This window comes from Haliotis asinina, chromosome 7 (genome assembly GCF_037392515.1).
Source record: "Haliotis asinina isolate JCU_RB_2024 chromosome 7, JCU_Hal_asi_v2, whole genome shotgun sequence".
NCBI classification, from domain to species: Eukaryota; Metazoa; Mollusca; class Gastropoda; order Lepetellida; family Haliotidae; genus Haliotis; species Haliotis asinina.
This window is the reverse complement of record NC_090286.1, coordinates 7,391,590-7,444,574: the sequence shown is the minus strand read 5'-3', so window position 1 is coordinate 7,444,574 and position 52,985 is coordinate 7,391,590. Positions and strand designations below refer to the sequence as shown.

The window sequence follows — 52,985 nt, the reverse complement described above, 5'->3', positions numbered from 1 at the left end:
GTATTATTGACCCAACTGTTATCTATAAGTAGCATTGCAGTTATAAGAAATGGTTGAATTGCCAGCTTTAACGGAATGATCTTCACAAACCGTATGCCACAGAAATTACACTGTACATCATGTTACTGTGAATTTGACCCTGCCGTTTCTCATTCGCTAAACTGACATGTGACTAGAAGCAAGCAGGGTTTCCAACTTTCCACTACCTTGCAGATCATGTGTTGTGACCAGTAAAGTGTTATTATTTACTTCAGGGTGTACCAGGTGTACCAGAAATCCATGAGCACTGGTTTGAACCGCAGATTGGTCCTGAACTGTTTCCGGGTTAGTCAGCACGAGCAGTTTTGATAACGTCTGTGTTATTTATAGGGACGTTAGTCCGTATCTCCACGGTTGTGGACGTATGGTACGGACTTGCGAGGTGTGTCCAGTTGTATTAATCAGAAACGTGGATCTGATATCATCACGACAAACCACTCCAACGACCTGATCTGATAAATATGCAAATTAGGCTGCAAAGCGGGAACGGCTTTCACTCTCCATACAGGCATGCAATGCCATTTTCTCATTGAACTAGTGAGTGAGTATAATTTTACGGCTTTTTTAAGCAATATTGCAGGAATGTAACGACAGGGAACACACCAAATGGGCTTCACACAATATACCATGCTAGGAATAGAACTCGCAGTGGTTAAGAGTTCACTATTCACGTCGAAGGTTCGATTCCCCACATGGGAGCAATGTGTGGAGCCTAACCCTAGTGTCCCCTGCCGTGATATTGTAGGAATATTGCTAAAAGCGGTGAAAAAATAACATAGTCACTCACTCACTTATTCATGTATGTGATACTGTCCATTGGGAACAGGGTTGGATTTCTGCATCAAGTGATTTTTCATACATAAATTGTGCTCGTCACGATATGGTTGAATTAATGTCGCTTAATATTAACACTCAGTGCCTCGATGAGGTAACGGAGTGAGCGACAGCCGAGTTAAACGCCGCTTTAAACAGTATTCTGGTTACATCAGAGCGTGTCAGCTTGATGGTGGAAAGCCCAAAGTGCAGGTCTCAAACACGTATCTTTGGCGAAACGCCCAAGCACGATAATTGGTGACAAATAATCGGAGTGACCCAGCACTCAAACCGATAAATGCTGGCGTCTGGCTTAACAAAGGTCCGTAACTCTGTATGACGAATTACGGCACCAGAGACGACGGGTGAGATCCTGACTGTGGTGTCCCAACATCTCACGTCATTTGCAACTCTGTGATACACTGGGCGGTTAACTAAACAAATATTTTCATGCTGTTTCATTAAGTGTTCCTAGCCTTAAACTCCCATTACCCGTGAAGAGCCTTTCGAAGCTCGCTTAGCGCTAAGATAGCCGCAAGTTAATGTTAATATATTGGACTTAGGACTATCTTAGCGCTAAGGGAGCTTCGGAAATCTAGGTCCAGATTAGAATCAGTCTTTAGCACACCATGCTTGTCGTAAAGGGGTGACTAACGGAATCATGTGGTCAAGCTCGTTGTTGTTGACACATATCATCGGATCCGTAGTTTAATGTTTATGGTGTTGATCACTGGATTGTCTGGTCCAGATTGGATTATTTCCAGATCGTCGTAGGAATTCTGCTGAGTGCGCCAAGCGAAAACCGTAAACAAGAATTTCACAATAACATCATCTGATAAAGACCTAATTACCGCCAAGGCTTCGCAAAATTCGCGTTAGAATTTGTCTTCAGCAACCATTTTTTTCGTAAGAGGCGACTAACGGGATCGTGTGGTCAGGCTCGTTGATATGTGATCATATTCCCATTATGTAGATCGATGCTCCTGCTGTTGATCACTGATTCTCCTGATCCAGACTCGATTATTTACTACCTTATAGCTGGAATACTGGTGATTGCGACGTTAAACAACAGAAAATATATAAAATCTGATTAACGGGGGTGTTTTATAGATTGCGTGTCATGATATCCGCAATGTCGTGTCGTTGCTCATTATTTCAACCCTTTGTTCAGAGCAGAATCGATTTTGCACAAGTCACTGTCATATTTCTGTAATTGTCCCGACAACAAACACACATGGAGTATGCTTTTAACGGCATCGTCATTCATAAAGTCCTGGTGTCGGCAGAAATTCAGCCAGCCTCACTGAAGTAAAAACGTGTACCAACTGTCTGGGCGAATTTCTTTTGAGATGTCTGAGCGTTTTCTGTGAGCCACTAAACAGCTCGATTTCTATTTGTCGTGAAATTGTTGGTGGCAACCCCACAAATCCCATCTCCGTATACTGAACGTTAGAAATACTCTAACTTTTAGAGTAGAGTTAGAAATTACTTTCGCATAACTACGCTTGTTCTAATGACACCGATTCACTTATATATAATACTGTCCCAAACAGGAGGTCTACATTTGTATTCAAGCGGCACTTTTTATTTGTGAAAAGTTCTATTTTTTTCTTAAAACCGATCGATCAGCTTCATCTTTCTAAAACTGCACAAAAAACCTCCCCGATTCATAAAAACACAGTAACCGAGTTTCTTTCTGCTAAATTCAGCGTCTGTGACGTCAAGTGCCGTATTTAAAATTCTGGAATTGAAAAGTTGACACCTGTAAGGAAGAAAAAAGTAAGGTTTCGTCTTGTTGGATTTTATTTATTTTCCGACCGATTAAACTTTGAGTAAGGTTTAATTTAGCAGAAAAGCGCTGGTCCTCTATTCCGTGCGCGCCGTTCCTTGAGACGAAAGGTGTGCAGCCGACAACCTGGCATGCGAAATGCACCTTGGCATTTGGGAAACAAACCAAGGTGTAGTTACATACACACAGGTACACTATCACCGGGCACCTGTCGCATTTGTAACGGCGATGTTCATTGGTTAGTTTCTGAAATATGCTAACGCGGAAGAAAATATACGTATTTATTCTACGTCACAGACAGATACATCGTGATTCATGCCCAAGTGTGAGTGGATATAATTTAACACGCAGCTGTTCTTTTTTCTAAAGCCCCGGTAATATTTTCAATTGATTTCACCACGTTGAAATGTCTTGCACATACCGCATATAATGTAGAAGACTAGCCAATCAAATACACTGACTTGAGTGACATTGGAAAGTGATTCGACTTCAGTGGCACATACTGAAAGTTGATCATTGTCGTACCTGGCAGGTGAATTTGCCTTAATTAACCAAGGACTGTCATACCCCAGCGGGTGGGTAGGTGATTTTGAAAAGAGCGTGAGTTTGTTGGCGCACCTGAGTTTATTATAGCTCTGGCCCCGCCCTACGGTGATCGACATACGTAACTTCCGTCTTACCTCAGGTCGGCCATATTCTTGGAGCGAGGATAGGTGACGGCTATTTCTACGACAACAGAACGGAATCGAGGAGACACAGACAAATATCAGAGTTTTGGTTCACCAAAGACTGTCAGAAATGCCTATATTTGGTAAGAAAAACAAAAGTAAGGAGAACTTGACACAAAATCAACAATCTCCGACCGATGAACCGTCACGCCCAGCGGGTAGTCCCGAAACAAATGGAGGAGGTAAAGTGGCAAAGGACAACTCCCCTGCACAACCTCCGCCTAGGCCAAAACTCGTGTTTCACTGTCAACTAGCACAGGGATCGCCTACCGGAATCATACAGGGATTTACCAATGTGAAAGAACTGTACGGGAAGATAGCAGAATGTTATGAGATGCCGGTGTCTGAAGTAAGTAAAATACCTGGAGTATATATCTTTATGTATACACCGACGGTGATTATTGCCAACACAGGTAGGTACAGGTGAAATTATTTTAACGTAACTTGATTGTATATATTTTCCTTAATGGTGAGTATGAATACATACCATATGTGAACTTGAAAGATGGATATGATTTGAGGTGACAGGTATGAAGGTGTGTCATTGACTTGGGTGGATTTGGTGACACAGCATATATAAATATATGCGTAGAAGATATTCGTTAAATTGTTAACCACACTGTAAGCAAGGGTACCAATTTATTTTATGTATAACTCAGCAGGTGAGTATTTATCAGACAATCTAGGCAACCAGGTAACACATAACCTAGGTACATGTCGTTATATCAGTACCTTAAATGATTGATGCAGATGTTGGTCTCAAAGTACTGTCTTGTAACAGTATATAACGTCCAGAAAAGAAATCTGCAAGCACGGGTGAGCTGAATTCATCCAGGTACGTCTCCCCCTCACTAATTCACATCTCTGTATTGATTGTATTATCACAAATGGCCGAATACAACCTCTAATCAGAGGTGATTACAGTTTTTTAGTTACCAGTTGATAGGTGATATCGCACAGGGATAGTAAGCATTGAACAGGTGCATACTGGATCCGAATGGAGGAAAATTATTTTCTCTACCAGTCCTACAGAGTTTAGTAACATTTGTCAATAAACATTAATGTGTGACAGTAGAAATGGTATGAAATAGGCTGTACAGAGTAATGTGTACAGAGTAAATACTTCAGGTCCTTGTATGTAACTTATGTGGGTTATGGGGTAGCCCAGTGGGTGCTGTGTTTGCTAGTAATGCCTACAGTGTGGGTTTGATTCCCCACATGGATAAATAGCTGAAGTCTGTGTATTGTCTCCCAGTACGTGATACTGAATAAAGCTAATGCTGTGTAAAACTCACTCTCTCTTGTTGCTCAAAATGTTAATGAATGTCCATCATTTATTGATCTGTGGATTCCACACCTTAAAACTACTGCAGAAAATCAGTTCTACTAGTACTACTGACCTGTCCCATCACCTGAAGTGTGTTTTAGCCCAATTTGGTCAGTATGAACTGTAACAAGCAACCAGCTGCCTAAGTACTTACTTCAGGTGTGTTACGAACTGTTGTACAGAGTTGTGTCCCTTGAACATGCCATGCATCCATCCATATTACTGAGTTTGAATATCATTTGCATGTCACTTTGTTGTTTAGCACGGCATCCAATAATAATCCAGCTGTTTGCTGGCAGGCTGAAAATAATCGAGTCTGGCTCTGATAATCCTGTGATCAACATCATGAGCATTGATCTACGATGAATCCCAATTTTCCATGATTGTTTGTAGGTTTGTCTGAAAGCCAGGCCCATGTTGGTGGGATTCACTCAAGTAGTGAACATCTTTTTTGGCTTCCTCCCATATGAGGCTGACAAGCTCCAATATTGCAGAAATACTATTGAAAGTGGAATTTGCCAAACTCCCCCATGCAGAAGAGGCGTCAGTCTGGGATGAGTTGATAAACCTAGCTTTCTGGATGAAAGTATCTGGGAGTACTGGATGGAAAAATTGGCACATAATGGTGTTCTGTGTATCAGTAAGGTTGAGATAGTGATCGGGGAAGGTCACCTCATAATTTTGTGTGGCTGGGGAGTCATTGTAACTGATAATACACTAGTATTGCTGATTACAGTGTAAAAGTCCATTCACTCAGCAATACTAAGTGTGGACATTTTTCTTAACAATAACATGATTGCCACCTCGTTCAGTTAAACACAACTCTCCCCCGAAAAGTCAAGCAGCTAAAGGCTAGTTGAGGCCAGGCAAAACTGAGTGAGTGAGTTTAGTTTTAGTTTAGTTTTACTGCTTGAGCTATCTACCAGCAATATCACAGCAAGGTAATCCAGGCAAACAAGTGGTTGATACTATGAGCAGCATACTATTGGTGGAGTTAAGTCACACACATTTAACAGAATCATGTCCGGAACTCATTTGCCCATTGATAGTATGCATGGGCAACCTAGTTTTTGAAGTTAAAACCTGGCTACAATTCTTCATATGGGTACATAGTGTAAAGGCCATTTGTGGGCCAGTCTCTCTCACTCACTCACTCACTTACTCACTCACTCTCTCACACTGCAGCTTGTGATTGTTAGATTGTCTTATCAGCTGAATCAGACTGTTGTAGTAAACAGCAACATGTAGTCATGTCATGATCTCAGCCGGTATGCTGAATACAAAATACATTCGCCATGATGGACCTGATATGAATATGCCCAGCTTCACTTCAGGACTTATGAATAAGGCGTGTAGAGTGGTTATTAGAAAATTAAGTTGGTGAATTGATTTCCGTTTAATGTGAAACATTTCGTACCATGAACAGATACTAAGTATGTGTATGTGTGTAAGGAGGTATTGATGGAAAAAGTTGGTGAGTGGTTTTAGCGCAGACAGCTAGGTGAGGCAGGAGATTCAAACAGCAAAGTATGTTCTGTGTTAATTCTGAGTTCGCATCCTAAGTTAGTGAAGACAAAGGGTGGTTGAGTAGCCTAATGGTTAAAGCATAGTATACCATTATGACAATGACCCGGGTACAGCATATGAAGTCCATTTCTAGTGTTCCCAACTGTGATATCGCTGGAATACTGATTGAAATAGTGTTAATCATATTTACTTACTCAAAGGTGACACCTCTCATTACAATACCTGGTTGAAGAAATACTAAGTACATATCTTTTTCAAATTACATATCAGGTGTATGTTTTTCTGTAAACTAGCATTTAATTCATCAACTATCATAGGAACGCCAATAAAGCATCACCTAGTCAGCCTGCCAAGCAAAAAATATCCGTCTTTCCCCAAATTATTACTAGAGTCACCTGGACTACAGATATGTACTATAGGTCTATGTATGACCTTTATGTCGGTGTGAGGGGCATAGTATCTGCATATTTTTAAATCAGCAGGTAAATCTAGATTGAACTTACATGTGGGCATCAGCATAGCTACTTGCTGTGCAGGTTCATGAGATTACACCAGTGTTGGAGTAGTGAACATCCTCGGCTTGTTGGCATGTATCCAATTTGTGCATTGTTAACAACAAGCCATTGACAAAAGCAGGTGAAACAGCATACTTTGTTTTTGTTATTTGCAACAATTTCCTGGCTAGAACTGGTCTTCAGCAACCCATGCTTGTTGTAAGAGATGACAAACTGAATCATATGTTCAGGCTCACAGACTTGCCCAATACATTGTCTGTTACCCTAGTTGTAGAGTAAATGCTCATGATGTTGATCACTGGATTGTCTTGTCCAGACTTACTAATTTACAGACTGTTGTCATAGAGCTGCAGTAACCATTCCTAAGAAGCAAATCGTAGTTTCATTGAAGAATAGTTTTGAGAGTTCCTGGTGTATTTTTTTTTTTTGTGTTTAAATGACATCAGCTTAATTCAGTTCAATACACAATAATGGTTAATGTCATCTGGTATGATGTGTGATGATGATGATGATGATGATGATGATGATAATGATGATGATGATGATGAATATAGAGAAACTGCTACAGAAGACACTGCACTATTAAACTGAAGATTGCAAGCCAGGGGAAACAACTCTTGTCATCCCTGGCTGAAATCAAGTGGCGGTCTTCTAAAGTAAATTATTTTTTAACTATAGTTCCCTTCAAAAGTTTACACTCACTAGTGTAAATGTAGCCACTTAATTCAGGCAACTGTTCAAAACTAAATTTTGTAAAACGTTCCTTACTGTTTAAATGTACTGTTTACACATAAACTGATGTATTACTTGTAAAATATATTCCTAACACTGAAAACATTATTATCATGAGTTAAGAAATGATAAAAATCAGTCAAAATTGTCAAATTATCAACAAAACTTACCCTGAAACGCAGCAGTTCAAATGCATGAGTTAGTTACAATCTTCAATGTAACTATATATGGCTACATAACATACAGTGAGTGTTTTAAGTGAGTTTAAACTTTTGAGTATATTTTTTGTCTATATTTCTTGTCATTTATACAGAATGTTTGTACCAGACACTTTCAATGTAAAACAGCCCTTAAGGTACATGCAGTCAGGATGTTATTTCCTAAAAAATATCTTCAAGCAGGTAATGATTGATGAATGTTTAATCTAATGTTTTCCAAAGTCCTTTGGCTTAATGAGAAAATGTTGGCTCTAGTCGTTTTATAGATTCTTCATATTTCCTCTTGTTTTTTGTTGCTTAAATTAGCATTTTATCTAAATTCCAAACCCGTGATGAAAATATGACAATCTTGTAACCTGTAGACCTGTACATTCCTCTTTATCTGAGTGACGTGAGTTGAACTATGCCAGATGGAGAAGAAGCAATGTCAACCATGGTTACGTGGGCAGTTACATTGATTGTTGTGATGTTATTTTTGTTTAGTTTTGCCTGGGTAGAATGGTTTATGTAAATATGTCTGACCTGGTGAAGAAACCTGTATATGAATTTGTCTCCAGTGTATTTATGGGTTGGTATATCTTGTCACATATCACAGGTAGATACCTCTGTATTGAATTATCCCACCCTATCTCACAGGGAGATGCATTTGTAATGAAAGTATCCCATCCTATCTCATAGGCAGCTACATTTGCATTGAATTATCCCATCTTATCTCACAGGAAGATACGTGTGTATTGAATTATCTCTCCCCATTCTCACAGGGTCACATGTATGTTTAATTATCATCCCCATTTTCAAAATATTAGAATGTATATGCATCTGTCGCCAAAATTGATGCATGTATTTCAAAATATCTCACTGAATATCTTCTAGGGAGACCAATACAAATGAACTCAGTCACCCCAAAGTATATATTTGTTTATTGATTATCAGGCCTCAACCAAAAGTCCGAGAGATAAAAATTGAATTATTTCACCCCATTGCCAACTAATATGGATAAGCTCAAATTCCTCCTCCATATCTTCCTCCCACCGAGCAAACATAAAAACCATTTATTTAAATCGTGTATGAAAGGCTTAGTGTAAATTTAGCCAGCTAGATCATGTACACATTTACGAGGGTAAAGGACTGTCATTGTGATACCTTGAGTGAACACAATGGATCTGTAGGCATTAAGCCAGCTGTTGTCCCAGTTCGGGGCAAAGACTGTGTCGACTTCCTTGCCATGCTAACTGACACATGAGGCCACAATGTGAAAGGTCTGGTTAGTTTCTGATGAACATCAATGCTGTTCAGTGAGAACCAGGAGGAAGGGAATGGTATTTTATGAGATTCTTCTGAATAAGAGATTGTTCATTCGAGTTGAGCATCAGCACATTACAAGCCTGAAGGCCCAAACAGTTTAGCTAAATTCAGACCAGATTTATGCCTTATTATCTGTATCCACCAATAATCTTTTTTCTAGAATAACAGCAAAAAAATGGAAAAAATATATATTTTCCCTGCTTGAAAAAAAAAATCCTCATTTTTTTTAAAGGCCAAAAATTAAACTTACAAAAAAAAAATACTGTTTTTTGCCCAACATGCACTTAATAAATTGTCAAAAATAAAATACTTTTAGTATTTGATAGGATTGCTACTTATTTCTATAGACAAAAAAACATAAAACAAGAATTAAAATTGGTCTGGCCTAAATAGGCATACTTTTTCACTATCAGTTCTGTTTTGCAAGAAATGACACATTTTCAATCATGAAATGGGCCTTATGATTGGTTCAGCAATACTCAAGCTATGGGGGCGGTCTGCAAATAATAGACTCCGGGCCAGACAATTCAGTGATGAGCATCTTGAGCACCGATCTATGTAATTAAAACACTGAGAACAAACTCATGAGGTACATTGTCTACCAAATATAATATTTACATGCTTTACAGCAGTGCAGTTCCTGTGTCAAAATGAAGTGGAGTGCATTTTCCTCTGTATGTCTTTGTGTCCTGGTCAGTATGACTGGTATATGATCCTTGAAGCTGGGCCATGTTTTTCAAAGCAATCTCTCTGTTATGATCTATTTACCAGTTTACAGCTTAAAATAAGCTAGAGGCCATAATGGCCAGCTGATGTAAAATCTGTCAACCCATGACAAATCTGTCAGCCTCAGGCCTACAGGCCGACATCAAACGTTGTTAGTAATGTGAACTCCATTAGTGTTGCAGACTCCATTTACCAAGTGATGTTCATGCCGCAGCATTACAATCCTCGTCGTTTGAAAGAGTGCACTAATATTTCATTCTCTGCTCCCTACGGGAAGTACAAACTATCCTGTCACGTGAAGTGCTGGGTTTCCAGTCATATTATCATGTTATCCAGCTAGATATATTCACTGGTGGGTGAAATTTCAAACTGACATGTCCATGAGGTTCATCTCACATTGTGTGCTTTGGTGTGGCATTTGTGCTTCAAGCTGGTCAGACATCCACCTACTCTCATGAGCAAAGCTTCTCAATTTGTGATCTGTGTGAAGGGTTCAGCTTTTCCCATTTTCCTCTTGAGCTTTAGAGGCTCAATTGATCAGTCATGTATGCCTTTTCCCCAGCAGGCTATGCTATATCTGCCTTGGGTGCTGTAGGACTGACATCATCTTACTGCATTGGGCATTTAGAGCAGCCAACTTCAGTTCAGATTCCTGGAATCATGTGTGTGAGATTTGACACGATGTCCTCATCTGATACACCACTGGTTTTACTTACCATTAGGCATGTTCATGTAGAGGATCATGCAGAATTTCAGCAGCATGTCAAATATCCCCAACCCTGTATTTCTTTTTATCCTTTTCATTAGAAATGAAGTATGAACAAGTTATCCTCCATGTATTGATTTGATATAAATGAAATCCAAATTGTTATTTTGGCTAAATACATCAACATCAGATAACAACCAAGAATCCCTCTTTAATGGGGGAAATGGTTTCTTAACATTGAGTTAAGAAACACTTGAAAGGACTCCAATGCAGACAGAGGGAAATCTGTCACTGCAAGGAGCATGGAGTAGACTTATTCACAATCAGTTGCACTTGTTCCCAAATAATGGTCATGGATAGAGTCAAATGAAGGCCAACTTGCCCACCCAAAGACAGGATGCAGTTCAGGACATGTGTTGTTGAACTGCCTGCATGTGTACAAATAGTCTTAACCTCATCCTGCAGTAAGCACATTATAGGGTTGGGTGGGCCGCTGGTGTCCCAGACACAAATATGGCACAGGATTGTGGTGAATGGGCTTGTCATGTGTTCTTGTCCAATCCTATTACCCATAAGCAGTGCATATTTGTATGTGCAAGACTTGCATTTATCGCTATCTTGAACTGAGTCGGTGTGGAATTTCCACGGTATCCTTGCAGTGTCAGGATGCAGCCTTTCAGAGTACATTTGTGGAGTTTACAAAATCCAGGGAAGTGTTTACTCATTGAATCTACCATGGTTATATAGAAACAATGTCATGTTATATTTCATAATATGAACAGACTCCAGAAAAACTTTGAACATCAGGTCTTGTTGGGAGCTGGAATAACCATGGTATGTCTGTATTGAAGTCTACGTGTCATTGCAGTGGGGTAGTCTAGTAGTTAAAGTGTTCACTCCTCGAGCCGAATACCTGGTTCAGTTCCCCACATGGGCACAGTGTGTGTGGCCAATTTGTGGTGTCCTCTCCTCTGATATTGCTGGATTATTGCTAAGAGCAAAATAAAACTAAACTCACCCACTATGAGAGCTGGTGATTTTAATTACAAGGATCCTAAGCGTGAGCATAGGACACTAGACTAGACATGTGTCATGCTTCATTATTCAAGCATTTAGCTGATGTATTATTGTGTGTGTGCTCTGTAGACCCATTAAAATCAGATTGTAGCTGTTGTTGCTGCTTGAAAAAGATCTTCGGACATTCCATTACTTTTCACAGCCTTCGATTTGACTAGTCAGACTCTTTCTTATGAGTGAGTGAGTGATTTTACTTATTCTGCACTCAGTAATATTCCAGCTACATGGCAGCAGTCTGTAATAATAATCTTGTCAGGGCCAGACAATCCAGTGATCAACAGCATGAGCTTCGGTCTACTTAAATAAGATACGATGACATGTCAACCAAGTCAGCATGTGTGACCAACCGATCTAGTTACTCACCTCTAACAACAAGCATAGGTTAATGAAGATCACTTCTTACCTAGGTCTTTAGCAGATAGACAGGTTTCATAATACTGAACGTGACAAATTTATTCTTACACCTGGTCTGTATCAAAAATAAAGGTCTGTTAAACGTCCACCCGTGAAGGTCCCGGGGTAGAATAGGCCTTCAGCAACCCATGCTTGCCATAAAAGGTGACTATGCTTGTCGTAAGAGGCGACTAACGGGATCGGGTGGTCAGACTAGCTGACTTGGTTGACACATGTCATCGGTTCCCCATTGCGCAGATCGTTGTTCATGTTGTTGATCACTGGATTGTCTGGTCCAGACTCGATTATTTACAGACCGTCGCCATATAGCTGGAATATTGCTAAGTGCGACGTAAAACTAAACTCACTCACTCACTGTTAAACGTCATGTCCATGTCACAGACACTGACAAAGCTTCTTGTTATACAGAAATCTGAGAAACATTCCACCAGATTAAGAAATCGTGGATACATATATGGTTTCATTTTTCGCTGGGTGCATACCTTTGTTTTGTCTTTTCATGTGACAGTCTTTAAGGGATTTTGGAGTAGAATTGCTCACCAATAACCTATTTGGGTGGAAAGAGGTGACTCGGTGGGTAAGGTCATGAGAGTCAGTGACTAGTAACTTGCTTGTCTTTGTTGCTCATGATATTGATCAATTGGTTATGTAATCCAGATTCAGTTATTGAGAAACTGCTGTCATATGGCTGTATTATAAATTGCTGAGTGTGGAATTAACATGCTACAATGTCCATGGGGCTTGCTTTTAATGGAAAACCAAGTCTACTTTTTTTTAATGAGAAACTTACTACATGTGTTTTTAACTATTGAAAATAATACTGCTTTCCTACACAGCGTATGCAGTTAATTAAGAACATGTTACCATAACAAGGCTAATTTTCATAGGCCTAAACACAAGACACAGTACGCAGATTTCACAGCTGATAGTTAAAGCCCAGAGAAGTGGATGCTTATACTTACTAACATAGTGCTTAGTAACAGTTTTGAAAGTACAATTCCGTCAGGGTAATAATGTAGTGCCAGAGAGCCTAGGCGCATAAATTTGCATTATTATTATCATAATTATGGCTACAGAAACCCAGGTACAACATAGATACTGTGTGTATTGCCAGTATAGATGAAAGATGCCACTTTATCTGTTCAATAAAACTGTCCCTTAACAAAGTTGAAACTGGGAGGTTGAAACAGGTTGTATGCACTGCAATGTTACATGATTCAATTGCAACATTGGTACAGTATGTAAACTAATGTTTCAAATCAACTTAACCATGTTTCAAAATATCACAAGCCCTGTGGATGTCAATGTTGATATGTTATTGATTTGTATCAGTGGTATAGTCAGCCATCCTGCTCCGGAAGATACAGCCATTGTTGTGTTCTTGAGGAAATTGTAAACTGTAAATTGTAACTCTCAATTCAAAAACAAAATAAATAAATAAGTAAATAATTCTAAAAAAATTAAATTGGGAAATTATGTTTTGTATATATGTAAAAAACTTAAACCTACCTAAAGCAAAACAAGAGAACCTATCTACCAAGTACGTGGTTGCTTTAGATGTATCCTCAACCAGGTAAATATGTGTGAAAGAGTTCAAGGCTTTTTAAAAATCCCATTAAATGCCTTATGTTCATACTTAACCTTAAACAGATCTAAAGCATTTAATTTCTGAAGTTTTCATTCATGTGAAATGGAGCTATGTGTCCAATGGATGGAAATGGACCTAATGAGGTGGATCTGTCCACTTAGTTTAACTTAGTTCCATACTCCTTGTCAAAATCCTGGTACAAATAAGGGATGCAACTCTGCACAACAAGAGTCATATATTGTGTGAGAAAGCTGTACCTATCTGAGATGGACAGTTTATTGAAGGCAGGAATTATTCAGCAGTTTTATTTCTGTGTACTTGAAACTAACAAAAGGTTTATGAGTTAGTGTAACATGACCATTCCTGATATATTCAGGCTTATTGTTAGTCAGGTTCAGGAAGTATACGTTTCGGATAGTTTTCGTTTTCCATAATTGGTTGTTGTAATATATTCATGCTTAAACATCATCGAGCTGCTTGAACAAATCCTTTGGCGCTTCTGGGAAAGGGTAGGGAGTGGTAGTGCTTTTTGAAGCATGCTAAATGTCATTTGGGTGAATAATTGCATATTTGAAAATCGCTGAGTGAGTGATGTTTACTTTATACCAGATCAGCAGTCCAGCAGGTTATTAAGCCTGCCACCCCACACATCCCACCCCACCACAACGAAGGCATCATATCTCTGATATGTGGTGATATTGTAAGGTTCATTTAACTTGGTGACTTGGCAGATATTTACTTTCATTTGTCTGACAGTTGTATCCAGCACATTGTATTTGATACTTCTATCTGGCATTTTGTAATATTGAACCTGCTATTTTCCTGACAGCTGCCTCCAGACTTCGTCAAATTTCTGATGAGATTATTCCAGTTAGAGCTATGTGAGGCCTGTTGCTGGTTACGCCACTGTAATATTGCTTAAATGGTACTAAACAAAGCATGAAACTAATAATACTGGACTTCGTATCTGTGTTTGGTTGTTATTCTTGTTATATGAAGGAGGTAATTTTGTGGTCAGAATAAACTTGTAGGCGTTCCCTGTCACAATGGGTAAGGGTTAATGTGGTGGCCATAACAGCCATTACAGTAGCACTGAGCACCGGCAATGCAATCACAAAGTCTGAGCTGTTAATGGCGATGCTCTGTGAGTCGTCACCAGCCAGGGATGTTTTGTGAGAGCTAGTAATTAGTAGTTACCTGTGAGAAAGGTGGCAGGAGGTGATTCGTCAGGTGGATGGACTACGGTGGTCAGTTTGTGATCAGAGTTAATATTGATTATTATTATATTGTAACACACTGGAGTGTGGATTAGATAGAAGCAGGCAGGTGTCTCTGGATGTGTCATTACAAATAACATGGTACAGGTGACAAAATTGTATTGTGGTCAGCCTCTTGACTGGTCAGCTGCCATTGTAAATCAGGGTTTTAAGGAAATGAAATATGCTTGCACCCTGTGTAGTCTTAGTGATGACATTGTTGCACCAGACAAACGCATGTTGCAACAGAAAAAAACAGGTTGCACCAGACAAACGCATGTTGCAACAGAAAAAAGCAGGTTGCACCTGATGGTATAGATACAATATATAGGATGCTTTAACTTTGCTATTCATAATTTAGAATAAATGTCATGACTTTAACAGAAACAGTCATTCAGTCACTGTCCATGTAGTCACCAGTCACAGTTCCAAGCCAGTTTCTCATCATTCTGTAATCCACCTGATGTCTCTGCTCACTGAAGAGCAAAATATTAACATATTCTAGGTGTAAGTCATTATAGATAAGAGGCTGAATTTTGAAGTTTCAAGTTGCTTTAATCAAGCCCTGAAAAACGTACAGAATGTGAGGTTATATTGACCCAGGCATGTAGGATAGGCTAGTGGTTAAAGTGTTTGCTGATTATGCTGTCAGTCTGGGTTCAATTCCCACATAGCACAGAATGGGAAACATATTTCTGATGTTCTTCATGGTAAAACAGCCCGAAAGTCACTCATAATTTCAATGTCTGGCGTGTCGGCCAATTCTTGCTTTTACATTATTGTGATTCATCTGGAATGCATCTTGTCAGCCGTGTGAAGGCCTGGGCAACTTCCCTGTGTTCTGTGACAACTGTTGTTCCGAAATAAGTGCAAGCATGTCATGTACAGAGTAATTATTCAGTCACTGTCAATCAAACAGGATGTCAGTGGACTTACTTTTTCATTTGGAAAGGTAGGATAGCCAAGTTGTTCAAGCATCTGCCTGTCATGCTGAAGACCTGGATCAATTCCCCACAGGAACACAGTGTCTGAAGCTCATTTTTGGTGTCCCTGCCATTTGGCTGCAATATTGCTAAAACCAACATAAACCCATACTCACTGAAATCTTGTAGAGGTTATTGTGTCTGTCACTTAGGCTATGGGGTATAAGACAGGCACTTGACATGGGATCAGTATACATGTAACTAAGGGCCAAGGGCAGTTGTAAACCAAGAATGTTGAGCTGTAGTGTCAGCAGATGATGGACATGGCATTAACATTGTCCATTCACTACTGTCAGTGTCATCTTGCATGTCAATCAATCGTGCATGAGCAATGTCCCCATAAGACAAATAATCGTCCTTGTATTTCTGGTCATGTGACAATCCAAGTGTGGGATTTGCACGTGACTTGGATGTTTTCATCGCATCAGGAAACAGTTGTCAAGGAATTTATTTGTCTTTTGGGAAGAACTACTTTTTCCACAGTCAGTTAGACTTGCAAATTTGAGAAACATAGGAACTGTCATCTATTCTGAACAGGTCATCCTTGAAACAAGATATAGTGTCCATTTTGTTTCATAAAGCATTATACTTAAGTGCGAAACTGCCCAATAACCATGGTAACCAATATATCATGGAGACTGTGTTCCCTTAGCAACAGGTAGTATTTTATCTGAGTTCATTCTATGAAATCTTGAAGGAAATTTCATTGTAGTTGACTCAAGATGTTCCTCTTGAGAGTAGCCTTGTGAGAGGTCTCTTAGCCTTTCATGCCTGTGTTTTGTCAAAGACACAACAGTCAGGTATAAGTGCTGATAACAATTCATTTTATTTACACCAACAGAGATGTCCCTTGTCATTATTGCATACTTTTGTGGTTTAACAACCTTTACTCTACTCTACCCTTCAAAGTAGGTCAGTATCCTAGTCATGGAGAAGCACGAGCACATGCTGAGAAAGTTATTTATTCATTAGTCTGTGTTGTGCTATCTTCATGCTTTCTCGCACACCTGACTGTCCCTTTCTCTGCACTCCCACCTCGTAACAAATAGGGAACTGTGTCAATATTTTAATGAAAGTTTGTTGAACAACTTTTTTATTTTAAGGAAAAATATTCTGCAAATACCTCATAGAGTTGGTATGATATTCTGATTATGATCAGCGTTTCATTGAGTATGTTACATTTATTAGTTTTCAGCTAGACATCAGTTCATTGGTCCTCTTTTTAGCCAAAGGACCATAATGGTCAGGATAAATGATAATTCTTGTTGGATCTGGTGTGTTATCAATATTTATTAGGTTATTTACTTTTATTTGCAGTGTTATGTGCAGCTTATGTTTGCTATAGCTTAGTCCCTGGGCTAATGTCACCTTCATGTGTTAGTGGACAGTGTTTATGCATTGGTAAACAATTTGAAACGAATGAAAGTTGTGGGATGTTTTCTTTCATACTCAAGTGTTATCGAAAGTGGATTTAATTCAGCAAGAACAATTGGTGTACTGTCAACCCCATATGCGGGGATGGGGGGGGAATTTGTACTTTGTTCCGAAGTGATTTGTTTTCCTGTGTCAAAGAGCTAGTTAGGTTCAAGGCATGGTTTACAGTTGGTTTCAAATTAAGGCAGAGTCATACTTGAGATAAATGTGATATTCAGATGGATGAAAATCCTTTTAATGGTAACTGTCATTGAAATATATGAAGCATTCTTGTGAGGACTTTTTGTGACTGATTACTTGGAGATGTTGTCAATCTAGTAGTATTCGATATTGCTCAGGACCTAACACATTAGCAGTTTTTTTTCCAAGTACAAACTAAGCAAACAATTTTGCTAGCGATCATTTGCAGAAGACATTGTAATGATTTCGTGATCGTTTGATAGGATATTCTTTTCACACTGTTGTCTTATTTGAATGTAATCATCAGAACATTTTGCTTGCACTCAGTCTGTATCCAGCGAAATACACTTAGCTGAAGCCTTTGTCCGATTTGTGAAGTGTGCCAGTCTGAAAACAGCATTCGAAATACCTGCCTACCCAACTGCCCAGGACAGGTTATTTTCAACACAGACTACAAGATTCTCAGATTCACCAATTAACCCACAATTGAGTTAAAACTTGTACATGTAAATGGAGATATTCATCATATTTCACAATAATAAATCACTATGAATTCACTTGTAAAAATGAATGATAAATCCAATTGGATGATAAACTGTCACTTGTTAAACCTTAATTATTTGCAGGCAGGTAAGGTTTGGCCTGGACTGGCAGGTTTTGCAATTAATCTGCTCTGTGGTCTGGCTGAAAGTTATGGGAGATTCATATCCTGATTTCAATCAATGATAGGTAGTATTGTGCTGCATGTTGAGCTGACAGATTGGAAACTGCAGTTTGACCTGTGGGTGCCTGTGGACTTTGTTGGTGACTGTCAACATGGTCGTGAGGGAAGACAAGGTGTTTGTGTGTTCGTTGTGTCAGAGTCAACTGTAGAGGGTCGTGTCCAATGAGGTTCAACCACTTCCTTCAATTTGGCCCGATCAGCAAGGCATGTGACTTCAGGTGTGGGCAAGCAGCCAGGTGCTGATGAGAGATGCTCCCGGCTCCAGTTCTCAGATGGGTGTAGGATGAGGAACTGATCTGGTGACCTTCACAAATACCTAGGTGACCTTCACAGATACTAGACTGTCCCATGTCTCTGGACTGTCTCATTACTCTTAAAGGGTGAATGGATCAGTCCATTTCTTGACAGAAACCAACACTGATTGATGATGAATGATACATTTACTAATAGTAAGAATAAATTGATTGTGTTGATTGAGTTGGGTATTTTGTCATATGGGCATTATTTTAGCCATATACCTACAAGACGAAATCTGTATTAAAACACAGTTATTCACTTCATTATTATTTGCAAGCAGAAAATGTCATAGCACCAAATTAAGAAACAAGCAATCGTGGTTAGAATTTATGACAGAGATCAGTCTATCTCAAGTACTTTACAAAAAAGATCTCCACTGACGTGGATGAGAAACAGTTTTCATGACACTAACAAAAGAATATGTTCAGGACTTCCTCTGTACCCAACAGTAGACAATCCGTATTGACTAAAGGAAATTGTCATTAAATGTCCCAAATACAATACGAAGGAGATTTTAGGCAGTGTAAATACTGATGGTCAAATTTCACTGTCTGTGATTAAATATCTATGAATCCTTTCTACACGACATAGGAATTAACATATTCATCAGTATTGTTGTCTTTGATTTCATCAGGATTTTATTTGAACAGGGATGTCATACCAACTTTTTTTTTCAAAAAAAACCTAGAAGTATCAGACCATCCCACCTCTCATTTGTCTCAACCTTTTTGTCACCCCAGCAGTGAAGAAGACCCTGAAACAGACAGACATGATACTGTTTGCTGGTAGAATATCCAAACATATGTCCCAAGGGTCATAATAATGGTCAATGGTCAGATTGCTGCCAACAGCACTGGACTCTTATAGCAAGATCAGAAGCAATGGGATAGTCTAGTGGTTAAAGCGTTCACTCATCACACCAAAGACACAGGTTAGATTCCCCATGTCTGCAGTGTGTGAATCCCGTTTCTGGTGTCCCCTGTCATGATATTGATGGAATATTGCTAAAAGCAATGTAGAATCATTCTCAAAAAACTCACTCACTCACTCGAAGGATCAGCTGCAGATGGAAGAGATAAAGTTTAAAAATAAACTAGTTATTGTTACAGGACCTGTTGTTGAACATAAGTTCCCCTCGGATATGATGGACACTCTTGACTCTATAGTGCTACTTTGTTCACTGAGAAGTGAGAAATTTTCTTTATTTCACTCATTTAAATGATTACAAATAAATTTATTTACTTGACTAATTTTTATTACTTTACATATTCATAACCTGAACGCTGAGAAGCTGTAATCCTGACCACAATGGCTACTTTCAGGTTCAAGGTGGTAGCAACATGACTGTGTGGAGTGAGCTACTTTGTCTCCAAGAATGAGGAAGTGGGAGACCACGATAAAGGAGGCTTTGTGGCGTGTGTGTCGTGTATGTGTGTTGATTGTGTGAGGGGTTGATGTTTAGTGTGACCTGACAGTGACAGCTGACAACCAGCTCCGGTCATCATGCACTGTTTGCCTTCTCACAGTGTTTCATTTTGTTCGATCTCTGGCTGTGTCACACCTAAAGAAGTTAAAATATGGTACTTTATTCATATGTAGGGAAAAAAAGGAGGACTATTTGGCTAAGAGTTTTCTGTGTGTGAGTGGGGTATCAGTGAGTGAGTGAGTATACTCTTGCACTGCTTTTACCAATATTACAGCGATATCTTGGCAGGAAATGTCAGAATTGGGCTTCACACATGGTACCAATGGGTCTAAGGATTCAAATCCGGAGCTCTTGCTTGAGAAGCAAATGTGTTAACCACTGGACTGCTCTACTGTCCTATCAGTATCTATGTTTGACTGATGAATGGCATCTCAGTGTAAAACTGTGTAAACTGTAAAACTTACTGTCATTGTCTTGTTTCTGGTTACCTGTGTAAATTACAAATCTCCAAGCTATTTTTTAATCATGCAGTTAAATATTAGTGTCTTCACACACAGAGTAAAGCCAAACTGAGATTTTGACGACCTTGACTATACCACCAAGACTTGAAACCCTGATTCCACCCTGACTTGGCCACCTTGAATTGACTGCCTTGACTTGGCCACCTTGATTTGACCGCTCTGGCTTGACTGCCTTCACTAGACCTTCCTGACTTGACCACCCCGACTTGATAGCCTTGACTAGACTACCTGACTTGATCGCCTTAACTTGACTGCCTTCACTAGACCTTCCTGACTTGATAGCCTTGATTTGACCACCCTGACTTGACCCCGTTGACTTCACTTGACTGCCTTCACTTGGCAGCTCTGAAGTTTCTGTACTATATCACTGATCCAAGGGTTAAATGTAATTTGTTGTTAGGTCTTATCTACGTCATGATGTCATGAAACAGTTGGTACTTCAAGTATGGTGCAGTTTTATAGCAGTGCAGCATTAATTGATGGCAACAGGCTGGTTTCCACTTTGATAAATTTATGGGACAAGGGTGGAACCTGGTTGTGTTTGCTACCACTTCACTTTATGTCAGCAAGAGCATGGTGTTGAATCATACCTCAAACTGAGCTTGATCCCAAGCCGGGTGGATCGTTGCTCATATTTTCAGTCTCTGGTTTGCCGTGTCCAGACTGTTTTCAGTCCCCCTAGATACAGTTGCATGGAGCTTGGGATAAGAGTTCATCATCACTGAGATTAGTTATCTGCCACTTTTTAGCAATATTCCATCAATATCGATGCACCTCAGAATGGACTCTACACAGTGTGCTTAGCTGCAAACTGATCATGATATATGCAGATGTCTGTTAGCAATGCATGTGCAAATTAAGAACCACCACAAATGTCCAAGAACTGTTAGATGTCCAATCAGCTTTGCTTTGTGAAGCATAATGGTCCCCAAACACACAAAATACATTTAGTTGGACAGAAAATATGCAGGATAGCTGTTGCCTTTAGGTTGGGTCAATGAAATATGATGGCAGCTGTTACAGTTTTTTTTGCTAGCCATCCTGACGAATGTTGGTTTTTTCTTGTTTTGTAAGCAGATTTTTGTCCTTGAAAAGGCTATAAAAGAAAATCACCAAAGTTATATTCCTTATAAATATCAAAAGCATTTAACTTTTGACAATTTATGCAATGTTTAAGGAGCAAAAAACAATAAAGAAAATATGTTCTTATAAGTTCATATTTTTGGCCAATCAGAACCGTGAAGGTCCGGGGTAGAATAGACATTCATCAACCCATGCTTGCCATAAGAGGCAACTATACTTGTCGTAAGAGACGACTAATGGGATCAGGTGGTCAGGCTCGCTGACTTGGTTGACACGTCATCAGTTCTCAAGTGCGCAGATCGTTGCTCATGTTGAGCACTGGATTGTCTGGTCTAGACTCTATTACAGTCGAACCCCATTGTCTCGAACTCGGTTGAGACGAATTCTCGGATGTGTCGAACTGACATCTCGGTCCCTGCCGATTTCCTTATATTTATCCTTATTTTTACCCTGATGTGTCGAACTAGATGTGTCGAATTCCCGGTTGTGTCGAACTCATTTTAGGGTCCCCAAAGGCTCTAACAAGTACAAATTTACCCTTTTGTCTCGAACTGTCAAAGCTGGTTGTTGCAACTGAAAACTTCAGTCGCGCAAACGGAAGTCATCCTCATAAACGTGCTACCTAAATATCAAAAGTAACGATTAACGGACTCAACAATCAAGTGACATGTTTAACTATGCATCTATACACACATTGTCAGCACACTTACCAACTGAAATTTATTCAAACAATTAACCATAATTAAGTTGTTACCAGTGACATGTTGATCACGGACCGACAGGATATCTCTAAACAAACAATGGCGCATGTTGTTGTCATGTGACAGTCTATGTTAGCGGTCATGTGATTTCCTTGAAAATACAAAATGAGAAGTGAGGAAAACGGAGTTGGATTATCTAAATTGATGTTTTGTTTTGGGTTTAGTATTTAAGGTGTAGGATCATTTTTTTAACCAGTACGGTTAGTAACATGGCAGAGCAATTCAGCGAAGGACGATGTGTTAAGCACCGGGGTCGTGTTGGTTTTTGGTCTTTTCAGTGCTGACGGATGTGTCGAACACTCGGATAAGTCGAACTTTCCCCTTGGACCCGACGAGTTCGACACAACGGGGTTTGACTGTATTTACAAACCACTGCCATATAGCTGGAATATTGCTGAGTGCTGCGTAAAACTCATCCACTCACGCACTCATTTTGGCCAATAAAAACATTTGGATTTTATTTTTTGAGTGGGAAAAATGAATGTTAATTTTTTGTCTTAGTCTTGAAAACATACGTGTGGCAGATCCGTAAACAAGAAATGTAATTCTTCTGGCGAATATGTTGCTTTGACTAGTCTTAGTAATAAAAACAAGAAATATATTCCTTCCCTCTTGTCACCAAATTGTCTCACTTCACAAGCTGCGCGATCAGATTACATAACCATTGTGCTCTGGTTGACTTCCCTTCCTTGATGCTTGTATTTTGTGTCAGTTGGTATTCCTGTACCCAGATATTCATGGGACATGGGAGGAGAACCAGGGATTTTTTGTTGATGTCAGTGCGTATGAACATGTGAAGGCTTGTCCTTGACCTTTGCAACAAAAGAGCTACTGCCTTGACTTAGCGTTCATCTGGGAGTTGTACTTCCTTTCCTGTCAGCTTACATTATTGATATTTGCTGTGCAGAGTTGTTTCCCTTTGCTGTGATAGAATATTATGTTCATGGATGCAAATTAGTATCTGAGGGCATCCTGCACCTCATGTTTCTTTCCATCACTTTTGTCAGCACCCCTGCATAGCTGCTGATATGATATGTTGATAATCTGCCTTGTGACATTTTGTGAGTTCAGTTTGATGCCACTTGGAACAGTATTCTAAGGAGCATCGGCCCAGTGTTGAAGGAAAGTCAGAACTGATGTGTGACTAAGAAATTTACAATTTGGTGAAACCCATCTCTGGTACTGACAGAAACCTACATTTTCAAGGAAACTAGAAGTGTTTAAAACTCCCCAAATTCCATGCCAGACAGTTGGACTGGTAGCTTAAACAATTAAATTAGAAATTGTAAAATCTTATATTAGAAAGCATTCGTATTTGCCTCTTCTATTAAAGAAACTTGATTTTAAAAGTGGACATCAGTATTACCTTTCTTTTGACCCTGTGCATTATCTGTTTCCTGGGCATTCTGGATGTTGGAGACTGTTAAATGAAGCATACTAGTTTATGGATAACAAGTTCTTGTTTTTGTAACATTTTATTTAGCTTAAGAACGGCGAAAATCTTCATCGAAACGTCACTCTATGCAAGAAACAAGTTAGCCCTAAAGTCTTATGTTTTATCACTGTGCTTTAAGTAATTGCTTTAAGCATTCTGAATAACCAGACAGGAGTCATTTAGCTCCTTGGAACAAGACCCAGAGGTCACCATGTGGCATATCATCTTGAAACTAGCCAAGTGTTACATAATTCTCTTGCATTTCCAGTTATCTCCCTTTACATACTAGTTATCTCCCCAGGGGATGAATCTTTATCAGATGGTTACACCATATGTTGTATTCATGGTCGGTTATTGTCCAACTTGTCTCTAGATATTACAACTGACTGCTCAAGTATTGATCAGTTTAGCCTGAAGGTATTATACCAGTACATATCATTGCCTCATTGTATACACAATTACTTCACACATGTGTGGTCAGTGATGTCAACTGTCTTCTGCAGGCACCTGTCTCTATTACCACATACTGACAGGAGTAGAATACTAGACTTCACCTGCCATTATTAAAGAAACAGGATATGTAACTTTTGTAAGCAAATTTATTAAAGAATACTTACTTTTATGAAAAAAAAAATACTCTAAAGAGTGAAATATACGCATGGAAACAAATAAGGGAACATATGAAAGTGCAAGTGTTCCTTTATTCATTTCCAAAGCTTCTCACACAGTGCAATGCATACCTTGTGAAAAAACCTGGGGGAAAAAAATAACCCTTGCACTTTTCATGTGTTCCCTTATTTATGACCATGAGTATATTTCAGATACCTAACAAAAACTGGTTCTATTATCTAATTCTCAGTTAAGAACGCTGGATTCACGCTCCACCCATGAAGATTTGGATTTGAAAGCAAACATGCACATTGCTTAGATTGATATTGACCCAATTATTCACAGAACACTGCCGCCACTTTGTTGGAATGTTGTTGAGTGCCGTGTTAAACAAAGAAGCAAGTGAAAAACACTCTGCACTGAGCAGTTATGTTCAAAATCCATTAATACAGAATTCTGTTGTTTCATTTCTGTTTGAACTTAACTCTACTTTTTTTTTTTTGTGTTTCAGATTTTATTCTGCACATTAAATACACACAAGATAGATATGACTAAGTTATTAGGAGGGCAAATAGGTCTAGACGACTTCATATTTGCCCACATAAAAGGTCGGCCAAAGGAGATGGATGTCACGAAATCTGAGGATGCCCTGGGACTGACTATTACAGATAACGGTGCTGGTTATGCCTTCATTAAAAGAATCAAGGAGGGGAGCATCATGGATCGTGTACCACTGATAGCTGTAGGAGATCATATCGAGAAGCTTGATGGCAAAAGTCTTGTGGGCTGCCGACATTACGAAGTCGCAAAGATGCTCAAGGAGATCCCGAAGGGAACAACGTTCACGCTGAGGGTGGTACAGCCTGAGATGTCAGGATTCTGTAAGTAGCTGTTACATGATGCAGAATAGCTTCTCCTTTTGAATAGGATAATCACATGTAATACGTCTGTAACCCTCACATTTTCTTCAGTGTCAGTGAAACTATACAATGCTAAAAAAACACAGATGAAACTGCATATTTGTGACTTTTGAATGGGTGCAGTATCTCTAGATATAGAACAGTGAACTTGGAATTAATTTCTCCCCTGCGTAGGTTCCACAGTTTGCTGTGGCTTCTGTCCCTTGAGTATACCAGAATCTTATATCAGGGTTTGAATCCTTGTTTGTGTATCTAAATTGGTCAGCATCTTTCAATGCTGTTTGGTGCCATCAATTCACACGTTTTTCCTAACACAACCTTCATTGCCATAATAAAGACAACACACTCGCTCAGTCTATCAACTACTTTAGATTTTGCTTTTTGGACATGAAGCTTTTTACAGGGGTGTTGTCAAAGTACCTAGTGTAATGGGTTATAATATTGTCCTTCTGTAACCAATGCTTGTCCTAAGAAACGACCAGTGGGATCTGGTGGTCAGGCTAGTTGACTTGGTTGATACATGTCATCAGTTCTCATATTGTTGATCACTGGCTAGTCTGTTCCAGACTCAATTATTTACAGACCACCGCCATATAGCTGGAGTATTGCAGAGTGCGGCCTAAAACTAAACTCACTGACTCGAGTAAAAGCGTACTGTGGCTTGTCACCAAACTATGGCCTTCACCTTGTTTATGTAGAGAGATTAATATCCAATCCCACTATCGATTATCGGAGGACTTTTTGTGAATAATTATTGATTATAATTGAAATAGTTACATTTTTAATGTAGTCACCAATTGTAAGGTTTTTTTCCCTAGTTTTTTTTCTAATTAATGTTAATGTAAGTATTCTGTTTATATACACAACAAATATTTATCAGTATATCTAATTATGTCCACAAAAAATGTAAAATTTATTGATTAACAGGTTACAGTAATATTTACTGTAATGATGATTACGAAACTATGAATACAGTGCATTTGCTGTAGGCTGTTAAGCACATGTTTGTCCGTGAATATTTTTAATGCTTTGTCTGTTATGCTAAAACTACAACATTCTGATTAATTAAAAAAAATGTTTTTTGCAATCGATAAGTATTTTTTATCCTTCTTCCAATCAATTATGAATTATTTTCGTTCATCGGAACTTTGCGATAATTCACAACTGTTTCGTAGGAATCAGCATCAGTAATTCAGCACCCATTCCGTTATGAGAAATCAGATATTCTTTTATTTCTTTTTGAAGGAGTCCACTTTCTGATTGTATCATTCCTCAAAATGTCATTTAAATCACTAATATCGAAGTGTCTGCACTTGCTGTCTATGATTTATAATGTTTTCTAAGTTCCACAGTGCTCCTTTTTTTGGCTGCGACCTAATTATGGAGCATTCCATTGCTAACTGTCAAATTTGTTTGCTTTCTTTTCCATCTTGCTCTTTGGTTCAGCCAATCTGGGTAAATACAGTCAGTGGTGTCTGTCAAGTTGCTGGTGACTTTCAGCTTCTCGTTGTACTGTCTACACTCTGTATCTGTGTCGTTCAGTACAGTGCACATCTAGTAAAAACTTTCAAAGCAAATATATCATGTTCCTTCTCTCGTCTTGATACTGTAAAACTTGAAATTATTGTGAATATGTGAGTGGTTTGGTTTAAGAATTTATACTTTGCACTTACGGATCAAAATTAATTGTAGATGGCCATTTCCGGTGATGAACAAACTTTGTGTATGAAAATCTTGTAAATTTCATTTGTTCAGGGGTAACTTGGCATCAGTATCGAGTTGCATTTTTGGTTTTTGGTGAGATTTACATTTAATGATTATTGAATTAATTTCAAAATTTACAGTTAATTGTTCATATGACGTGGGATATTAAAAGTTGAAACAAAAGTGTGTCAAGGATTTATGCAGGAATTGTCCAGACGGTATTCCCCACAACACATTTCAAAGAGGCGTTAAACTTGACACCATTCATGCATGACACCATCTGTGCAAAAGAATTCTGAAACATTAGCTGGAAAACTATTCAATACTTCATCAAACTTGGCGCAGGCATAGCTCTGGATTGGGAATTGTCTGATCAGGTGTGACAGTTTACATGGGAAAATTTTATTTATTTATGACAGCTATTTACCTTTGATGGATATCGATGACTTTGACTTCTTGCTGTTGTCGTTCTTGAAGTTTTTCTTGCATTGTAATGGTGATAACACAATGGAAATTTGAAATGCCCTAGACAGATTATGTTGGTGGCAATGAGCCAGTGTGATTGGATATCCAGCCATGTAATGAACTACTGGCAAAGAATGGTATGTTGGACGGGTGCAGAGAATATGTTTACAAGAAGGAGGAGGTGTGTGGCAATGAGCAAAGCTATGTGGTGTGTGAAAGGGAGAGCAGATGTTGGCAAGCGCATGTTCAATGGATGATGATGAAATTGATTCTGTGCATAGCTGCATATGCCTTGCTTGTAAGACTGTCATGTCATTACACTTTCATCACAGACAACCTGAAACCTCCACGCTCACAGCAGCAAGTGCCAATGGGAGAGACGCCTGTATACTAATATACTTCAGTCATGTCTGTGCTCAGCTAATCCTTGTTTGCCCGTCATCATGGTCTTTTATTGATTCTCAGCTCATATAAACATGTTCAAAATGATAAAACATAACTGTAGCCATTTTTCTAAAGGAAGATGAAAACATAGGTTTTGTTGATACACAGGAAAATATTGGATTTGTGATAAAAATGTATTGACATTTTTAAGTATGAAATTTATCTTCTAGTGTTGTAAAGAAATTTTTTAACACAATCAGGCAGTTATTCCTGCATGAGATGCTTCACATGATTGTGTGGTTGTTGTTAATTACTTTTTCCTCCACCACCACTACCACCACCACCATCATCATCATCATCATGAGAATCGGTAATTCATTTTCGTCGACCCGTGAAGGTCCCGGGGTAGAATAGGCCTTCAGCAACCCATGCTTGCCATAAAAGGTGACTATGCTTGTCGTAAGAGGCGACTAACAGGATCGGGTGGTCAGGCTCGCTGACTTGGTTGACACATGTCATCGGTTCCCCATTGCGCAGATCGATGCTCATGTTGTTGATCACTGGATTGTCTGGTCCAGACTCGATTATTTACAGACCGTCGCCATATAGCTGGAATATTGCTAAGTGCGACGTAAAACTAAACTCACTCACTCACTCACTCATTTTCGTCAACAATCCATATCATTTTTACAGATTTAAACAGCTACTCTGACTAGATTATTTAATGACCCTCCCCTAATATATATCCTACCAATATAAAATAAGAACATAATTGACCTAGCGCACTTAATCTCTTTTGAAAAATAAGATTAAATTGTCAGGGATGTTGAAGGTTGATTTCATAATGACACCTTTCTATGTCCAGCTACAAAATTCCAAAATTCCTTGGAAGAGAGATGTCCTGTGTCAGACTCAAGTGTCTATTAAAAGTAAGGAAGAACAATTTCTCACATGGATCAATGTCGTGTTAATATGTTCCAGAGTGTTCTGAGAAACATCAAATGATCTCTTTTATTTACATTGACAAATACAACCAGTTCCAACAATCCAAAGTAATTATTTTGTTCAGGCCTAGCTAGCCTATAGTGCAGGTCATCAAAGTCCCTTACTCATCTCGCCATAGCCATGCTACATTGTAAGACTATCGGTATCTCGGTGGTGTGGGATTGGCAGGAGAGTAGCATCTGAAGCTACCACATTGCTGCATGGGAACTAACCTTCCTTGACGGCAAGGTACGTCCAGAGATGACACACCTGCCAATGTGTTTCCATGGCAACTCAGGTGATGGAAAGGTTCCCTGTATTGGTACAAGATAACAAACTGATCTGATGACCTCTGTGTTATGTAGATACAAAGGTTTATCATTTGTAACTGAGGTGAATGTGTCGACAAAATATGTGTTCAATTTGTGCAAGGTAAACAGGTTTAGACATGAAGTAATGGATGGAGGATATTGAATGGCTCCTCAGTATGCTGTCTTATGGCTGCATGTATTGTCATGAAGGATGATGGATGACTTTCTAAACTGTATCATGAGCCAGTGATGTTGAAAATATGGACGTGACAATGCTTGATGTAGATCGGGATCAATGCTGTATGATCTTGGGTTATACTGAGCAAGATATTACACATATGGAAATGAGAAGGGAAGATAATTGCACATCAATATTAACAGCTAGGTAGGAGACTTTATTGATTTCTGTCGGTTCCCGTGCATCACACATGCAACATGCCCTTTGTCAGTCAGGATTTCAAATGAATAGGGATCAGTTGGGGTTTTAAAGAGGTGTTACCCCGTTGATAGTAGCATACTGTCAGCTGCTTTCATCTCCACAAAAAGAAAAGAATTTGTTGAGACAAGGAGAGTATTGTTTATTGAAGAAAATCTCATCATGTAAGCTTCTCCTATTGAATGATTTATCAAGGAAGGTGGTAAGAGTGTTGATTGGGTCATTCTTTTGGAACATTTTTTTGTAAATCAGATCTCAGATTAAATTAGATTATACCATGTATGATAACCCTGGATGAAGATTTGAGGACAGAGTGTGTGTAAAGTCATACTGCATCACGGCTTCTTTACTACTGTACAAAGCAGACCAAACTGTGATATTTATACCCTAGGAACAAGCTTCATTGACCTTTCCTCAGTGTATTCATAACTGCAATGTTATCTTTTTTGTAGATGTTTTACACACCCTGATGTTTCTGAGGTGTGTGGAATCTTCAGCTAGAGGGAGTAGCATCTGAGGTATTTTTGTGTCCTGCTTGGGTTTCAAATTCGGTTGGTTAAGAAATGAAGACAAATTGCTGCAGAAAGCTGACAGCTGATTATCATTCTTTTGATTTGGTGAGGAAACCTCCTGTTGATTTGTCCTGAGATATTAAGGTGGAGATTTATCATGTGGAATAATGGTGAGAATGGTGTGATTTTTTTCTATTTTATATCCATGTGGCAATGTTATAATTTTTTGTACACGAGGCGAAAATATAATCCCAGTATTTTTCTGGAGCTCATGGATTGACCTTATGAAGGCTCATAGTGTGACATGCCAGCGTTGTTTGAAGCAGGGCTTTCAGACCCAATGTCAACTGACGTTGGTGTCACCCACCCTAACAACAGAGTTGTCGAGATCGTGAAGGATGGCTCGTAACTGTTTGTTACAATACCTGGAGAATAATCATGGCAAGCTCATCATTAGATTAGCATCTCCTTGCAGTTGACAGTAGTTGATGGTTGTTAGGCTCTTAATGGACAGATCTATACGTAGCATGACTGGATCTCATTTGTCTGCTGAAATCAATGTTACTCTGGACAATGTTTGGTTTCTGCCACGTGGTCTAGGGATGGATAATGTCAGAGAATTTTCATATTGCAAGGAGATTAATAACCACATTTGAAGACTTTTTTTCCAACAAAAAATACTTCTCATGATCAAGTTATAGCTTGATTTATAAACCAAACACCAACAAAATCACTATGCTTGATTAAGCTTTAATAGAAACTTTTAATCTTGACAAAATGAAAATGGAAATAATATTTAGCATGGATGAAGTGAGGAAAAGAAACGTTTAACACCAACACAGTTTGAAACTAATTTCTCCACAAAAGGCCCTGAAGTTTTAGACAGTAACTTGACTTGGTCAAGGCATATCTTAGGCCAGTGGTCATTAGTGAGTAAATATCTAAAACATTCAGATCCAAAACGTTGCAAAACGCTTGAACAAAACTTAAGAACACAACTTGAGACCAACCTTATTTGTGTTCTGAAAAACTGAAATATCCAAAGATTTCCGAGAGTTATGAAATGCAAAATACTGTCTTTTCGACTAGCGTATTGCAATATGTATTGTTTTCATGTAGATACAAGTAAACCAGTTATATTGTGCAGCCTTAATCTGGTCTGACGTGAAGGTTTTTTTTATTGATGCCTAGAATTCAGAAAGTTTGCCTTTAAACTCAGAAGTCTTGCTTTTTGAATTGGGAAATAGGGAAAACTGATTTGGAAATCATGGTTTTAGTTTTTTGGGTCTTACTTTGAATTTCGAAGTCTTGCCTGAGAAAGGCCTTGTGACTTTGTGAAGTCACACCAAAGGCACATGTTCAGTGTCCGACATGGGTACAATGTGTCAAGCCCATGGTAAGTCCCCACCCTGATCTAGCTGGAATATTGTTTTAAGCAGCATTAAGCTAAACGTACTAACTTACTCTTGAGTGGTCTTAAACATATAAGTAAATGAATATATATAAGATGGGGTCATCAATCATGAAGTGCATTGGAATTTCTCTCTGGAAACTCTTGTCGTCTTAAGTGTTGCTAACAGAATCGAATGTTTGTGATTGCTGACATGGTTGATGCCATTGTGTACCTGTTGCATAGATTGTTATTCATGATGTTGATCACTGTATTGTCTGATCCCAACACAGTGATCGAGCCGCAGTTAGTAAAGCTGGATTATTGCTCAGGGCAAAAACAGACAGGCATATCTCTCAATTTTCTTGTAACCAATTACATTCATTTGTCATTTTGTAAGTCATGACAAGTGTATAAGCAATACATGAATATTCCCTAGTCATCGCGTCAATTGAATAAGTTTAAGAAGGTCAGGTCTAAAGAAAGTCAATGTCTACATACCAAGGAAGTGAAAGGCAATGAATGATAAATTGTTTGTGACCTAGATGGCCCAAGAGAACATTCCCCATGCTGACTGAAATGTGCAACAGAATCTTCTTACCTATTGTGATCCTGAAACAAACATAAGGCAGGTGTACAAATGGGTAACAAGGTCCTGTGAGGTCGGCTGTGACTCACACAAACCTGTTGCATTGTATGCGTGTTACTGTTTTGGTATGGTGGTATAACGTGTATGGTGTAAGACATGAGTGCGTGACTGGCCCGGCGCCCAAACAACACTTCCATGGAACTCGCTGAGTCAACATGCGTCACTGATCCTCATGATTGTCCCAAATTATGTCGCCCATCTCCGTCTGGTGTGTTTGTCCTTACAATCCTGTTTTTCCTTATCTGTGTTAAGGTGGGGGAGGGGGGGGGCATTGTGTTCGGGGTACTTGGAGATAACCTGACATTCTTCCAGAATGGACAACTTGAGTACCTGTGTGTGATATGAGCTGATGTTTCAGTGGTTGCCTAGGAATCATTAGTTACCCAATCACCTGATTCCTCAAGTGAGTTTCATTCATGTTAAAGGTATCCTGAGGAGTTTAAGGTTGTAGATATTCAGGTGAGGTTAGGGTATATACTTTCTGGGTTGTATCATCTGTCCCTGGAGTAGTAGCTATCTGCTTGTGTGATTGTACAAAGGTGTCTCCTGCTGTCAACCACCACTTTGTGTAAATTGTCAAATCTTGATACTTCATAATCAGTCTTGGCTTTTGAAAATATTGCATGTTTGTTTTCTCCCTTTGAATATATATTATTATTGTGTTGTGTTCTGGCTGACTAAGCATTGAAGAGTAAACATGACTTTTCCATGCTAAAGGGACAATGAAACTAACACTTTTCAGGATGTATTCATTGACAAGACAGTTTCAGTTTCAAGTGACTTAATCTTTCAATTCTAATTATTCATGATGACAGAGTCAACAGACATAATTTTAAACATTTTAAATGTTATGTTCAATTTCAAACAGAATTTAAAATTTTATTGTGCTGTCACTTTTTTACCCATATATTTTCAAATTACACCCAAAACACAGTATAATATAATCGTTGTGGATTGTACAGGCTCAGAATATTCATCATTGACAATGTATAAAGGCTATAGTCGGCTGGCAAATAATTCCCACAGCAGTAGTGTGAGGGTAGAGATTGCCCCAGCTTTTGTTGACAGAGAAGTAGAGGTGTATTTAAGCCCAGTGTTTACATCTGTGGTGAGTCTACACAGGAATTAATGTACACAGTCACTGAAGCAGGGCAAGCTATTCTACTATTTCGGGGCTACTGAGGCTGGGCTATTCTAGTTGACATGTTTGTCGTGTGGAAAGGAGCTGTTTTCTGTTGAACAAGGGTAAAGAAAACAAGATTGTTAATTGAAGAATGCCAAAGATGTTTTTTTAGTCTGAGTGAATGGGGTTATTTTTTCATTGGGAGTTGTATTATACATTGCAATCGTATGTCTGATTTAGTTACAAATATAAAAAAAAATGGGATATAAAATTGAAAGTTTTGGGAGGTCCTATTTATGAGAACTGCTTTGGGTGCAAAAATGTTCATCAGTGTGTTGGTCACACCCAAAACACAATTTTTGAAGAAATCGGACTTCTTGTAAAGATCCTGAAGTAGATTTGGAGAATGTATGTGGATCTTGCCTAGACAATAACTTTAATAACACTGCTGGAAGTGATGACAGTACTTTTTATTTAATCCTTTACAGTTTCACTTAACATCCAATTCTTAGTCAACACAGAGTTACTTCCCTTGGTCATGCCATGCTCCACTTTCAAAACCAACATTCAGCCCAATTATCTTAAATGCTTGAATAAATGTCACATTTGTATGAACAGCTTGAACAAATTCTGATTCACTGAAAGAAATTAGTACCTATCTTGAATGACTGCCTGGTCAAATGTTCTTTCAAAAAAAGATGTCATTATTCTTCCTTAAAGTTATAATGATTCCAAGATAAGATCAAGAAGGGACATTTAAATAGTATTGAAAAAACGTGTTGACACTTCACTGCCAAACATAAATTCTGCAACTGATAAAGGTGATTTCCAAATAAATGCCACGATCATTGGAATGTGAAAGTTAAACCCAGACTGTGAGTTATGCCAGCAGTTACAAAGAATAAATCTGCACTTATCCAGAGCTCCAATTAAATGCATCCTTATGAAGAATACTGAAGCAATTTCATAAATTCAGACTGTCATAAATCTGTACAATTTGGATTGTATAGTTCTGAATTGTTACTTTATGTATTGTTTCAAAACCGTTACCTGTTGGAATGGTGTGGTAGCCTAGTGGTTAAAGTGTTTGCCTGTCTCACCTAAAACCATACTCACTCACTCGTCAACTGTATTACTTTACAGGTACATTTTTTAGCTAATTAATCATGTAACACATTAAATAACTAACTCTTATTTTTTATGTTGGAAATTGGCGCTACATTGATGCGTTAATTAGATGCTGTAACGTTTCTGTTATGAGTTTTTCATGTGGCAAGGGTACACACTTTTAGCATTGCACTGACAGACAATTCACCTGATCAGCAGATCAATCAAATTTAGTTGAAAAAATGCACACTTCCTTATGTATAGTCCCCAGTAGGCTTGTCCCAAGAGAACTGGTACTTGTAATACCAGTGAAGAATGCCTATTATCAATGCCAATTGTGAATGATAATTTATGATTTAAAGTGCTGACAATGTGTGGAGGTGTGGTTTCGTTCTTCTTTCCTCCAAGATTAAGCTGAACACAAGGCAGAAATCAACGTCTGTTCAAAATGGTATCAAACCCCTCTTACTCTCATTAATGTGGAGCTTGTAATCAGTGTCACTCTTTAAAACATTCAAAGGCTGAGCCAGAGCAGCTGGCATACTTCCAGGTCATGTTTAATGGTCAGACTGTCTGAAAGAGCATTCTGGATGTTTAATGTTACTGTCGGTGTGAACCCTTTTTGACTGGTTTGGTTGGTTTCCTGACCAACATGAGATTTTTATCACCAAAGAAATTGCTTATATGTACAAAATATAGATTCTTAAGAAAAACTCCCTATCAATTTGAGTATCGTTTTTCTGTCATATTTCATTAATTGGTTGATTTTTTTGTTTTATTGATTTGTAGAAAAACAGCCAATGACAAACATGCTTATAACACACTGATGTATTTCAAGAACTGTATTTTTTATCTGAGCCACTTGCTGAAATATGTATAACAGACGAATCACTTAGTGTAAGTTGTTGGAGCTATAGTTGAATTTGTTCGGGTATTTTGAACATACACTAAATTATGTATATGTTAAACACACAACAAACTGAAACCAGTGACGATTCCAGTTCGAATTTGTGTTCAGTAACCTGTGCTTGTCGTAAGAGGTTATTAACAGACACTAGTGTTCAGGCTCGCTGACTTGGTTGACATAAGTCATTGTATTCTAATTATGTAGATCAATGTTCATGTCCTTCATCACTGGATTGTCTAGTCCAGACCAAATTTACAGACTGCTGCAATATAGCTGGAATATTGCTAAGTGCAACATAAAACTAAAGTCACTCCCTCACTGCTAAAACAACAGCAGGTATTTACAGACTGAAGCCTGATAGCTGGAATATTGCTGAGTGAGGCATTGAACAACAGTCAATCAAAACATAAACTGGGGTTATGTTTTTTCTGACTTTTTGTTGTATATGTGTCAACATGCATACGGTTTTGACTACAATTACAACAAACTAATGTCAGTGGCCCCTTTTCTGTCGTTTTGTGTACTCTGAAAATTAAGGAAACACCCCAGGAAAACATACAAGGCTACATACAGCACTTGGATGCCCTGATTGTACTGATACATGAAATGACTGTATGCAACATTGTATACATGAAATACTTCTCTCCTTTCAGCCCATGTAGCTGCTTCATCAGGAGGCAAGAAGAAGGCCGATTTTGGCTCAGGGAAGCAGACTCTGAGACTCCGCGCCAATGGGCCTGCTACTGTGGAGGAGGTAAGTCAAGCATTTGACTCCAAGACCGATAAGAATGAAGTACGGATGCGCCGTAGATGACCTTGTGTTAGGCAAATCATGATTTAGATATGTTTTTTTTTGTTTTTTCAATTTCCACCACTAACATGTGCCTGTCATGTCACAAAATGTTGAGTTGTATCTCATCTTTTTCTCAATTGTCCTGAAAGTCATGTCAAGTGATATATTTGACTGCTTGAAGATACATCATTCCAAATTGGGAAAAAAATTAATTTCTTTTTTCAGTACAAATATCTTTCTGTCATGAGGATGTTGGGAAGAATCAGGCTGTTTGCATTTTTAAGGATTTGAGAAAATATTCCTGAACCAATGCAATTTGAACAGAGCAGTTTTTTATCAACAGCTTTCATCTAAATTGATTCTGAAATGCAAAACATAAAGAATAAGGATAAATTGTGATGTTTGTTCCACTTTATGACGATGCTGTTTCAGGATGATGATGTTAGTAGCATTGCGGTGGACAAGATCAACAATCTGCTAGAGTCGTACATGGGCATCAACGACACTGATCTTTGTGAGTATTTCTGCAGGGCCCATGTGACACATTACACAAACTAAACAGTATTTTCTGCTACCACACACCAAGATGCACAGGCAGTCGTGATTGCAACAGGGTTTTAAGGCATCAAGACATTCCAGCATTGTAAGACACCAGCAGGATACTCCATGAAGCACAAAGATCAGAGTGAACAAGATAGTGATTCCCAGTTGTCAGATTTAAAATGTCACCTTGCAAACATCTGCGGAGGCCTATATTATTTCTATACTATGATTACATACACGGCATCACATTCATTCCAACATCACGTCATGCCAACATCACATCCATGCCCACATCATATCCACATCACATCCACATTGCATCCATGCCCACATCTCATCCATTGGCCACATTACATCCACATCACATTCACTCCCACATCAAATCCATGCCCACACCACGTCAATGCAACCACATCGCACCCACGGCCACATCTCATACATGCCCACATCGCATCCATGTCCACATTGCATGCATGCCAACATCCCATCCACATCCCATCCATGCTAATATCACTTCCATGCCAACATCACATCCAGATCACATCCATGCCAACATCACATCCATGCACACATCACATCCATGCCCGCATCATCCATGCTACTTTGATAATGTTCAACCCAACCTGCTCTATCTATTCTTGTAGGTTGATGGGGTGGCCCAATGTTTAAAGCATCAGCTCGTTACCCCAAAGGCCAAAGTTTGATTCCCCTCCATGGGTGTTTTCCGAGCCTATTTCTGGTATCCTGTAAAGTCATATTGCTGGAATATTGCTAAAGGTGGAATGAAACATTACTCTCATGCAGGCTTTATTTGTAGTCAAAGGTTTGATGCACCTTTTGTGGAAGTCTCCTGCTTGAAACAGTTCATAAAATAGAGATGCTGATCAATACCTTTCCCCGTTTCAGCTCAGAGCATATGGGATATGGGCAAAACTTGCGACAACCCCAGCACCTTCGCCATGAACATAGACGAATCAGAGTTTAAAGAGTTCGGATTTACTGATGATTTCATCTTCGACATGTGGGGAGCTATATCAGATGCTAAGCAAGGACGTCTGAAAGCAGCGGCAAAAGAATTTAATGAACAGTTTTAAACCCCCACCCACCACAGAGCGCATTAGGATTACAATGCTCTTTTATATCTAGCATTTGACAGACCTGTTGTGACACAGCTGTCGGGCAACAATATATTCTTTGCGTCCACAAAGGCGTTGTCAGTCGCATTCATATGACTATACAATATATTGAGGATATGTTAGCATATTAGGGTTATCCATCATTTGTCGCACTTACAGTCCCAAACACAATGATTAACCCTGGTTACTGAAAATCGGAAATGTGTTACATCTGAAACATGTCCCATGATGTTGCCATACACATCTGTAATGTGATGAGTATCGTGATAGCTTTGATAAATTCCAAATTTCAATTTTTAAAAAATATATTTAGCAGAAAATTCTCATAAATTATTGTATGAAATAAGAGAAAACATAATTTTTCCATCTTTTTAAGTGCTTCCACAGTTTTCAACGTGGAAAAAACCCAGTGTGGTTTCTGAACATGAATTATGCCCAAAATATGAAAATACATCCAAGGGAGGTAACTGAAACAACCTCTTCAAGAAGCATTCACTTTGGAATCACATCAACATTTTAGAAGTACTTGAAAGTGATTAATTAGTAAAACTGACACATGAGATCACCAGTTACCATCATTAGATCATTATATCCTTGAAAGAAAAGACTCTCACTGGTAAAACATACTGCCCACCCTTGTGATTAACATCATGTATATTTTCTATGAAAGCCCAGTAGGTAAGAAGTGCACAAGTTAAATGTGCATATATTTATGTGACCTGTACGGTGCCTGTATGATATTCCCTACCAGCTTCATTTCTAACATAATAACTGCACCGCGAGACCTGAGGCAGACTTACCTTGACACAACGCAGCCAATTTGACCTGCCAAGGAGGATAACCCTTCCTGGCTATTTATTGCAAAGTGTACATAATCTGTATGAGCCTATGCTTGTAAGTTAAAGTATTCTATACGATGTCTGCCCCTGGTTTGCTAATGTTAGACATAATGGGGAGGTTGTTTTTTGTATTGTAATTCAAGACGCAGTTTAGTAGAATGGAGTACCACAAGCGGCAAATGAGAATTTATCTGCTGCAGGTTCAAGCTTGACCACTCATATGCTTGCAGGATTAAATGGTTCATTCTGATTGTCTTTCAAAATCGCGGAAAGTATCACATTCTTTCATGGAGTTCGTTGGTCTGTTGTGGACAGGTCACATGACCCAATTTTTTCTCTTTGATTCTGAAATATTGGGTTATGCACCTTGACAAGATGGCAGCTAGCACTCTTTCCAGAGTTCTATCCCCTTGCCATGCAGGATGCTGTGCTGTTTTTTCAACTCCCTGTTACCATGACAACCATGAAACTAAAGTTGCTGATAAGACATTTTTTACAATATTCCCTCAGACTGCAGTGAGTGTGTAATCATGGTTCTGACAGGACCTCAATGAGACAGCCTTTCAGACTAGCTGGAGAGTATTGTATATAGACATCCGATCACCACCGTCGACATACGGTTTGCTATGCCTAGCATTGTTTGTGTAAATATGGTCTCCTGCGCTAGCTGCACCATACAGATCACAACCCAAGTGCACTTTGAGTCATGCTCACTGAACCAATAAACTACACTTGTTGACTATTTATTTGATTTTAAAAATCCTGTTGTGTATTTTCATACAGTGTTATATTCATATAGTTACATTTCAAATTCTTTTACATCTTTTAAGGCAATGATAGTGATGCAATTATAAATTTGTACCTGCCTTACAATGGCATTTTCAAGAAATGTCATTTCAAATCATGTGTTAAAATCATGTAATTCCTGCCAGTATGAGTTGTTTCCATTTCCACATTCAGTTATTCTGTTTCCAGCACCTGTAGGTCAATTCCATATGATAGTGCCAGTTAATAAATAATGGTCACTAAATATGGTCCAAGATCCAGGCACCATCATAACTTGAATACTGTTCTGCCAAAGTTAGGAGCCAATGTACACAATAAATGTCGAGTCATCGAAATATCTTATCACACCATTATGTAATCCTTGTGATATATACTTCATGTTTGTTTAACCACTTGCACTTTCTGAGGTAACAGTTGCCATGGAACTGGTCAAGGGAGCAGGTTTCACTTTCGTCAGTGGTCCATGGTAACAAATAGTCTCTTTAAAATAATACCCTGATTCACATTGCTGATACGGGTTCATATATACTATGTTCCTCCTTTGACCTTGAACTCTGAATGATACTGGAGAAGTTGCTGTATTTTGCCAACAAATCCTTGAGAGGCATTTTCTTAGGCTTGTGCATTTTCAGCTTGTGTTGGCAGGGATCTTTTTATGTCTTCATGTACATTGCTTCATTATCAGGCAGTGGTAATGTCTGTTCAAGACTTTATAAACAGTTGACATTCCATTACATAAGGTCTTGTTAACAAAGCTTGTCAGTAGTCCTGATTTTGTTGCTTCTATCTTTGAGTCCTAGCCATGAAATTGTGCCTGCATCTACATCACTCAAGCTCATCCTCCACATCGTCCACACTTCGCAAGTGTTGAGTAAACCCTACCTAGAACAATAATTCAAAATAAGTTCCACCCATCACTGAATGCATAGCTGATTCCTTTCCAAAGGTGTACTCAAGAAAAGTAACATTGGCATCATCCACGAAGTGATCATAATGCTGTGACATGTAATTTTGAGTCAAAATTAAGAGTGTCCATACCCATAGCCATGGCTTTATGATTGCTTTGTGGCATGGACAACTGGCTAGCTGTTCACCTAACATTCGTAGCCCCATAAACTTCTTAACCCCATTCTTAACCCATTGGCTAAGATCTTAACACATAGGTTAAGAACTCTTTGGGCTACAAACGTTTCGAGAAAAAGGGCCCTGATCGAAATCATTCATCTCACTGAGAAACTCATCATGTTTGACCATATAAAACTTGAATTTTGCTCGCCAATGTTTTATAGACCACAAAGAGGTACCTGTATCAGCCATTGTGTTCTCCTGATGGCCTTTCCTGAGTTTCCACAATGTGTCTGTCTCTGCACCAAGCCACATGTTGATAACAGCATAATTTCTAAATCTGTCTATTCCTCTAGGTTCTGTATATAATTACTGTGTATTGCATCTAGGGGACTGGAATGTGTTTTAGTTCGTGTTTAATGTTTCCAGTAAATATAAAGGTTAAATATATAGTAATTCTGTCACAACTTCTGCAATTGTCACATTCTACAAAACCAGTTGTCTCACAATTTTTATTTTTTTGATTTTTGCTTTCTATGGAATTGGTATTTGCCTTGTGCTTGTGGGTATGAATTCAAAACATTTGACAGTACTCCAAGAGTGAATACCATTTGTTCACCTCATAATTGAGAGAAGAGTTTATCATGAAATTTTTCAAAATGTGTCATTTTATATGTTTCACATCCAGTGTTATAACAAATTAGAAATCTTGCGCATTGTTATATTTATGTTTATGAATTGTGTGTATATTTTACTGATGGTATGTTTCACAAATGTTAACTGTGGAAGATGTTTCCCAATATATATTGTGTGTAATGTTTATCTAATAAAAAGACAAATATATCCACAGGACTTCATTTAAAATAAGGAAAGCATGGAATCCCAGATATGAAAAGTTCAGTTTCCCATCAGAACTGAGGATAATAAATGCTATACAAATACTCAGTGAAATATTATATTTTGTGTCAATGTCACCACCCAGAAACTGACACAAACTATTACAGTGTAAGAAAAGGAATAATGTTGAGTTTTTCATTTTAAATAAGAACAAAAATACATTTATACGACATCAAAGGTCTTGTCAGCCAGTATTAGTGGAATGGCATCCACGACAAGGGCAAGTAACTCTAATTTTAGTTTCATTGGTTTGGCTGAACGTTTCTCATAAAATAAATTTGATTCTTGAAAACGGAGAAACAATAGATTATCATGCATATATTCCTTGTCATGAGTAACAAAACAAAGATAAGTAGGTTCAAGCAATTTTCAAAACCTTTGTAACCCAAAAAATTCTTAAGCCCATTCTTAGCTCATTGGAACAAAGTTAATAATTCTTAGGGCTACGAAACGTTCGTAGCCCCTAAGAATTCTTAACTTTGATCGTGGCCAATGTGTTAAGAATGGGCTTAAGAAGTTCGTAGTGCTACGAACGTTTCGAGCATAGCTAGCCTGGTAAATATTTTTGTATCAGCCAGCACTGAGGTGTACTCTTCAGACGAAGCAGTCATACAATCCCTAACAGATTACATTCTGGTGCTTTGAACTGCGAATCCTCCTGCCTGGATGCTTGAGTGTGAAGAAAGTTCTCTCTCAGTGTTTTGTACTTTGATACAAAATGCTGAACCTTGCCTGGACCAAATGTCATATAAAATTTTGAAATATGAATTAAATGGGATATGATTGATCTAAAGAATTGTTAAGGGTTGGCCATTTTATGTACAGGTGCTTAAGTTTCTTAAAACCAATGCTCTATGTTAGTTTGTTTAAACCATTATTTATTTCAGGTCAAAGGAATCTTATTTTAAGACTAGATTTGCTGTTAGTCAATAGAGTTACTTAGAGAGGACTGGTCTGATGTGACCATTTGTTCTGAACAAAAATTGGGATCAAGGAACATTATTTGGCATGTCTTTGTGTAATCACTACGAGGGAAAATGTTCCTGAATTTCACATGATCCCTTGGCTCAGTATTGGTAAATATTTTGTCGTTATTTTTTAACAAGAAGTTAGTAATTTCTTTGATTTTATAGGATCCAGAGCTGTTGAGGAAGTAGTTATGTGTCAAACTGACTGTTATGTGACAAGTGGTGATGTAAGGTCACAGATATATTTTTATTATCTGGTAGATGTTAGAGAGTGATTTATTTTGTTTTCAGCTGTTGGTAAATACTGTAATGTTAAGCATCTGTTGAAGTTTGTCTCGTTAACTGGGAAAGTCACTGACTGTAGTCCAGAAAAGCATGCCTTATTGAACATTTGATATGTCTGTTAGGAAAACCAAAGTAGATTGTATATGTATATTGTGTGATTTGACAATATGCTTGGTCTGTTCTCCATGTTGGACAATAAAGTTTTCATCACACATTTACAATTTTGCTATTTTCAGTTTTTATGCCCCTCAGTTTGACTGAAAGTTGAGTGCGTTTTTGTTAAGGTGGATTGTTTGTGCTGTCCATGAGTGCCTGATGTAACCTGGTGAAGGTGCTGGCTCTGTGAAACACAGGATGTTTTTCCAAAACTGCCCCATGAAGCTGAAACTGGGGGCCTGGTAAAACTGAAACTGTTGGCCTGCTGAAATTGGGAGCCTGGTGAAGCTGAAACTGGGGGCCTTGTAAAACAAACCGTGGGCCAGCTGAAACTGGGAGTCTGGTGAAGTTGAAATGGAAACTGGCTGTCTTGTGAAATGGAAACTGACGACCTGCTGAAACTGTTGGCCCAGAGAGGCTGAAACTGTCAGCCAGGTGAAATTGAAAGTGGCAACAAGCCGAAGCTATCAGTGTAGTTAAGCTGAAATTGTTGGTCTGCTGAGGGTGAAATTGCTGGCATGTTGAAGGTGAAACTGTGGTAGAACGGATCACTCTGGTCAAACTGAAACTGAAATAATGGCTCACTGATCCCAGCTTGTGAGAGGATGTTGCTGCCTATAACATCCTTACGTTGTTAGCGTGATAGGGGTCATGCAGACATAGCATCCACCTCAGAACAAAGATCTGTGGTTTGAGTGAGTTTAGTTTTACACTCAGCAATGTTCCAGTTATATGGCGGCGGTCTGTAAGTAACCAGTTCGGGACCAGACAAGCCAATGATCAACAGCACGAGCTTCGATCGGCGCAACTAGGAATCGATGACATGTGTCAACAAAGTTCGTTAGCCTGACCACCCGATCCGGTAGGGTTTGGAATCCATTCCATTGAGACGTTACACGGCCTACACTCAGGCGCTCAATTTCATCCATATTAAATCTGAGCACAATTAGTAACCTATCTGAGCCCCTGGGACTATCATGGTGTCCACTTGGAAGTATTTCCAAGACTTATAAATGGTGTGACGAATGAAGGTAAATTAAAGGGGTATACCACAAATCCACAAGTGGAGGGCAGCTAAGAGGACAAAGAGGAGCTTTAGTCAAAGGAAGAATATGACGTGTTCCTCTGTGTGCGTCATGGATATATGAAATAGATACCACTCGACCACTACCCGGGATGACACGCGGAAACAGAGTATGTGTAGTGCTGAAGAAGACTGTATGCATGTAAATCCAGTAGTAACTACACATAATCGCAACATTAATCCACCGCCAAGCAGTGGTTGCTGGAGATTCACCCGGATCTGATGGAAATTTTATGTTCAGTAGAAAATCCTTTTCATTAATAATATTTGTGTTTGAAACAGTTTGACACTGCAAAGATTCAGAATCTATGAATGCGGTTCATAAAATATTTAATCTCATCTTTTATAAGTGATAACTGTTTCATATTAATGCAAACAAAGTACAGTGTGTACTTCAGGTGAATTTACGTTTGCTGCAATACACAAGAATAAAAAGAGTTTTTCCAATTATCTATCGAAAATAATCTTTCCGAAAGTTCTTTAACCGTTTATAGAGGGATGGGAATCACAGCTGAATTTATTTATGGTCTTTCAGTGCTCTGTTTTATGATTCCCTTTTGTTTTTTTCATGAAAAGACCAGCAATGTATGTCACTATTTGTCAATGTCAATGCACCGCTTTCGCTGTTCGTCTAGACTGGTCTGCTCGACCTAGAACGCTTGCACTCATCGCTGTTGCCACCAGTTTGCAGCGAACGCCAGAGTACAAATATACAAGACGGAAACAGAAAAGGGGAGGTAACTTCTACGTGCCTCTTATGCGCTGATACCGCGATATGAAATGACTGAGAGGCTGTCTTGTTCGAATGTCCACGTTCGATTCCATACATTCCATAGTGTGTGACGAAACAAGTGAGTGAGGATAGTTTTGCCCCACTTTTCCAATATCCCCAACACTATGTACGGGCCTCTCATATTGTATCCATGTAGGAATCGCACCCGGGTATTCGGAATGTCGAAGGAACGCTTTCAGTAAGAGCTGCGAACGTAAGAGGAGGGTACTGGCGGAACTCTCTCCACGCTTTCAGTACTGGGCTTAGAAGGGATAAGAAATATTTCTGATACGTCAGCACAAAAAGACATCGTGTTTCTTGGCGAATCATTAATGACAGAAGTGTTTCCTTTATAAAAGACATTTGTACAAGCGGTGGCAGCATGCAGTGTAAATGCTAGAGCAGACAATCTAAAATCATAAGCATCGATCTTTACAATTTGGATACAATGACATGTGTAGATCAAGTCAGCGAGTCTGACCACCCGATCTTGTTAGTCACCTATGGGACAAGCATGGGTTACAGAAGATAAATTCAAACCCTGATCTTCGAGCGTCACATTTCGAACGTGTAGCTGCATACAATTGTCTTATCCTACAAATGGTAAACAATGATGTCGCGAAAACAACCGTAAATGGGCAATAAAATAAATGCCGATATGCAATCATGTTCGCATATGTAATCCCACATTCTTAATCATACTGCAGTCACATATGTAATTTGTCTATATTTAAGCTGTGATTTATACTTAGCACTGAATTTAGTTAAGGAGTTCTCCCATCTCAAATAATATTTATAAATTTATATATATGCTCAATTTATATAAAAAAAAACCCTAACGCAACAATATCGAGAGAACTCACAAAAATAAGTAAAAAGCCCCCAAAGCATGTACAACATATACGGTCGAACCACATTGCGATACGTCATGGGGAAAATAGGGAACGGAAAGACTCTATCCGACTAGTTTATAGTGAGTGAATATGGTTTTACGCCGCTTTTAACACTATTCCAGCAATATCACGGCGAGAGACACACACCGTGCCCATGTGTGGAACAAAAACAGGATCTTCGGCGTCACGAGTGAACACTTTGATCACTTCTTACCCCACCACCGCAACTAGCGTATCGCTTATACTAATCTAAATGTTAATTTTAAGTTACCTCAGTGCATCTAATTCAAATAGAACTATGTATCTACAGACATATCTACAAATATATAAATACATGTATGAGTCAAAACAAACTAACCTGATGTGTAGAAACAGTTACTTCGTCCCCATGAACAGCAAAGCTTATTTGCTGAGCAAATATTATGGGACAGTCGTGCTGTACACACGTAATATGCGAACATCTGCTTGATGACGCCAAGTTAAGCTGTAGGTAAGTCGACTTACATAATAAGGAAATACACAAAGGGTTGACAAAGCATTGCGCTTGTCATTAGAGTGAGCGTGTCTATTGTAAAGGTGATAGTTATTTACGTATTGGGGTAAATGTATTGTTCCTTTCAACATACGGTTCAAGTGATAGAGCTTGAAACAGGCACTTGCTGAGACAGAATCTAGAAAAGATGTTGCTAAAATATTTACGAACCAGGGCCCTTATTCTCGAAAAGTTCGTGTCCCTAAGAATTCTATGTGTTTAGAATGGGCCTAAGAAGTTAGTAGGGCTACGAACGTTTCGAGAATAGCTAGCCTGAACTAAAAAGAGTCTTGTAACGCTAAACATTATCATCAAGTTATATACGGTCATGGACGGTTTCTTATGGAAGGAGTTTCCCGCATCACAAATAATATTTATAAATTGATATAGACTATAGATTATTAACAAGACCTAGCACGACAATTACTAGAGGACTCATCAAAATAACTAAAAGCCCACAAATTAAGTACAATATATAGCATATATAATATGCTTGCCATAAAAGGTGACTATACTTGTCGTATACTTGAGGCGACTAACGGGATCTGGTGGTCAGGCTCGTTGACTTGGTTGACATATGTAATCGGCTCCCATTTGCGCAGATCGATGCTCATGCTGTTGATCACTGGATTGTCTGGTCCAAACTCGATTATTTATAGACCGCCGCCACATGGTTGGAATGTTGCTGTGTGTGGCGTAAAACTAAACTCACTCATTCACTTATGATGTTTATCACTGGATTGCCTGGGGGGCGGCGGTCTGTAAATATTCGAGTCAAGACCAGGCAATCCAGTGATCAACATCATAAGTGAGCAATATGGCGGCGGTCTGTACATAATCATCGAGTCTGGACCAGACACCACCAATAGCTGAAATATTACTTAGTGTGGTGTTAAACAACCAACCAACCAACCAACCATGATTCCAATCCATGTATTAGCCGACGACGCGGCAGGAAAAGTAATCTAACCAATCGCTGCTTGAGAAGAATATTTTTCCGAGATGAAGTAAAGATTCAAAAGCTCTCCACTGGCGCCCCTTGTCAGGCTTTGCAGGGAGGGTCATAATGTCATGTCTAGATGCCTCGAGCGCTGGCCTCCTGGAGCCATCTCCATTTTGTTTCCGGAAGAGAAGCACCTGAGTGTAATAGAATGTCGGTATTCAGGACCGTTGTCTGCATTCATTGTCTCCGGTGATCCTTGAGCCTTTGTTAAAAGGTTTTAAACCACGTTATCTTGTCTTCTGTTTGCTAAGGGAGGAATTAATGGTGGCGTTTGCTCTGACCTATTTGTAAGAATGCTTTGGGTGTCTGCTGGTGTCATTATATTGAAGGCCGTATCGCCATCGACATTCAGGCTGTCGAAGAGTTTTTGTACTTGTATGTTTCTACTTTGTTTGCTTTATGAAGAAAATGAAGCCCAACAGGTTAGATCAACACTAGACTGTCTTGTACACCAAGTACCCAATGCCTCCATTACGTGAAGTACCCCCATCACCCGCTATCCTCCGTCCATGGCCAGGTACGTCAAATACCCCTTCCCTAACTATCCCTACAGATATGTCAAGTACCCCACCAGTCACTATCCTCCGTCCACGTATCTCAAGTACCCCACCCTCACAATCCTTACAATTGTGTCAAGTACCCCACCTTGACTATCGTCTATCCAGGTACGTCAAGTACCCCAGGTCTCAATATTCTCCGTCCAGGTACAAGTACCCCACCACCTGCTATCATCCGTCCAGGTACGTCAAGTACCACTCACTATCCTCCAGGTACGTCAAGTACCACTCACTATCCTCCAGGTACGTCAAGTAACCCACCACACACCATCCTCCGTCCAGGTACGTCAAGTGCCTCATGTGTCTCTAAGCAGACACTGCCACGATAGTCACGTTCAGTAATGTCTCTAATTTCGTGCAGAGCTGACCATCAAACCAAAACACGAGGCCAGTGATGTGTTTACAGGGTAGCAAATTATTCCCCAGCGGTATAAGTTTGAGTTTTCTTGGTGTCAGTTATGAGACGTCACTTGAAATAGCTTGTCCCCACGTGTAGCACACGTGCACAGTTAAGACATCAAGAAACATGTCGTTTTCGTAAAACCGCAGTGTGATAGAGATACACGGGCAGTCGTACCAGGTCATGGTATGTAAGTATGTATGGATGGGATGTAAGTTGATGTCCCAGTTCGGACGTCTTTGGCATGCCACGAACACATTTTACAGGTGGTTGTCACGAAAACATCCAACAGGTGGATGCCACGAACACACCCTACAGGTGGATGTCACGAACACACCCTACAGGTGGATGTCACGAACACAACGTACTGGTGGGTGGCACGAACACATCCTACAAGTGGATATCACGAACACATACTACAAGTGGATGTCACGAACACTTCTTACAGGTGGATGTCACGATCACAACGTACTGGTGGATGTCACGAACACTTCCTACAGGTGGATGTCACGAACAGATCCTGCAGGTAGATGTCCCCAGCACTTCCTACAGGTGTATGTCACGAACACTTCTTACAGGTGGATCTCACGAACATATCATGCAGGTGTATGTCACGAACACATCCTGCAGGTGGATGTCACGAACAGATCCTGCAGGTGGATGTCCCCTGCACTTCCTACAGGTGTGTGTCACGAACACTTCTTACAGGTGGATGTCACGAACATATCATGCAGGTGTATGTCACGAACGCATCCTGCAGGTGGATGTCACGAACACATCCTACCGATGGACACCACCAACCAAGACCACATGCGTATGGCCACCATGCCATGCCATTCAACAGGAAACGTGGAGAAGGCTACCATATGCCACAGACTGCTGGGAAATTTCTTGTCATCGCTCTGGCGATCTGTCAGGAGCAGATGTTGGCTCTCAACCGGTTTCCTTAACACGCGGCGCTATGTTTACAAACTCATCCATCACCTTATCACAAGATCTCTCACTCCAGATGGAGCTTGTCGCTTCATAATTATGTGTAAAATAAAAGGACTCTCTCTGTCTACACCCCTAATTTCGTCATAAATATGAAAACGGCTTGCCGTTCTCTCGCTGGTGGGTGTATTAGACTGTAGTCCATCCAGTGTCGTTCAAACAAATACTCCAGGGTATAAACTATACAATTGCACAAAGGTTATGCGCCACCCACTATTTTTGTGATCTGCTACTTTGGATACTCCTCACCATGACTGATTTTCTAACTCTAAAGTGAAAGGAGAATCTCACAACAGACCGGTGAAACCAAGCGTGTGAAACTTGATTTTCAAGATTCAGATGGTAGGGAAATGGAGTTGCACGTGCAGAACGTTTTCCTTGTCATATGTTGACAATCTTAGGTTCAAGAATCTATGGTAGGCTAATTCAGTCATAAACATTTATAGTTTGTATTTCTCGGCGCTTAACGTTTGTGCATGTGCATATAATATTTCTCCATTACATACACAATGCATTATTTTTCAAACTGCATTTAATGCTCTGCGCATTAGCCGTCGATGAAGGAATTAGCTAACATTGAATATACCTATAAATGGTCTTCGCTCGGGGGATTTCCAACATTGCTGAGGGATTGTCTCCCGAGATCTAAACTCCCCTGACCCTCTTCTTTTGGGAATACAGCACTCGCTACCGACCTTCATCACATTCCGGGGGTGAGGGTGATCCTCACTGTAGTTGTGTTTACAAGCCCTTTAGAAGCCTTTACAGTCAAAAGCATTCCGACAGGAACGTTTTACAAATGGCTGACGATGGTCTTGCAAAGTGAACCATGTATTCTGATCCAAAGAGTGTAATATCGATGGCGGCGATTTCCACTTTGAACACCAAGCTAGGATGAATTCTGTCACATCGGTTGAAGAACAGGAAGACTCACTGTCAATACAGATACCGTAACGCTCTGTTGAGCACCATGATCCCTATGGACACTTTGAATTCAGTTAATCGTACACAGCCATTACAGGAGGCGTTATTCTATCGGAGTTTGCCAATGCCTGCAAATAGACATATAACGGTTGTTACTCTGGTTTTAGCGTAATACCCAAGAGGGTCAATCAGTCTTAAAAGTAAGAGATTAACCCTGTTAGCATACCGTAGTTTCGACCGCTCTCTTATTTTGTCTAAAGGTGTCGAGTAGCCAAATGACAATGGCACTTGCTGGTCACGTCGTATGCACGAGTTGGATTTCATGAATTAGATAAGTTACTTGTCTGCCATAAATTTGATTAATGAAACTTGCCCGACAGTGACTTGACTTTGTTTGGTGTATCATTAATTCAAAGAGTAACACTGAGTTCCAAAGTCAGAATTCGAACTCTGACATACAGATATACAAGCGAACGCTGCAACTATAAGACCAACGTACTGGGTTCGAATCCCCCACATCTGCACTATGCGTGGAGTCCATTTCTGGTGTGCCCCGTGACGTTGCTGGAATATTGCTAAGAAAGGCGAAAAACTAAACTCACTCACTCACTCACGCACGTAACTCACTGCCTTCACCACTGTGATACCTTTGCTCCAAACAATTATTATTTAACATATTCTGAACAGAAAAAAATGTTTATATCCCGATATTCACACCATCATCCCTCGTAGGTTTGCTTGTGTGAAGATGAAGCACTCTCTTTCGTGGGAGGTGAGAGAATGAAAATGGATTCCATTAGGAGTGGATTCATGTACATATGTAGATTGATACTTCCTCGTATTCTGGGAGAGGGGTCGAGGGTGGTTGACGGGAGCCAGTTTTGTCGCCCACGTACTACGACAGTGCAGGAAATATTTGTTTGTCCACGTCAGTGTGTGTACCGGAACGTTACGCATGCGTTAGTCAGGTGATGCGAATGAGGGCTGGGTGGTGGTGGTTGTGTGCGCGCGTGTGTGGGTCATCCTGCATCATCACCATCATCGTCATCGTAGTCATCATTATCATCACCTCGGATCATCACCACCACCCTCACCCTCATCATCATCATCGCCGTCGATCCTCATTGTATCATCATTGTAGCGTAGTGATATTACACATCATGTGGTGTAGTGCGCATGTGCGTGGTTCGCCGGATGTTCTGACACTCGGGAAGTAAAGGCTGTATTTTTTAACACGAGTTGTGTCGCCTCTCCTACTGGAAACAACTAGTCATGAAGGGAAGAACCCCACCCCCACCCCCACCCTCCACCCCGACCCCCAACAGAACACTACCATCACGCTCATCATGTTGTTATTTTGTTATATAGCTGTAACACTGCTATAATCGGTACTGTTCTGTGCTGTATACATCTGCATCAAAGGAGTGCATGATTTCACAGCACTACTGCATTACTGTACCAAGGTGTCGGTTTACATCCCAATATAACACGTTACCTTGTTGAAAGGATTTCCACCTTTGATCAGCCGCGTTCAACATATCCCACACAGGGTCCTGATCCCTATGGACACTTTGAATTCAGTTAATCGTACACAGCCATTACAGGAGGCGTTATTCTATCGGAGTTTGCCAATGCCTGCAAATAGACATATAACGGTTGTTACTCTGGTTTTAGCGTAATACCCAAGAGGGTCAATCAGTCTTAAAAGTAAGAGATTAACCCTGTTAGCATACCGTAGTTTCGACCGCTCTCTTATTTTGTCTAAAGGTGTCGAGTAGCCAAATGACAATGGCACTTGCTGGTCACGTCGTATGCACGAGTTGGATTTCATGAATTAGATAAGTTACTTGTCTGCCATAAATTTGATTAATGAAACTTGCCCGACAGTGACTTGACTTTGTTTGGTGTATCATTAATTCAAAGAGTAACACTGAGTTCCAAAGTCAGAATTCGAACTCTGACATACAGATATACAAGCGAACGCTGCAACTATAAGACCAACGTACTGGGTTCGAATCCCCCACATCTGCACTATGCGTGGAGTCCATTTCTGGTGTGCCCCGTGACGTTGCTGGAATATTGCTAAGAAAGGCGAAAAACTAAACTCACTCACTCACTCACGCACGTAACTCACTGCCTTCACCACTGTGATACCTTTGCTCCAAACAATTATTATTTAACATATTCTGAACAGAAAAAAATGTTTATATCCCGATATTCACACCATCATCCCTCGTAGGTTTGCTTGTGTGAAGATGAAGCACTCTCTTTCGTGGGAGGTGAGAGAATGAAAATGGATTCCATTAGGAGTGGATTCATGTACATATGTAGATTGATACTTCCTCGTATTCTGGGAGAGGGGTCGAGGGTGGTTGACGGGAGCCAGTTTTGTCGCCCACGTACTACGACAGTGCAGGAAATATTTGTTTGTCCACGTCAGTGTGTGTACCGGAACGTTACGCATGCGTTAGTCAGGTGATGCGAATGAGGGCTGGGTGGTGGTGGTTGTGTGCGCGCGTGTGTGGGTCATCCTGCATCATCACCATCATCGTCATCGTAGTCATCATTATCATCACCTCGGATCATCACCACCACCCTCACCCTCATCATCATCATCGCCGTCGATCCTCATTGTATCATCATTGTAGCGTAGTGATATTACACATCATGTGGTGTAGTGCGCATGTGCGTGGTTCGCCGGATGTTCTGACACTCGGGAAGTAAAGGCTGTATTTTTTAACACGAGTTGTGTCGCCTCTCCTACTGGAAACAACTAGTCATGAAGGGAAGAACCCCACCCCCACCCCCACCCTCCACCCCGACCCCCAACAGAACACTACCATCACGCTCATCATGTTGTTATTTTGTTATATAGCTGTAACACTGCTATAATCGGTACTGTTCTGTGCTGTATACATCTGCATCAAAGGAGTGCATGATTTCACAGCACTACTGCATTACTGTACCAAGGTGTCGGTTTACATCCCAATATAACACGTTACCTTGTTGAAAGGATTTCCACCTTTGATCAGCCGCGTTCAACATATCCCACACAGGGTCCTGATCCCTATGGACACTTTGAATTCAGTTAATCGTACACAGCCATTACAGGAGGCGTTATTCTATCGGAGTTTGCCAATGCCTGCAAATAGACATATAACGGTTGTTACTCTGGTTTTAGCGTAATACCCAAGAGGGTCAATCAGTCTTAAAAGTAAGAGATTAACCCTGTTAGCATACCGTAGTTTCGACCG

The 52,985-nt window shown here is 39.5% G+C and overlaps 1 protein-coding gene across 1 annotated transcript; it reads left to right on the top strand.

Annotated features, from left to right (window-relative positions):
- The first annotated feature begins 3,096 nt into the window (after window positions 1-3,096).
- On the top strand, window positions 3,097-42,638 carry LOC137292231 (PDZ domain-containing protein GIPC1-like). The gene is made up of 5 exons (XM_067823811.1): window positions 3,097-3,718; window positions 24,725-25,094; window positions 35,759-35,859; window positions 36,331-36,412; window positions 37,348-42,638. The coding sequence occupies exons 1-5, from the start codon at window positions 3,440-3,442 to the stop codon at window positions 37,533-37,535; spliced, it is 1,020 nt and encodes a 339-aa protein (XP_067679912.1). The 5' UTR covers window positions 3,097-3,439; the 3' UTR covers window positions 37,536-42,638.
- The last annotated feature ends 10,347 nt before the right edge of the window (window positions 42,639-52,985 follow it).

Coding starts and splice junctions, on each gene's coding strand:
- LOC137292231 (XM_067823811.1), top strand. CDS start 3,440: ATGCCTATATTTGGTAAGAAAAACAAAAGTAAGGAGAACTTGACACAA. Junction 3,719..24,724: donor ATGAGATGCCGGTGTCTGAA/GTAAGTAAAATA, acceptor TTTGTGTTTCAG/ATTTTATTCTGCACATTAAA. Junction 35,860..36,330: donor GGCCTGCTACTGTGGAGGAG/GTAAGTCAAGCA, acceptor ATGCTGTTTCAG/GATGATGATGTTAGTAGCAT.